Source organism: Eucalyptus grandis, chromosome 6 (assembly GCF_016545825.1).
Source record: "Eucalyptus grandis isolate ANBG69807.140 chromosome 6, ASM1654582v1, whole genome shotgun sequence".
Classification (NCBI taxonomy): domain Eukaryota; kingdom Viridiplantae; phylum Streptophyta; class Magnoliopsida; order Myrtales; family Myrtaceae; genus Eucalyptus; species Eucalyptus grandis.
The window spans coordinates 11,995,609-12,064,410 of record NC_052617.1 but is presented as its reverse complement, the minus strand read 5'-3'; the positions used below and the strand labels follow the sequence as shown (position 1 = coordinate 12,064,410).

General features: G+C 40.6%; 10 protein-coding genes across 12 annotated transcripts; 2 read left to right on the top strand and 8 right to left on the bottom strand.

Moving 5' to 3' along the window:
- Positions 1-5,775: 5,775 nt before the first annotated feature.
- On the bottom strand, positions 5,776-7,366 carry LOC104448394. Its single transcript, XM_010062193.3, has 3 exons — positions 7,209-7,366; positions 6,979-7,033; positions 5,776-6,179 (listed from the first exon to the last, which is right to left on the bottom strand). Exons 1-3 carry the CDS (start codon positions 7,294-7,296, stop codon positions 6,020-6,022), a joined length of 303 nt encoding a protein of 100 aa, XP_010060495.1. The 5' UTR covers positions 7,297-7,366; the 3' UTR covers positions 5,776-6,019.
- A 927-nt stretch (positions 7,367-8,293) lies between these two features.
- Positions 8,294-9,907, bottom strand: LOC104448395 (chlorophyll a-b binding protein 13, chloroplastic). The gene is given in 4 exon segments (XM_010062194.3): positions 8,294-9,067; positions 9,371-9,487; positions 9,489-9,533; positions 9,639-9,907. Coding segments are annotated over 4 exon segments (798 nt in total). The 5' UTR covers positions 9,765-9,907; the 3' UTR covers positions 8,294-8,557.
- A 1,004-nt stretch (positions 9,908-10,911) lies between these two features.
- On the bottom strand, positions 10,912-20,225 carry LOC104448396 (double-strand break repair protein MRE11). 2 transcript variants are annotated; one of them, XM_010062195.3, is made up of 23 exons: positions 19,878-20,225; positions 19,577-19,665; positions 19,169-19,304; positions 18,587-18,744; positions 18,231-18,321; positions 17,204-17,323; positions 17,051-17,119; positions 16,708-16,799; positions 16,433-16,535; positions 16,235-16,342; positions 16,060-16,122; positions 15,922-15,993; positions 15,728-15,805; positions 15,373-15,435; positions 15,224-15,287; positions 14,806-14,888; positions 14,433-14,546; positions 14,222-14,299; positions 13,765-13,836; positions 13,385-13,641; positions 12,538-12,661; positions 11,967-12,161; positions 10,912-11,278 (listed from the first exon to the last, which is right to left on the bottom strand). In XM_010062195.3, the coding sequence occupies exons 2-23, from the start codon at positions 19,591-19,593 to the stop codon at positions 11,246-11,248; spliced, it is 2,190 nt and encodes a 729-aa protein (XP_010060497.2). In that variant the 5' UTR covers positions 19,594-19,665; positions 19,878-20,225; the 3' UTR covers positions 10,912-11,245. The 2 variants fall into 2 exon arrangements, with proteins under 2 accessions (XP_010060497.2, XP_010060498.2); XM_010062196.3 differs by having other exon boundaries at positions 19,901-20,225.
- A 1,539-nt stretch (positions 20,226-21,764) lies between these two features.
- On the bottom strand, positions 21,765-22,526 carry LOC104448397 (dynein light chain 2, cytoplasmic). The gene is made up of 2 exons (XM_010062197.3): positions 22,169-22,526; positions 21,765-22,049 (listed from the first exon to the last, which is right to left on the bottom strand). Exons 1-2 carry the CDS (start codon positions 22,304-22,306, stop codon positions 21,852-21,854), a joined length of 336 nt encoding a protein of 111 aa, XP_010060499.1. The 5' UTR covers positions 22,307-22,526; the 3' UTR covers positions 21,765-21,851.
- Positions 22,527-25,723: 3,197 nt separating this feature from the next.
- LOC104448399 lies at positions 25,724-27,654 on the top strand. The gene is made up of 2 exons (XM_010062198.3): positions 25,724-26,407; positions 27,241-27,654. The coding sequence occupies exons 1-2, from the start codon at positions 25,961-25,963 to the stop codon at positions 27,598-27,600; spliced, it is 807 nt and encodes a 268-aa protein (XP_010060500.2). The 5' UTR covers positions 25,724-25,960; the 3' UTR covers positions 27,601-27,654.
- A 2,784-nt stretch (positions 27,655-30,438) lies between these two features.
- Positions 30,439-34,433, bottom strand: LOC104448393 (vesicle-associated protein 4-1). The gene is made up of 7 exons (XM_010062192.3): positions 33,777-34,433; positions 33,069-33,139; positions 32,459-32,540; positions 32,138-32,256; positions 31,344-31,421; positions 31,116-31,238; positions 30,439-31,019 (listed from the first exon to the last, which is right to left on the bottom strand). The coding sequence occupies exons 1-7, from the start codon at positions 34,078-34,080 to the stop codon at positions 30,960-30,962; spliced, it is 837 nt and encodes a 278-aa protein (XP_010060494.1). The 5' UTR covers positions 34,081-34,433; the 3' UTR covers positions 30,439-30,959.
- Positions 34,434-41,663: 7,230 nt separating this feature from the next.
- Positions 41,664-42,352, bottom strand: LOC120294943. Its single transcript, XM_039316062.1, has one exon. It carries the CDS (start codon positions 42,045-42,047, stop codon positions 41,778-41,780), a length of 270 nt encoding a protein of 89 aa, XP_039171996.1. The 5' UTR covers positions 42,048-42,352; the 3' UTR covers positions 41,664-41,777.
- Positions 42,353-44,437: 2,085 nt separating this feature from the next.
- On the bottom strand, positions 44,438-45,239 carry LOC120294610. Its single transcript, XM_039314889.1, has one exon. The coding sequence runs from the start codon at positions 44,941-44,943 to the stop codon at positions 44,656-44,658; it is 288 nt and encodes a 95-aa protein (XP_039170823.1). The 5' UTR covers positions 44,944-45,239; the 3' UTR covers positions 44,438-44,655.
- A 1,834-nt stretch (positions 45,240-47,073) lies between these two features.
- On the bottom strand, positions 47,074-52,798 carry LOC104448390 (diacylglycerol kinase 5). Of its 2 annotated transcripts, none has more exons than XM_010062188.3 (13): positions 52,390-52,798; positions 51,156-51,360; positions 50,914-51,036; positions 50,634-50,762; positions 50,293-50,378; positions 49,967-50,090; positions 49,794-49,842; positions 49,275-49,357; positions 48,676-48,743; positions 48,435-48,509; positions 48,185-48,272; positions 47,944-48,060; positions 47,074-47,719 (listed from the first exon to the last, which is right to left on the bottom strand). In XM_010062188.3, the coding sequence occupies exons 2-13, from the start codon at positions 51,345-51,347 to the stop codon at positions 47,393-47,395; spliced, it is 1,461 nt and encodes a 486-aa protein (XP_010060490.2). In that variant the 5' UTR covers positions 51,348-51,360; positions 52,390-52,798; the 3' UTR covers positions 47,074-47,392. The 2 variants fall into 2 exon arrangements, with proteins under 2 accessions (XP_010060490.2, XP_010060489.2); XM_010062187.3 differs by lacking the exon at positions 52,390-52,798 and adding an exon at positions 52,094-52,306.
- Positions 52,799-66,276: 13,478 nt separating this feature from the next.
- LOC104448388 (transcription factor MYB41) lies at positions 66,277-68,156 on the top strand. The gene is made up of 3 exons (XM_010062186.3): positions 66,277-66,518; positions 66,645-66,774; positions 67,121-68,156. Exons 1-3 carry the CDS (start codon positions 66,386-66,388, stop codon positions 67,962-67,964), a joined length of 1,107 nt encoding a protein of 368 aa, XP_010060488.2. The 5' UTR covers positions 66,277-66,385; the 3' UTR covers positions 67,965-68,156.
- The last annotated feature ends 646 nt before the right edge of the window (positions 68,157-68,802 follow it).

Sequence of the window (68,802 nt, the reverse complement as noted above, 5' to 3'; positions counted from 1 at the left end):
GACGTCATTGCTAAAGTGATTGCACGATTCAAAGCAACATCAACACGGTGGCAAGTATCCGTGACATTTCATCGCATTCTAAGGTTATATTTGTTTAATTATAATTTTTTGTAATAATCGTAGGTTTTTAACTAGTTTAGGTCCTAATTGCCCTCTCTTGATTGCAGCTTAAATACATTGGGATAAACAAAAAGTGTTGGCAGCAATTCATACCGATCTTCTTCGCGAAGGTGGATGTGTAGACGTTGTAGGCGAGAATTCTACCTACACAAATATGCAGATATGTGTATTGTTAAGCAGCTTATATGATAGAATGAGAAAAATATAAGAAAAATAATGGCACTTTGCTCAGAAGTCAATGAACAGGATATACAATATTACTTTGCTAAGTTCTTACTATGTGCGGCTCCACAGAGAACGGTTCCACATGATGTAGGGGTCCATCCCTTGCCCCGAATACATCTCAGCCGCTTGGTAATGATACAAAATTTTCATTCTTTGAATAAAAAAATAATAGAAATGCGTTTGATAAAAATTTATAATTTTTTGTAATTATTTGTTTTTTCTTCTTATTCACGGACCGCCGACCTCCGCTTGCCGCCGCACAATCGCCGCACGACCACCGCACGATCGTCACACAACCGCCGCACAACCGTCGCATGACTGCTGATCGTCATCGCCGAGGACGACGATGACGCCGTTTGTTCATGGCCAGTGCGACGAGACTAGTAGGGGTGTGCAAAAAAAAAATATTCAAGAATAGATATTAATTTTTAATATTCAAAAACAATGCACACCCCTAGACTAGACTGTTGAGTGTTGCCCATTTGAGCTAGACGAATTGACAGGATGGGCTTTACAATAAGAGGTAAACTTAATGTAGACTTAGGGTTTTAAGAACTTGGGCTAGTCTAGATTGGGCCTGGTCCAATAAAATTAGAAATTTGGTTAAGGAAATTGTATTTGCTTGCTTTTTTAGTATAATTAGTACTTTCATTCACCTGATGGACGGTTGTGTTTTATGCCTTTATTGCCTGATTTACTTGGTTTTGTTTGGTTCACATAGATTAATGTTACCACCCGCTTGTTTTTCGATGATAGTTAGGATGGTGAATAGAGCTTAATTAGGGATTAACAAGCTAGCCTACTACCTTGTGAACACAAGCGGAGACTAGTTGGGGTTAACCTTAATAACGAACTCTTAAATGAATTGGGAGGTGATGGGGTCGATCAAATTGCATGGATTCTGAATCTTGTTTTATTGACTTAATTGTGTGAACTTCTTGACGTCATTGCTAAAATGATTGCACGATTCAAAACAACATCAAGATGGTAGCAAGTATTCGTGACATTTCATGACATTCCAAGGTTATATTTGTTTAATTAGAATTTTTTGTAATAATCATAGGTTTTTAACTAGTTTAGGTCCTAATTGCCCTCTCTTGATTGCAGCTTAAATGCATTGGGATAAACAAAAAGTGTTGGCAGCGGTTTATACTGATCTTCTTCGACGAAGGTGGATGTGCAAACGTTGTAGGCGAGAATTCTACCTACACAAATATGCAGATACGTGTATCGTTAAGTAGCTTACAAGGTAGAATGAGAAAAATATAAGAAAAATAATGGCACTTTACTCAAGAGTTAATGAGCATGATATACAATATTACTTGGCTGAGTTTTTACTACCTGCGACTCCACATACAACGGTTCCACAGGCTGTAGGAGGTCCATCCCTTGCCTCGAATACACCTCAGCCACTTGGTAATGATACAGAATTTCTATTTTTGGAATAGAAAAATAATAGAAATGCGTTTGGTAAAAAATTATAGTTTTTTGTATTTATTTGTTTTTTCTTCTTACTCACGAACCGCCGACCTCCGCCTGCTGCCGCACGACCATTGCATGACTACCGCAAGACCACCACACAACCGTCGCACGACCGTCAACCGTCATCGCTGAGGACAACAATGACGCCGTTTGTTCATGGCCAGTGTGACAAAACTAGTAGGGGTGTGCAAAAGAAATTTATTCAAGAATATATATATATATATATATTTTTTTAATATTCAAAAACAATGCACACACTAGACTGTTGAGTGTTGGCCATTTGAACTAGACGAATTGATAGGATGGGCTTTACAATAGGAGGTAAACTTAATGTAGCCTTAGGGTTTTAAGAACTTGGGTTAGTCTAGATTGGGCCTGGTCTAGTAAAATTAGAAATTTGGTTAAAGAAATTTCTTTTGCTTGCTTTTTTAGTATAATCAGTACTTTCATTCGCCTGATGGATGGTTGTGTTCTATGCCTTTATTGCATGATTTACTTGATTTTGTCTGGTTTGCATAGATTAATATTACCACCCGCTTGCTTTTCAAGGGTAGTTCGAATGATGAATATAGCTTAATTAGGGGTTAACAAGCTAGCCTACTACCTTGTGAACACAAGCTGAGACTAGTTAGGGTTAACCTTAATTAACGAACTCTTAGATGAATTGGGAGGTGATGGGGTCGATCAAATTGCATGGACTCCGAATCCCGTTTGATTGACTTAATCATGTGAGCTTCTTGAAGTAATTGCTAAAGTGATTGCACGATTTAAAACAACATCAAGATGGTGGCAAGTATCAGTGACATTTTATGACATTCCAAAGTTATATTTGTTTAATTATAATTTTTTGTAATAATCGTAGGTTTTTAACTAGTTTAGGTCTTAATTGCCCTCTCTTGATTGCAGCTTAAATGCATTGGGATAAACAAAAAGTGTTGGCAGCAATTCATACCGATTTTCTTCGGCGAAGGTGGATGTGCAGATGTTGTAGGCGAGAATTTTACCTACACAAATATGCAGATACGTGTATCGTTAAGTAGCTTATAGGGTAGAATGAAAAAAAAATATAAGAAAAATAATGGCACTTTTTTGCTCAAGAGTCAATTAACAGGATATACAATATTACTTGGTTAAGTTCTCACTGCGTGCAACTCCACAGAGAACAGTTGCACAAGCTGTAGGGGGTCCATCCCTTGCCCCAAATACATTTCAGCCGCTTGGTAATAATACAAAATTTATATTCTTGGAGTAGAAAAATAATAGAAATGTGTTTGGTAAAAATTTATAATTTTTTGTATTTATTTGTTTTTTCTTCTTACTTACGGACCGTCGACCTCCACCTGCCGCCGCACGACCACCGCACGATCGCCGCATGACTGCCGCACGATCGCCGCACGACTGTTGCACAACCATTGCACGACCGTCGCACAATTGCTAACCGTCATCGCCGACTGCCTCCACAGGATTGCCACCTATAGCCCACTGGCCGCAAGAGGGGGCGGTGGCCGGTGAGTTGTGGGCAACGGTCCTACAGCGGTGGTCAGTAGTGACGGTTAGCGGTCGTGCGGCAACAAGTGGTGGTTGTGCAACAATTAGCAATGGCAGGCTACCAACGAACGGTGGTGGTCATCAGCCGGTGGGTCGTGGGCGGCGGCCGAACGGATCCTCACCCCTCGGCCGCGCCCAACCAACCGCCTTCACTGTCATTATCCTCCATCTCTGGCCGGCATTGTCACATCTCGAAGCGGTTGCCCATAGCTCCCCCTCATTCCATATAGGGATTTTTACGAGCAAAGCTCATTCCCCCAAAGCCTTCCCTCTTGCTTTGGCCTGTGTCCGTCGTTTTCGTTTGTCTTGAACGCTTTTTGTTGATTATTGATTCCTTTTGGCCCTTAGATGCGTTTTCTTTTTTGAACGCTGAGATGAGTCTAATAAAGCAATGCCTTTTTTGCCATGTCCGAAGGCACTTTAGTACAGCTTGCATCTGATGCTTGTTTTGTTGGTCATTTATATGGTTTTGTTGGATTCACCCTGCCGTCATTGCGTTGTACGTTGTAATTTCACGTTCATGCCCACGACGCTTTTTTGGTGCTCCACGAGGGAGCAAAACCCTAAACTCATTCTCGGGAGTTATGGCGTTGGATGGGTTTGTGTTGGTTTGACTCTGTAGCCCATGCTTTGATCATTTTTCTTGAACACCTGACACTAAATGTTTGATTAGTTCAACATTTGGGGGGAGCCGAGGTGGTTGGCCGGCCACCGGTCTCCTTTTGATGGACAATACTCGGAGCTGGCAGTCAAATGGGAAGGTTCAATTCCCTGTCAGGGAAGGTTCAGCATGGTTGGAGTCAAAGTCTGGTCTGATCGAGGATGACGACGCCATTTGTTCACGGCTAGTGCGAGGAGACTAGTAGGGATGTGCAAAAGAAAAGGTTTTTAACTATAGGGATACGTTGGTAACATTTTTTCGAAACTTATTTATAAAAAAATGTTTTTAACTTCCCCCATGATTTGGTTCAGGAACATAGCAGGTTCCAGCAGACAATTCAGCTTTGCCAACAAATGAGCCGCCAGTTTCACAGGCTAGCAGTACGTTGGTTCTACGAAATTAGTGTATAAAAAGAATTATGAACTTTTCACTCAAGTTTGAACCTGTTATGTCCAGGAACGCAACTGGTGGATCCACTCCATTTGCTAGAACAAACAATGAAAGAAATCATCGTGAGCGGCAAATCAAAGGTTTGGAACTTTAAACGCAACTGGGACAAGATGCTCGAGGAGTACTAGACAATGAAGAATGCGTTAGCAACCAATGAATCTCTCCTACTAGAGAAGTTAGCGAAGCTACAAGGGTTGAGCCAAGAAGTTAAAGAGTTCCTTCAATTTTAGAAATGGGCATCAGCCTGTTTGTTTTTAGGTAGATAAGGAAGGAAACAGCTTATTGACATTTTTTAGAATTTGAGTACATATTACAAAAATGTTGGACATCAGCCTGTTTGTTTTTGGGTAGATAAGGAAGGAAACAGCTTACTACATTTTTTAGAACTTGGCAGAAGTGGATACATCCTCCGGTTAGAATCAATGCATATCATACCCTTAACATGAATATCGTGCATGAGAATTCACAACCCTCAACATGCTTCTTTGCTAAGTTTTATATGTAGCATAGAAATACTTGAGCATGGGAGTACTGCTTGGCGGCTTCGGCTCAAAGAAATAGATGCAATAGTTATCCTCAGAGAATTTGGTTGAGGACGGTTTATTGTTTAGAGTTTGAAGTCGCAAGAAAATTTTTCGTAAGCATTAGATATTTCAAATTTAAATCGAATTTTTTTATATCAATAGAAAATATGAAAAAGGCCTATTTTACATTTTATAGTGCCGAGCATCAATTTTTCATCGTCGACCTCAACTCAGTTAAGTCCTTTCATGCAAGCACCGCTGGAGTTACGTCGCAGGTGGCGGAAGTCAAGGACATTGCCACAACATAAACCAAAGATGAGATGCTGCTTATATTTGTAGAGTTGCATGACATAAAGAAGTGGAACTACAGATCCCGCACTTAAAATCATCCATCATTGACATTAACCATTAGGCTTAAATCCGAAACGATGCGCGCTACCCAAATGAAACTTCCAAAAGAAGAACATCATCATGTTCCCAATTTAAAGGTACAGAGAGAAGTAAGTGGAAAATTTACCAGCATGGCTGGGAAAGTTTACCCGCAAAACCCAGACCACCAAGAAAGAGAGCATGCTACTGCTAAAATAAATGTCACAATAATAGATGTTCGGCCTGAGAACGAAACAGAGCAAGTGTCAAAGGGCCATGCTTTTGTTAATTGATCTCCAGTGCTGTTTATAGAGCAAGGGAGGGTCAGTCCCAGCATCCGATCTTCAGGTATATATCTCTAGGATGTAGTTACTTTCATTCAACAAATGAAATACATACATAAACTGACACTTGGTATAATCAAACTCTTTGAAGCTTTATATGTACCTTACACAAACATTTCAGTACAAAAGGTATCACCAAATAAAGATGAGGATGCTGATAATTATACCTTCCATCTTATTTGGAAGAAAGAACAATTTATATGTAAAATGCAAATACTAGAACTAAGAAACTGAAACTCCTACAATGATTCTACTCCCTCGTCATCAAAAAAGTATGGACCAAAGATTGAGCTACGCTAGTCATACAGCGTTTTTGCAGATTGGGTTCTCACGGTTTTGCTATCGTTCTTTGAAACTTTCTCCGTAATCTGCTCATTCTTTGATATGGCCTTTGTTATCGCCTTCATCTTCCTGACATTCTTCGTTCTTTTCATTGGTCTTCCCTTCCTGATATTTCTGTTCCAAAAGGGTCAATGTAGAAGGATGTTCAGATGACATGAAAACCTCGAAAACCAGAATCGCATGTGGATAGAAAATGAACAAGACTCCGAAAGAGAGATGCAGTGCAAACACAAGGACAAGCAACTATCTATGAAGTACCAATACAGCAACCTGAGTAAAACTCGTCTTTGTCCTGCATACATTATTTCCCGCAAAACCACGAATTGCTCAATATACATTCTTCATCCAAGTGGAAACAAAGACACGTTGTACCGATAACCCGGGATTTAAAACCCAAGACAAAACAATTAGAGAATAGAACATGCGTCATTTGATGTCGAAGTGTCCTACAGAAGGCGGAATGGAGTTCAAGAAGTTGAACATCACTCCGCAAGTTAAACAATTCCATTCATATTTCTCAGACAGCAGCAGATAGACCGAGAAAGAAGGGAGAGCAATGCAACTCCTCATCTGAGATCTCTTTTAAAGGAGCCTCCACGCACGAGGACCACAATTAACTCCATTCCAAATTCACTTAATGGAGTTAACTCCACTGAAGCGCAACCGAAGATGAAACAGTTGCGTTGGAATGAAATCCTGGGAAACTATACCTAAACCAATATTCCTTCACATTCAATTCAACTCCCTATGCACAGATACGATCAAGTGTTCCATATTCATTCCCAGGTTCGCCGTACATTCAATACATGCACGAATCATCGGCTCGCAAGCGCTAGACAATCAATAACGATAAATTCGCCGCGGCAATAGCTACGCAGGACCAAAAGAAAGTTCGCAAGCTGATTCCACCGACCTATTCGCAGCGCCTGCAGCCGAACTTTTAGCTCCAGACTCCGAAGTGTCCATTGCTGCACACACAAACAGATCACGGAACACGCTCAATTTCGGTCGCTATCTCGAACAAAAGACATTGAATTCGTCTCTTCTCTCACGATTTGCCTCGAAGAAGAAGAGACAACGAAGCTTGAAATTATCGGGAAACGCGGAATAAAGGAAGGGGGGGGGGGACGAGGACGAGATTACCTTGAGGGCCGTCGGAGACTGTTTTCTCGGCGACGTCCATTGCGTCGGCGGCGGCGTTCCGCTTCTTCTTGTTCCTGTTCTTCGCCATAGCTGAGGCGAACGCGAGAGAGAGATTGAAGATGATGGAGCTCAAAACCCTAGCGATGGCAGAGGAGCATCGACGCCTTTGACTCTCGCACTTTTGGCGGGTACAGAAGCCGGTCGAGATTGGGCCTGGGCTTTGGCAAATTAAGTTGGGCTTTCGAAACATGTAAATTGGACCGACTTAATTATAATTACGTTTTTTTTTTTTTTTTTTGGTAAAGATTATAATTACGTTTCTTTCTTTCCTTTCGGCTTATTTTTATTTTCAAATCCGTCACCATTTGCTAATTAATTTTTCTATGAATATATGGACCATAGGGACTTTTTTTTTTTTTTTTTTTTTTACTAGCCTGAAGAATTTGCACAAGTTATTCGATCATAAACATTTTACACCAATGGAGACCAGCAATGTCTGTAAATAATTATTACCAACCAAACTAAAAATGCATTTCAATTAAGTGTTAACCCATGGAAATTTCATCGATAATCACTGTCAGCTATACTTATGACTACAAAATGTTTGGAACAAAATGTAACTTTTAGCCAGTGTTTTCGTGGAAAAACCACCTATTGAATAACGTTTTGGGGTTCTTCCATGTGCATATGTTATGGTTGGCCGATTTGACTGGAGGCAATCGACAGGTTGACGATTAAGGTGGCGGCAATTGATTCTGTGGCGATGGCCATACGCATGTGGGTTTTGTTAAAGAGAGCCTTTAGGGCTTTGATTATACTTTAAAACTTTGCACGTTTTATTTATGAGATGCTAAAAAATATAACATTTTTTCAATCTTTCAATGTTGTTAAAGAGAGCCTTTAGGCTATTCAGGCACTCAATGACAATAATGTTTGCATATTATCAATGGCCATGGTATTCGATAATGGGAAAACTGAACATTAAATGATGAAAACAACAATACTAAAATGATTAACTTAATTAGTTGTTTAAACATGTACCACTTTATCATTCCGTTGAAACATCGATTTGTTCAAAATGTCACTACGATAAAACTAAGGTCACATAATCTTATTCTTGATGACAAAATACAGAATCGACTCTGGTACAATTCATAGTTTTAAGTTTAGCTTTTTGAGATCAACCTAGCATCATCCTCATAGTAAAAGTCATGAGTTGTTTCTGTCAATAGATCACCAAGGAAGATCATCATAATCACAGTAACATGGAAAGCTCTTGATCATGAACTACAAATTTACATATCCTCTCCAATCATGCACACTTAAAGGCCAATTTAGACCCCATCAATTCATGACCCCGGCACAAACTTGGTGGCATAGACCCAAGCATTGTTGGCCACCGGGTTGTCTAGGTGGTCCAGCAGGTTCTCGAGCGGGCCCTTTCCGGTCACGATGGCCTGAACGAAGAACCCGAACATCGAGAACATGGCCAGCCTCCCATTCTTGATCTCCTTCACCTTGAGCTCGGCAAAGGCGACCGGGTCGTCGGCAAGGCCCAGTGGGTCAAAGTACTGGCCGCCGGGGTAGAGGTCGTTGCCCTCCCCAACACCGGGGAGTCCGTTGATCCTGAAGCCCTCGACAAGGCCCATCAGGACGACCTGGAAGCCGAGGACGGCGAGGATGCTCTGGGCGTGGACGAGGTTCGGATTGCCTAGGTAGTCGAGGCCTCCCTCGGAGAAGATCTGAGCGCCGGCCTTGAACCAGACGGGCTCCTTGAAGTCGACCCGGACCCATTTCTCTAGGACCTCGGGGGTGATGCAGCCAAGGGCTCCTAGCATAGCCCAACGCCCATGGATGACCTGATTTTTTTTATTTTGTTCAACATCAGCCAAAACCACTGTCTCAGAAGGACTAAATCTCTTTCTTAATGGAAATTTAAGACTTTCTACACAGACAGGTTAGAGAGAGTGAATACTACGACTCGAACTCATGTCCTATGCATCTAACCAAGAACACTAGATCTCCCACAAATCAGCATGGATGAAAGCACAACTATGACTCCATTAACGTGATAATCAGTTTCTCTAGTGCTTGTGAAGAGCAGAAGACCACTCTCTCTCTCTCTTTCGAGAAGATAAAAGGGTTTATTGATTTGCTTTTACCTCAAGGGCCCTGTTGCGGGCGAAAGCCTCGGGATCAGCGGACAAGCCGGCGGTGTCCCAGCCGTAATCACCTGGGAATTCACCGTTGAGGTAGGGAGGAGTCTGAGCAGAGAATGGGTCCCAAGTACTTCACTCTGTCCGGCCCGTACCACAGCTCGTTTCCCTATTCAAGAGACAAGACCCAGCAACAACAGTGGCAAAATGCTGCATCAGTCAACGACCCACCAAACAAAAGCCAGAAAACAGATTCATGGGCAAGTGGTAGTACCATGGTGTACTTGCCGGTGCCCAAGGAGACGACATCTCGGAGAGCGTTGGAGGATGATCTGGACTGGCCGAGGAACGGGGAGGGTCCGAGGACAGTGGTGGCTGCTGCTGTTCCCATGGAAGCCATGTCCGAAGAAGAAGAAGACGAAGACCCTTTCCAAGGAAAGCTCTGGAGATCTGAAGCTTCTTCGAGTGTTTGTCGGGCTTGACGAGGTGTGTGGCTGAAGACGGGTATATGAGCGTGCCCGCGCGCGCACAGACAAAGGAAACGCAGAGCAAAACTAGTGGCCAGAATTCGGGGGACTTGGGGAGTTGTGTTGTTGCGGGGTCGGAGAGGCATGAATCAGCCAATAGGAATGCTTCGATAGATTGAAAGTATCTCCTCGTCATATCCTTCTATCCACATATTATCTTGTCTGTCAATGGATATTTTTTTTACCTGGAAATAGTGCATGGCGTTTTCTGAGGCAAATAATACAAAAAAGTCATTATTCATAGAATTAGTTTCTAAAGATTTATTTGATGCTTGAAAGTGTGTTACTTATTTAGTCATTTGATGATAATATTTCCAATTTTAATAAATTAATTTTATAAAACGTATCATGAACAATTATTTGTCAATGATTATGGAGTTTCATATAACAATGTCCACCAATACTTATTTTTAGTTAGAAAGTTTTCATACCAATCTCTACTTAAACAATGGTGATGAGCAGCACCAGGATGTGACTTCGTAGTGAAGCTGCAAGGAATGAAAAGATGAGCGACAGACATTTTTTTCCGCATTCATTTCATATTTGGATCTAATTCTTATCTTTAGTAGTGAACTCAAGTGCCAAAAGAGTAGGCCATCACGGATTCATCGATCATTCTCCGCAATTAGTCGTTGAAAACTTGAGTACAATGTTGTAATGATGAACAAATGTTGCATTGAATCATAATCAGGCTTAGAATTTAAGCTTTGACATACCCTCCTAAGTCAAAATGAAGAAATTAGATTTGAATGTTCGAAAAAAATATCAATACACAATTATGACACACATAAATGCTTGATGGCAAATGGATGCTAATTTTACATATAGGGTAGTCGACGAACAACTCGGAAAGTTTTGAGCGGAAGGACGGTCTTTAGAATATTTTACCATTTCAATGCCGAATCCTCCGTTAAAACTAGCGAAATGAGTATTCAACATCTTAACATATGCCCATATGAGTATTAGCAATTCACATTAACCATACTAAACACAACTAGATTTCCCAATGCACGCATGATGAAGGAAAGAGCCAAGTCCAAGCAACGAGCGCGATAGATACCATTGCAAGATGAACCTTCCGCAGAAGCCATGTACGCTCTCAAAATTTACATAGCCTATCATTGCCAGTAGCATACATTACTCAAGAAACTCAGAAATGGGGATTCCGCCCTAAAGCCTTAAGAGATAATCCCGTGAAAACAGGAGCGACTCTGGCATCCCCTTAACCGTAGCAAGAGCACGGTCCTCAATCAAGAAGCATATAGGTCAAAGTTTAATAAATGCACTGCCTCTGGCCATGGTATGGACGCAACATGCAAAAGGCACTGGTGACAAGGCATGGAACCATAGTATCTCATCTTCTCAATGCACCGTAGTTTCTCGTTACCTAGGAACCGAAAACAGAGCTGTCAGTTCCAACTGTAAAACATTGACATTGCAAACAGGCTCTCCATCTTATCCACCTTAATGAGGTCCATTGAGATAAAGAGACGAACATAGAATTTCAACTGTAGTTTTAGATGCATCATATAGGGAGACAATGGAGCTTAATGAGTGAAACATTTTCAGCCGTACTTATATCTATCTATGGGAAAAAAAAAAAAAAAAAAAAAAAACTGTAGTTACAGAAGCATCACATGAATCAGGTTCTTCATTCATTTATGTATCTCCATATAGTGAGAGATTGGAAAGGACATGCCATTAAAATATGAAATTACTTGACATGCTAATGACAGCCTCATGGGCATCTAGGACATACAATGTAGTTTCATCATTTTTTTGAATAAGAAGACAGAGCTATAGAGAATGAAGTACTTCAGCTATTTACTAATATGAGTCTCTTTTCTAAGTCAACAATGAAAGATGAAATTGATTTGGCAGAGGATTACTCTGCATTTTGCACAATTTCGTCAATCAGCAATTATGAGTCTGATTATTAAGCCTTATAAGCAAACAATAAGCAATAGACTTCAACGCTTAGGACATTCATCTTCAAAAGCAGAGGGTAGACTTCATAGCACGTATAGATTATGGGAAGAGAATAAATCACTCTCAAGACCATGAGAACTACTTACCCTGGTTTGCGACTTATTTGGTCTCTTTCCCACATCATCTTCATCATCATCGTTGTCATTATTGCTCAAAAGCAGTTTGTGAATTGAAGAATTGTCAGTTTTTCTGCCACGCTTGGAAGATGCTCCTGTACCTCTACCCCTTCCTCGTGGAGCAGCTCTTTTGCGTCCTTTTCCATGCAGATTCTCATCACTTCCCTTTGGAGACAATAATTATGAGGAAATTCACAGTTAACATGAGGGAATGATAATTGGCCAAAAAAAAGACCCCGCAACTTTGCTACAAGGCACAATCAGACCAACAAAAGGAAATTCTAATCTAAAGACTGAATAAGCCCACCACAGTCACATGGTTTTAAGATCAGTTGATATGAAATGGCCCTAGTTGGAACAAGACAATATTTACATTCAAACAGGCATTAATTTGGAATTGGTAACTTGTTAAGATCAAATATACATAAACTCAACAAGGTAAAGCAAACATAAAGATTTTCATGGTTGCCCGATTGTGGGAAACCATATGCTGACCCAATGGAAGAATCTATTTATAGGGAGAAAAGGCATTCTTTCTTACTGAGCTTTCCTCAGGATCCTTGCTCACATATCTTCCTGTTTCTTCACTAGAGGCAGAATTTAAATCGTCCTCATCATCAAGAATACTTCTGGCAGCTTTTTTTGCTGCCCCTGCTGCAGAGGTGCTGTAGCAAGAAAAAAAAAAGACAGAATTATCCCAAGTACTGATATAGAGGACTGCAGATTCAATAAGTAGACCACTGAGAGCTAGTATAATTCATCTACTATCTGCACACAAGACATAGATCTTCCACATACATGGCTTTATAAACCACTGGCAGCAAGAAAGGCATAGCATCATTTAAATTTAAAAACCCACGAAAACAAGAAGTTTTGGGGGTACTGCAGACTCAATACAGATGCTTACAGACATCAGTCGATTTCACATCCTTGTTCTTTCGAAGGCTTAATTTAAGCCATAGGAAGCCGGTCATCATACACATACACACACAGTGAGCGAGCTATAACTTATATGCTATAATGCTGGCACTTTTCCAGGTATTAGTTTGTCCACAGATTACTCCATTGCACTCTATCCAAGTTCTCTGAGAATAAAAGCTCTGCACATTCAATTTAATGATCTCAACAAATGACTATCCAGATTGCCATTTGAAAATACCATCACTTAATTTAATCCCTGCAGACAAATCATCACTATCAAAGAGCCTACCGTATCCACATATTACGCCAGACACTAATGCTAATTATTTCCCTGAAGCACTTCAATTGCAAAGCCAGATCACTTGAGGATGCAAATAATCTTTAGCTAGGTGATTTGGGATATGGGACATTGGAGTTTGACTTCTTTAATCTGTAAGCTGGAGTTCATGACTACATCCACTACTAACCTTTCACAACGGCGAGATACCAAAGCTGAATCAAGAGTAGTTTGCTTCAAATTAGCAGATCCTCTTCCCCTGCCCCTTCCTCTTGTAGAAGTTTTCCCTCTTCCTAGATCTGAAGTAGCATGGGAGGATCTAGAAACTCCCAATGATCCTTTCCGGCCTCTGGTGGCAGAGTTGGAGCCGAGTATCTCTGCTGTGTCCTCATCATCGCTAAAAGAAACTGTGCTTCCTATTCCTGCAGCACTCCTATTTCTAGCAGCCTGGGCAGAATTTAACATGAAAAATTAGCATTTAATGGCTTCACAGAGAAACTCATAAGAATCCAAGAAGGATAATCAGCTTATGATCCTAGACAGTGTTTTGCAAGCTACAGCTAGATTTACCTCCACAGAAGGTGCACTGGATGTTCCACGTGGGGTGTCACTGGGATGTACAGAACGTTCCTTAACACGTTCCTGAATATAAAGAAAAAGGTCAATTAAGCATCAATCTTTACTTTAGGCAGCACATGGCAGGAAGAAGATGAGATAAAAAGAACTTCAGCCTATCATCAATGGGAATTAAAACCAACAGGCAAAAATAATGCTCGAGACTGTATCCAAGCTCCTAGTTTCTCTCATTGAAATGCCCTTCAAAAGACCTTACAATAAGATATACAAGAAATTCCTGCTTTACTCTAATAACAGCCACAATCATTGCAGAAAGTTAAAGCCTGACTACAGATTGAAGCAAATGAGCTAAAGCCCCCAAAAATTGGAAGAGCTCCACACATTAAATGGTTGGATGAGACTAAATTCACCACATTATAAGGACAACAAGTCTCAATAGATAACTTCTTGCCTCCAAACACTCGCCGACTTTAAGAATTAGATCCTCCTCCTCACATTTCAAGGTGTCGGAATCCCTAGCAATTTTGCTCTGCAAATGTTCATAAACAAAAAAGTATCAGCACAGCAGCATAACAGAAACATAACATTCACACTATAGCATGAGCAACTGACAGCTTAAGAGTGATGCCTCTGCAACAACAAAAGCAGGGTATGATACTTACACGAGTTTCTTCAAGATTTAGTTGCACGCAAGAATAAAACGCCGTTTTATCATCCTTATTGACAAATTCATGTAATGCTTTATCCAGATCATTGACTGGAAGTATCTCCATTTTCTGCAAGGCATAACAGCATATTAAACTATATACAGACCTTAAGAAAACTAAGAGACTGATAACAATTATCAGCATATCTTTCTAACATTCTACCCATAACAATACACTCAATTAAACTACAGTTAAAGTTAAAATATGTGTGTGCAACAACAAATCACAAAGCAAAGCACGTGTTATTATTATGGATTTCATTGGTGGCCATAAGAGATTTATACAATATGAAAAATTCATTTAAAAAGCATAAAAGAATCAGGATTACCAGATTATTCTCGGCAACAAGCGCCTCTATGTTTTGTTGATTTAGCTCCTCAGGGCGAAGTCGCTCAGAATCTTCAAATTGTGCTACAGATCAGGAAGACAAACAATTTCAATGGCTGGTAAGATGATAAAGAATGTTTAAATGCAATATACCCTTGAGAATCAAAGCTTTACTAATACAATTATTTTGAGTAGATAATTATGTCTTGCAATTAAAGAGGGTGAATAAATAGAACGTGGCATAGGTATTATGCATTTGACAAGTCATTTCTTTATTCAAAGGCAATAAGAAAGGCATACTAATATTGACTTTAAAAAAAAAGGACAAATAGTGCCAAAATCATAGCCTACTAAATTCCTTTAACTCTTTGACCCAAAAAAGAAAAATCATTGAACTCCACTTGTCAAAAGATCTGTACCACTTTCACTCCGACCCTTTCTTGAAGCCTTGGAGAAGATTAAAATATCTTGAGGATTAGCAACCTACAAAAAAAAAAAAAAATCATTACTCCTTTTTTGGTAGCGCTGTCAAAGACTACACAGTGTGCACCTTCTAATATGCATTTACCTTTCCAACATACTTTTGTCCAAACCTTTGAGGATTTATCGTCATAAATCCAGAGTAATCCACCTGCCACATGAATGAGGAGTTTAAAATTCACTCCGAGAATGTAGACACTAGTGGCAGATATCAATTCCTATCATAAAGTAAATAGAATCGTGAGAGTGTTTCACATCCATGGACAGAATCAAAAGCAGTGATAAAAAAGAGGATTTCTGTGCCAAAAGGAAAGGAACTAGGAACTAACATGTTACAAGTAGCATGATGAAAAAAAATAGTAGAAATAGTTGAAAAGAAGTCATTTTTTACGGCTAAGTTGAGAAGGGACAGGTAGTGCTGATAAAGAAAAGGAAGAGGTTACCTTTATCCGTATTAATGGAAGTTTCAGCTCAGACCTATTAGCTGCCTTTTTGCAGGACTTCTCAATCAGATTTCTGACCTGAGAAAAATTTCAACTTATGTGTTGACATGGAAGCTCCCAAGGAAGCATATCACTGGCTGTAATTTGCCACAAGCAACAAAAAAGGAGCTCCTTGCAAGAGGCAAAAAATGTACCACTTTGTCCAGATGCTCAAGAATTGAATTCTGATCATCCGGATCAATGTCAGTGACATCCTTCAACACAACCTGTACCATCCACATTATGTAGTCAACATGGAGTTTTTGCACATAAAAGAAATCACATTGAGGTACCTCTGTATATTCGAAAGGCCTGATTGAGGTCAGAGGAATCTTGGTTGGTCGGTACTGATTACCCTATTTGGCAATGTGTTATTATCATTACACGATGTTAAGATATGAGGAAGGTACACACAAAAACTTCAAAAGAAAAAGTCACAATGATAAATTCTTCTGTTTGAAAACCCACCTTAATTTCAAGAAGAAGTACATGCTTCGGTTTAGATTCCCCATCAATCAAAGATGTTGCAATAGATGAACCTGGTTGTGTGATGTGAAATCCCATTCCCGGAACTTCCTGCCACAACAAGATCCATTTTGTCCTATAGGTATTCTGAATTCAAAGTAATAGAAATCAAGTGATAAGATGTATTCATTTGACTCATACCTGAGGGTCAATTATACATTCATGTTCGTGGCCCCATACTATAAAATCCAGGAAGCGTGGTAAGAAGTGCTCATTTATTGCATTCTTGGGATTTGTTTTTACTCTGCAATACAATCGCATATATGCACATAGTTTCATATGATGATGGTGGTGGCAAGAAACAGCATGTAAATGACTAGCAGCACAAGAATGAATTTGGGCAGATAATGTTGACAAATTTGAACATTTTCTCTTTATGCATTCTTGATGCAATATTTTCTAAGAGCAAGCATCACCTGTTTTGATGAAGGACCAGAATGTTAAACCAGTCAGAAACTTGACACCCTTCCTGAGGTTCAGGCCGCATCCACTGGACAGCATGAGGCGTCTAAGAACAACCCACAACATCTATGTGAGATTTGACAATTGTCGGGCCATCAAACAATGATAGGGAAACTGTCCTTATTTGCTATTGTGAACTCTTTTATCAAATCTGTATCACTGCATCCCCTTTCCCCCAACCCAAAGAAACAAAACGCCAAGGAAAAGACAACAGCAGGAAAAAGGGATACACCAATCCCAACTACCAAGACATCCTAATTCCTAACCATAGAGACATCAGCTTATATGCGAAGATACCTGAAACATTCTATTAAGTCGTTCATCCCTGATGTTGCCAAGACCATAAAGGGCTACATTTGTTGAACCCTGCATAGTTTTCAAGGGTTTCATGTGAAGATGATAACTTTGTGGGGCGACACTCCAATAAGTTAAAAACAGTTGCTCACAAACCTTCCTTATAAGAATTGGGTAAAGAGTAATCTCTCCAACTCCAGAACCACCAAGGACCATTTTCCCAAAATAGTTCACAAGATTGCATGCGGACAGAATATCAATGGCAGAAAGATTATCCTGTTGAAAGTCACCACCAAAAGTAACTAGTGATCAAATCAACCACAAAACGATAGCTACAAAATCTACCAAGGATTGATACCATCTAACAAACCACTATATTCAGCAGATTTAGGGAGAGAAGTCTTGCTGATGCTAAGGAAAAGAAGAGAATCAACCAAGACAAGATTGCCAGTTTGACTAAACCTAAATTTAATGACTTGACAGTTCTTATGGTTGTCTTTAGCTTGCAGAAATATCACCTTCCCCCACAAAAACATTTAAACTAAGAATGAACTTTTGATCAGCAGACCAGTTGTAAACTTGAGAAGTGAACTCTGGCAGAACCAAAAAACAAAAAAAATGCAAGTGCACTTTATAAACATGTTTAAGTGACCAAGGAAGATCGTCCAGTCCAACCATCACCATACCAAAAGACAGCAACCTGCGATCCTATGAAAGATATACGCACCAAATAGTAATCTCTAATACAAATACATGCAATTCATTGAAAAGAATAGGGCATCTTAAAGTCCCATTTCTTGTATCACATGTGGAAGCATGTATCTCTTTGAGAGGACAATTTTTTCAAGCTCTTTCTGATTTTCTCTTAATTGAAAAGAAGCCTGGACAGAAGTTTGATGATGATGGGGCCACAATAAATCTTAAAACAATATGTCCAGCATTACAACAAATATTTACAATGTGGAGGCCCAGTGCTGTACATTATAAACAAACACCTGATCTGACTTTTTAGGGGAAAATTTACTCTTACTTCGCCATTCAGTTTAGACAAGAACTTAGGCTTTTTGCACCTTTCCACAAACATGACAGAAATGTAAAATGTATACTTTGCAAGTACATAATTTATAAACACAAAAACATGCAAAAAGTTATCAAACCAAGCATTTGGCCACTCATCACATACCACTCCAGCAGGATCATCATGATTTCCATGAATGCTGAAGACTGGCAAGCCAACATTGAAGTGAGGGTCTTCATAATTTACATGGCCAAACCTGGGAAGACAAGAGTGATCTATTATAGACATAAGACCAACACCTAAAATATATGTACAATTCATTCACAGAAAAATGGTGCAGATGGATGCAAGAATTTTGATTTCAGCACAAAAGGGTGATATCCTACATTTTTGTTTTCTTTTTTGAGGGAGTTGGTTTTAACACAAGGTTGCTACAATTAAATCATGCAGCATGTCCTTCATTATCGCCATTCCTCCAACAAGTAAACAAACAGAGCCATCACATGTGAAACAGTTATTACATATTTTGAAAATTTATGGTCTGGTCGCTAACAACTTCAAATTGCACCGGCTGGTCGTTGAGACAATAGCGACGAAGAATCTCAATGGCCTTTACTAATGTTGATCTTGAGGGTTTGTTCTCATGGAAAAGGTCACCACCTAGAAGTAAGAAATCCACCTGAAAGAAGCACAGCAAATGATAATTCAGACAAATGGATAACATGTGCCAGTAGCCAAAGAGACTTTAATTCAAGAATTATTTTGAGAAAGACTCGGGATTTGGGAATCAACTATTGGTCTCAAAAGTAAACAAAAAACTCTATAATGCAAGTGTGAATGCATATCCTCAATCCTTTTTCCAGGTAGGCATGATATAGCATCTGTACCATTAATTAAGTGCAGACTATTGGCTCAATGGATAACTGCTACTTGTTCCAGCGTATTTAGCCATAAGCAGTAGCAATTGGAAATATTTACAGGCCGCTATAGATGTACCATGCAGAAGAAGAAAGTACAACCTTCCATGGACTGGTTTAAAAAATGAAAAATGGCAAGGTGATAAAACTGTGGTAAATAAGACAAACAGGATCATGATTTGAAACCTTCTTTTTCTCAGCTATAGAGCAGATCTCTTCGAATGCCTGGAAGGAATCGTGCCGCCGCACTTCATCCTTCTCCATGTAGCCCAGATGACAGTCCGTAGCCACGAGTACCCGAAGCGTGTTGCTGGCATCCTCCCTGAAACCAGAGGAAACTACCGCATGATCAGATCAATTCGAGGCACGACCTCCTCACAGAGAAAACCGACAATAATGAACAAACATCCAGAAACACAGCAATAACTACTCGAAGTAAGAAACATCATCGAGTTCGGGCTTCGGAAGCTACTTAAATAGCCCTACTCTCAAGACAATGCAGTAAAGCAAGGAATCACAAGACAATGGCCTCTGCCATTGAATCTCTCCCTACCAGCAACTAAACGGAATAAAAGCAGAAACGGTCGGCCATACCCAGTCACGTCTCCCATGCTTACAGAAATTCCCCACCGCCGCCTACGAAATCAGCACTGCAAAATACATCGCAGACGAGCGGACAGCGTCTGCACAAAACAAAACGATCATCATCACACTCGCAAAAAAACGCAAGACGCGCGCGATCGCCGACCGGCGACTTCGATCAAAAACCGGGGGGTGAAGTCTGAAAACCCTAGGAGACGGCCTGCCGCCCCCAATAACCGGAAAGGCAAAAGGCAGAAACCATCGCGGAACGTGCGGAGAGGTCAAAACGCGAAGCCAAGCGCAGCGCGCTCACAGTTCAACTCGCAGAGAAAGTACTTCGAGAGAAGAGACGAGCCGGAACGCTAGTGAGTCGTCACTTTCGTCGTCGCGTCACGGCGTGTTCGCTCGACGGTTAGCTTGGTTTTCCGGAGGGCGAAATCGGAGTTCCGGTCGAAATCGGCGACTTCCGGTGCGAGCTCGAAGCGAAGGTGGCCGGAAACGGGGTGGCGAGTGGGGAGTCGAGAGGAAGACGGTGGAGCCGGAGCGGAGAAGCGGTGGCGGGGAAATTTCAAAAGCGCGGTAGGAGTGGGGAGCGGAGACGCCGGTCGACGGCTCGCTCGTCGATCGTCGTAGATGATGAGCCCAATTGCATCGGCCTTTGAGCGAGGAATTATTAGGCCATGTTCAGAAAACTCCTAAACGCTAAGTTTTCTAGGGCCGTAATGGATGGGTCGGGTCGAGAATAGCCCGACTCGAATTGATCTAATACTCGATCTGAACTATTTATTGAATTTTTTTCATATTTAATTTAATATATAAAAATCCGTATCCACTTAGTTAACCTGCTTTAAAATTTTCACATGCATGTGTTATTTAGATAGAATTGCTATCTATACTATAAGATGCTAAAGAGTTGGCTTTTTAGCATTGTATAGAATTTTCAATTTTTATATCAATTCATAATGAAAGAAAAACTAACTACGTGGTAGTGAATTTATAAAATTACAACAACATATACATGTGTGAATGAGTTGGGCATTAGGCATCGTGAGTATACATTTGCATTTAAATTCATATTCTATCATATCAAGTCTTTAAGTAGCATTAAAATATCGCGTGAATAATGTAATTTATTGGATTTACCATATCAACTTTGTGCTAAAATATAATATATATTTTTGTCATAGCATTGAATACTTTGCAATTATAGTATAATTATAGTATATATGTTTTCTTTTGCACCTTGACTCTCTCATTCAACAAAATTTTTGTTACGAGGATACTATAGAAAGATACACATATCTCGTAGACATGATGGGTTCCATGTGAAATTGTGAAACACATATAGATCTAGAGCCGAAAATCAAACCCATGACTCTCAATCGGTCGGTTTTGGAATCGTCGGCTCCAAACAGGCCAAAGCATAGATTTTGAGCCTTGCTTCCTCTTCGCCGTTTTAGCCTCGCTCCACCACTATCGTGTTCATAAATATCTATCTTTCCACGAAAAAAGAACATAGAATCTGTACTAGATTTCACTAGTGCCCTTTTGCTGATAAGCTCTCACTTCGCATAAATCTTTCAACTCACACCCCAATTAGACAATAGGAAAAAAAAAGTTAAACACAAAATAAGAGAAGCCGATAAAGCGCACCGCCCCTGGCCGTGCAAACTCACTCGCCGGCATGATCTGGTGCGCCGCCGCCTCCTCCGGAACAGCCGTTCTTGGATCTTGTGATGGTGATTCGGTACTGTGACTAGTTCATAGCCAATCGTAGGCATTCTATTGAAACGTTCGTCTCTGTTCGTAGGTGTGATAGTACTTGTGTTCTGGGTGAAAAACCAGTTCTACCCCAGAACCCGGTACGACCGGCAGTTCGGTCTTGGAACTGAAAATTGAACCGGTTCTCTCTAGAACCAACCTCGAACCGGTCCGGTCCCATCCTGGACTGAAAACAGGATTGACACCACTGACATCTCACCACTAAGTACTGACGGGATAAAACACGCGGCATCTTGATACCCTAAGAATAAGGATCGCGAGGTCTACTTACTCCTTCCATTGTTTTTAGCTTTTCGCTAAGGACTTATAACGTGGAACTTAGATGAGCATCCTCTTATGCTCCGAACCCAGAATGGTCATACAATCTTGCCGACGTTCTTGATGGATATCAACAAATGTTGTGGATGAAGACGAGACACAGGAGCAACATTTCGACTATTTCCACTAACGACACTAGAAGCGTCAGGGTACACAAAGGGAAAAAAAGAATAGAAAATGCCCAAAGCTAAGCTTTGACGCTCTCTAAGCTGGTCACGAACTGGTTCGCATCAGGTGCCTCCGCTCCAGCAGAACCCCTGAACAACACGATCGCCAGGCTTCCGATGCAGAAGTAGATGAAACACCCGAACCGGTGCGTCACGAACGACCCGAAGTCCGTCCCCACTATGCACTGCCACGCGGGCCCGTACGTCCTGTCGAACTCCTGCATACACAAGTTCCTCCAAACATCAGCGCTTCGCGATTGTAATATTGCAGAATAATTCGACGCTAGTGATTCTACAGACGCGCGCAACGGAAGACCCTTTCGTCGTTCGTCGGTACCTGCTTGATGAAGCGGGCAATGTCAGTGGCTTCCGTGACGTCGTAGTCATCGAGAGCCTTGGAAGCCAAATCCAGCGCGCACCGCTGCATGGCCTGAAGCATGTCCGTCTCGCCGATCACCGCTTTCCCTTCAAGCATTGTCGACAGCTCGACCTCGGCTTATCAAGTAGGGTATGGAAATTTGAGGCAGTCGGAGGAGCCGAAGTGCCAAAAGCGTTCTACCCAGAATTTCGGATTGGTATGTGGATGATGAAGAGATAATATGGAGCTGAGGAGGGAGTGCAGGTGGTCCGGCGTGGGCACGAGCCACGGGGTGGACCCGAGATCGATACTGCGAGTGCAGAGGGAAGCACGTGACATGGTGTCTGGAGTTTTCGCAGGGCGTGGGCGGTGCACCGGGAGGCGAAGGACGAAACAGGTCGTCGTCATGCACCGTTGCAGGATGACCGTGGTGTGGCCCGCTTTATCGCGAGAAACGTGGCGCGGTCACCGAACCGCGGTGGTTCATCAGTAGGATTTCGCCAGGTGGGCTGGCGGTTTTTGTCTGTGTCCGACCGCCGGAGATTGGTGACCAGGGAATGAATGTCTGGAGGGACGAGACTGGAGATGCCATTGTCTTTTACTGCAAAGTTGCGGTACAAAATGTCTGCAGGCTCCACTCCATCTGTTGAATCATCTGGGAACTTCTTGGAACAATGTTGGAACATTGTCCCTGCAAGTCTGAGCCATTGAATTGAGATGAGAAAATCTCTTAAGCGTTGAATTATGGCCAGTCTCACCTGATTCACCTAGGGGGTGAGCATGGACCGGTGTTTGGCATCCAACTTATAGTATGACAACCATTTGTGTTCATATACACTTGCATTATAGTCACGAGCGGTAAAATAATAAAAGGGAATAGAGCTAATTTAGTTTGAATAGGGTTAGCCTAGATTAGGTCATTAATCAGGTTGATAACTTGATAACACATCTAATAAAATGGATTAGACAGGGTCTATTGTCGGATAACACAAGTTGAAACTTAAGGCGGCTCATTTATTAATCATGTCGAAAGGATAGAGACGATAATGATATAAACACTCATAATATAAAACTTAAATCCACTAATTTCATGTTGTATCGTGTCACGCCGGAAAATCATCATCCCTAATTTAATTAGTTCAATAAGCATATTGTGTTTGAATTAGATCTAAAACAAAAATCATGATATAGAAAGCCTTGACATTACACTGTAATCAAGAATCTTTTACAACGAACTGTACTATTGTGAAAACCAAAATACATAAACCAACTAGCTTTTGCCGGTCACACAGCCGGGAGCACAGTACCAACATTGCACCGAAGAAGCACCCCGAACCATCGACTGCGGTTGCTCAACCTCCAGCACGGCGGTCACAGCATTCAGGACAGTAATCAATTTTTCAAGGATAAAGACTCGTGAGAATTTTCTTATCAGTCCTCTCTCTTGATCGATGGAGCTAATCAAGCGATTCATCGTCAGTACAGAGTTGCCAAAAGATTCGAACCGCTTGAGATGAAGGAAGGCAATCAAATGACTACGAATTCCTGACGGCAATTAGAGGATGAGAAATCGCTCTTAATATCCGGCAGAAAGAGACAGCATCAAACATGTGGCCGTCTTCGTTTCCTGAACTTCGCAGACAGTCTCCAGAAGCCAAAGAGGCGCACTGCTCCCTACGGAATATCCGTCCACCAAACTCATCTCAAATGCAAAGCATGTCCTTGAACATAAGACTGGTTTTGTTTCATTCACGTGGAGAAAATCTCTGTCAAGAGTCGAACCCGCAAGAGAAATAACATATCACGTTTCTCGGTTGGTCCTGCACGTGAGCAGCAAGGGCAGTACAGCCTCAGCTCAGCGACCCATTCTGCTTTAACACAGGAGTTCCTCGTTTAGAACTGCTCATGATTAAAAAGAAAATATTGAACTATCAAAAATTGATCGAGCATGCCCAAGAAAAGAATTGCTTGCTAAACAAACCAATTCTACTTTTAAAGACGGCCGAAGCCCATGACATCCTAGACTAACTCTATCAATTTACTCACTTTTCTTAGGAGGTTCCCAAGAGTTATCCTAAGATTAACTTGGTCGATTAACTCACTTTTTCGAAGAGGTTCTTAGAGGTGATTCTTTCTCATTCCATACTGATTTTCACATGGTTTTCTGTTTGATGTGCGAACTGGTCCATTTCTGCTCCCTTTCATTATTCTAGATGAACAATTATCACTCTTGACAGACGAGATCATTACATACATAATGTTAGAAAGTACAACCTAAAAAGACTTAAACTGATAGGTGAAGTAGATCACATGTATATAAAGAGCACATATAACATTATCAATCGACGTAAAATAATATTTCAATGCCTCATTTTACATGCATATCGAATTAGAAGCATATGTAATTTTAGGGTTTGCAAAAAAATCGGAAACCACTTGAATCCTGATCGAACTAGCCCAAAATTGATGATTCTCATGGAGACCAGTCCGGTATCTGATTTTAATTTACTAAAATTAGTGAGTATCGGTCCAATTAGTGCTTATACATATTCGATTTTTACGTTAAGCATTTCAAAAACCCTAAAAACTCTCTGATCCTCCGCACATTATGTCTTTTCAGGTCCTCCACAAACTCTCACGCTCCCCAAGGTATGCTATCTCTCTCTCTTGCTCTCCCTCTGTCTCCTCTCACCCTCCACCACCATGCCTGCACTCCCATTGCCACTCCACCTCGTCGTTGCCACACTCATCCTCGCCCCCTGGTCTCGCCCTCTCCCACCTCTGCTCCACACCATCTGACAACCTGTGCTCGCCCTCCCCGCCTCTCGCTTTCCCTCTCTCCCCTCACCCTCCACCACCATGCCTCCACTCCCACCGTCCCACTCCACCTCCTCGTCGCCATACTCATCCTCACCCCGTCTCAGCCTCTCCTGCCTCTACTCCGGCCCATCCAACGACCCACGCCCGCCCTTCCCTTCTTCCTCCGCCCCTCCCTACCCCTTCTCTGCCTCTCCCGATGAGTTCTATACTTACTCGGGGACATGATCAAATGGGTCTAGAAATCACTGGACGGTTCTCAATTCTCATTTTGTGAAAATTGTTCAATTAACGAGCAGTTTCTGATTTTATGATGGAACCTACCCATCCTAAAACCGATCACCCCTAATAAATTTGAGAGGTAGACACATATCCGAAAGGCATAATATTGATTTTGATATCATATTAAAAAATTTGATTCAAAACTTAAATTGACAGAAGAAAAAAAGATCAAATGTATTTAAAAAATTCGGCTCCCATGTTAGACACCGCAGGCGGGTGCAAATTTGATTTAGGGTCTCCTTCATCCCGTTCCACCTCTTTTTATCCGAAACAACGTGGGGGCGACCACGTCGCGTTAGACAACATAAAAGGCCCACAACAACGGCCCTTGCATCATTCATTACCTGTCCTGACCAGTAAACACGTTCAATAATAGTCAAACCGAAAGAAGAATCAACAAGCCATTGCTAACTCACGAACTCGAAAGCCCCCGTATCTTTTTTGTCCCCAATTACCATCTTCTTCGCCGCCTCTCTCTCCTCGCCCCCCATTCCCAACCTCCTCCTCTCGAGCTTTCTCTCCTTCCTTTCGTTCTCTTCGTTCCAATTAGCACGTACCATCTCATCTCCCGTTCCATAATCCATTTTAACAATCTCTTATACAGGTCTTTTTAATCGCATCCGCCGCCACCCGCCACCGTTGTTTATTCAGGCGACGAGGAGGCGAAGAACCATGGCGCCCCATCTCTTCGCCTGCTTCGGCACGTCCTCGAGGAGAGCCGTGCACGAGAAGCAAGTGGCCACGGCCGACATGTCGGCCGAGGAGCAGAGGAGGGGAGGCGCCGTGCTGGTGGAGCTGTTCTCGTCGCAGGGCTGCGCCACCTCGCCGGAGGCGGAGGTGCTGATATCGAGGCTGGGGCGGGGGGACTTCGAGCTGGAGGCGCCGGTGATCGTGCTGGCGCACCACGTGGACTACTGGGACTACGTGGGGTGGAAGGACCCGTTCGGGTCCAGCCGGAGCACCGTCCGGCAGAAGGCGTACGTGGAGGCGCTGCGGCTGGACACCATGTTCACGCCGCAGGCGGTGGTCCAGGGGCGGGCCCAGTGCGTCGGCACGGATCAGGAGGGTCTCCTCTCCGCCATCGCCTCCGCGCCTCGATTCCCCGCTCTGACGTTCAAGGTCTGCATGCTCTTTCTTTTCGGATATCTCATGATTTATAGATTGGGCAACATTTTGTGGGTAAGTTTTACGTATTGAGTAATCACATGGAAGGTTGCATACCATTCATTAGAAATACTCGTTCTTTACATATCAATTATGTAGGTTTCAACGTCTTGCAGGCATAAATTTTTACATGACAAAAGAAAGATCTTAATTAATTTAAAATCTATTTTTTTGTTAGATTTGTGAATACTTTATATGAATAATTGACTACCAACCACCCATGTCATCTCTACTAACAACACAATCAATTCTTTTTATCTTTTTATGGTGAGAAAGATCAACTTTAGATGAGTAAATAGCTGAGTCCATCAAAAGTGTTTTCTCCTGTTGGACAGTCGTATATCATCATACCAACAATCACAAATGATTTGGACTTCAACCAATGATAAGATTCCCCTAAGCTTTATAGTACCACTAAGTCATATATATATATATATAATGACGACGACGACATAAAGATATAAAAATGATGGAATTACCAAATTCAAGAAAAAGTTCTCGATGGTTGCTTTACTTGAAATAAGTTGAGATTCCTATATTAAAGTATTGGATTCTTTCTCGATTTAATAGAAAATTGTCACCAATCATCTGATGGAAGTAAAGAATACCTAGTAAAAAGGTCTAATAATGTGTCATTGACTTTATTGGCGATTTTGCGAAGATCTTGTCTTATTAGCGGCACTATAAATATTGAAGGTACTGAAACTTGATGTCAAAGTCTCTCTTTCTCTCCGTCGTTGACTTCTTCGACTGACACGCAAGCCATCTCTTTCGTGTACATATGCAAGGCAACGTTCCAGAGGCCATCCCCGGACACCTTGCAAGTCACCCTCGCCGGAGCACTCAGGAGCAAAGTCGACAGCCAAGGCGTCAATATCATGGTGGCGCTCTACGAGAGCGGGCTGGTCACCGACATCCCCAAGGGCGAGAACAAGGACCGAGTGTTGTCCAATGACTTCGTCGTCCGGCGGCTGGAGAAGCTCTGTGCCGTCAAGGACGTTTCGGCCAAGAAGACGGTCTCGGGGACCGTGAGCTTCCCATTGTGGGAGGGCTTCAACAGCAGCAAGTGCGGCATGGCCGTCTTTGTCCAGAATAGCGGTCATCAGATTTTTGGGTCGCAGAACTTTTCCTTGCCGCACAATGTATGAGAGAGCGAGAGAGAGAGAGAGAGATTGGATCGGTCGTTCGTCATTCGTTTGGTTCTTTAAATGTGTTTTACGGACTCTCCGGCCGGCCATTATTCGGACCATTATGTACAGTACATGTTTCTGATTTTCTAGTTCACTCTCTTTTTCCCCCCTCTGTTTCTGTAGTTTAACCTCTCTTTTCCTTCTCTTTGCTTCTCCCTTTTCTAGCAGCTAGAGGGATGTTCTAGCGAAGTTGTTCTGGGCAATTAGACGGCCAGCAGGAATTCATTGTCGACAGCGATAATCATCATCAGCCATATGATAGCTCATAAAGCTCCTGACGATTTCACATGTCCAAGGTCTCACGACATGCAGAAAAGGCCTAAAATTTGCATCTCTTCAAGGGGATTATATGCGTACAATATATAATAATATTCATAATGATAATCTTGAACCATGACTGTTTAACAAGTTAAAAATGCTCCACATACAATGAAAAATTAGAGTGGTTGTCAGTGATCTAGGACTACGAACTCAAGCTATCATGAGTCGCGTGATTCCATAGTGACGGTAGCTTTCCTTTCCCATGATTTTGCTCTTCTTTTTCTTTGAACATGTTAGTTACAATTCTTTCATCCTGTTTCTTCACCTATTAGTTTTTTGGCGGTGCGTTCATATGAATTACTCGATGTCGAAGGCAACGTGTTTGAACTTTTACACCCCATAACGATATCACTTACACTACCTGGTTGTAAAATCTTCACCATTCAGTCATAAGCCAAAATCTTAGTCCACGAGGGGGAGGATGCTTTCATAAAAGATAGCAGACCATGCTTCTATCTATCACCAATCTGTGGTCTGTAGTGTTGTATACTGTCAGAAGGATTGACTGGTCGCTCAAAAAGTAATATATGCTTATGGATACATGTGTACATGAGGAAGAGGGAAACGACCCTTAAGTTGAAACCGCATGAACCTCGCCATGATCACGAGGAAAATGAAGGTGTTTGTACCAGCAACCCTTGCTTCATCAGTTGCTCCCCTCCCTCCTCGCCATCTCTCTCTCTCTCTCTCTCTCTCTCTCTCTCTCTCCACTCCTACAAGCTTTAATTTCACAGTAAAGTCTAGGAATATAGCTCACGACTCACAAGTTCAATAGTAGCTATAATCAAAGCACCAACTATTTACAATCTCCCGGTACATCATCAAGTACATGCATCAAGATAATGATGCAGAGACAAAGCTTGCAAGTATATAAATCGTATCGATGCGCAAGATCGTTCTTGCACTATGTATAGGGTCCCCAGAAGCTGAGATAAAGCACCGTCCTCAGCGGTTCCTCCGCAGCCACACTCCTCTCATTAGCACTCATCGCGCTGTTTCCAGCCTCTGACTTCGATGCATCCAACGCGGCCGGACCGAGACTCATTGCTTTCACTTGCGCCTTTGCCGATCCAACGGATGCTCTCAAGTTCTGTTTGAGAACAGACGATCTAGGATTCGCATGAGACATCTGTCTCGTGCCCTTTTTGTTTATGTGGGTGGGCTGCGTGATTAAGAGGATATGAGTGAGGTAGGCGATCGTTGTTGCAGATAAATAGGTAGGTTCCATGATGGAAAAGCACGAGTGGTGGGACTAAAAAGTGATGGGAAAGGACCCAGCTCTGTCAATACCATTGGCGGCTAAAAAACCAGCTATCGTGGGGGCACAGAGAGAGTGTGGGCGTTCAGAGGTGTTATGCCCCTGGCCTCAGTTTTGCACTCTTTTAGAAGACGAAATTGAGGGCGCGGATTGGAGTCAAACTGAGTCGAGCTATCCACAAATGGCTCGGGTGCAGCTCGATGGCTCTTCTTTGATATCGACTCACTTAATTGCAAATCGAGCTTGAGTTTGAATTATTGGAGTATCCCGTCGAATTGAGCTGGAGTACAAGTTAGTTAAGCATCTTGTTGAGTTCGTATACTACTATTCAAATATCTTGTGAAATCAAAATTTGAACTTGTTAGTTCACAGCTCAAGCTTTCATTAGTATCTTATAGACGTTCCTAGAATTATAAAAAACGACAAGAGAAACTCTTATTACATAATATTTGGCCTTACAAGAGTCCAGGTTTGAGCTTTACTTACAAGGGGATTGGATTGAAGCCATGGTCTGAGTATCTTGATTTTTAATCTGAGTCAAGTTTGAGAAGCAAAAGTACTAATGGATCGACTTCGAATTCGAATCAAGTTTTGAGTGCTGACCATTCGAGCCGCGCGTGAGCTGGAGCCTGGCAGCTAGTGTGGGACGATCTCACTGTCGCTGGAACAGCGACAGATGGCGGAATTCAGCGTACATGGACACTGAATCGGTATCCCTTCTACCCCCATGTTGTCGCATCCCTCCAAAGGTCTTTTCCACTTCGATAAAGAAAGTCGGAAAGCCGTCTTCGGAATGCTAAAATTATTGTACCATTTTCCAGGGTCCCCCCCGTACCTCTCTTTCTTCGCTTGTCAATGTAAACGGCTGATCCCGGAGCAAGAAATCCACGGGAAAAAGGGCCCGAGCGGTCGATGCAATGAGTACACGAAAGGACAAGAATTTGTCTTCCGCTTCAAGAAGCATCAAGCATTCCTAATGCAAAACCATGACCGCCCTGCTTTCGTCCATAAACTCGATCTCACCACTTGCGCGATGAATCCGATGGCTGGCGTCCATGGGGCCCACAAACACAAACAACTGACAAGGCTACCGACAATACCTGGTTTTACTATTGAACGATTCATCAAATGACAGTGATATATACTTCAATCAGTGTACAAGCCATTTCACACCTGAACTGACATCCACACAGATATTACAAATTCGCTACCATCGCTTCAGAAAAATTAAGCTGCATTCTTACTTGTCATTGCTATACGAAGGAAATGACAATTCGAGAAAGGTGGAAAAATGTATATGTGACGGAGGAAATAACAACTCGAGACAGGTGGAAAAATGTATATGTGACGGTAAAATTTCAAAAGGAACATGAGCCATTAAATACACACACAATATCTAACCTAGATTCTAGAATCAAATCCAGAGGAAAAAAACACCTACATACATTTTCCGATATATTCTGACATTATTATTCTTCGTGACACAGCAAAATCCAATGGAAGTAACCACAGCCCAAACTCTGATATCCCCGACTTTGCATCCTTCTGTTCAATAATTTTACAAAGCCATCACTGGAGGCATCCTAGAAGCCACTCTTTCTCTACATGATGCCCCTTAAGCCAGATCACCCCCTTCCTTAGTTTCAGTTACCACCCATCAAGCCTGTGCAATGGAGAGGTTGATTTGACATTTTCCAATTTGGACCAAGATGATCTTTCAAGCAAGATCAAATGACTTTTATGCTGTTCCTACAGCTTCGACTTGTTGTCGAGCCAGATACTTCTCCCTCCGCTCCTTCTGAGATAATAGGAGGTTAAAAGAGTTAAAGCACGCTTTCAGATAAGGCATGCTTAAATGCATGTAAAGCAACCGTGAGTTAATGAGAATATTTACCCATTCATCTATTACAAGACCATCTCCCACAACTTGAGCTCCTGTTTCTACTGAAGGAGGTTTCTTGCGAGTTTCAAGAGCAGCCTCAGCTTCTGCCAACTGCCGATTCAGTTTTTCCATTGCCTACAAAGGAAAAAAAAACACTCAAGTGTTGGCATCGGCCGTCTATGGCAATCAACAAGTGGAGCAGGTCACACAACTCACAATCAAGCAAGCTGGTCAACTTACAGGACTGGGGCGCTCGACATCTAAAAAGACAACACGTAAAATTCGCTCCACTGTCACTTGATCCTTTTGTTCATCAAACTGCAAGAAATTTGTCGAATATGAGTCAGTGAAAGGCACTTTATCTAAGAGTTGATTATCTATCTAGTCAGCTTATTTTGAAAGACGGCAAAGGTCCAGGACATTGCAAACCTAACTCAATAACAACTAGCAGTGACAAGAACTCCCCAAGAAGCACATCGAACAGAGATATTCTGGAGAAAAGAAATTGGAAGAAATGCCATCATCACCTTAACTATATAAACTAGAGGGTCGATCATCCCATTCCTAATTATGCCCAGCCAGAGAGCAGCCAAATACTATCATGGAACAAGCAATAGATGAACACATTGTCAATCAGCAGATGCCTGTGTCATCCATCTTGTTTTCTCTCCCACAATTTGTGTGGTATTAACAGGGAAAAGTAGTTCATAAACATAAATTTTTCCTTTATCATTTAGCACTTAGACAGCAACTGACAGGAAACACTATGCACTTGCTCCTCCCAAAACAAGTACTATCAGAGCATAATTTCATTTCAGATATTGCAAAACCAGTTAGATATGTCGTAAGTGCAAACAGAGGAGGTTATCAGGAATGCAAATAGGAAAAGGAACAACGTCAGATCCAAGACAGTTCGCTGAAAACTCCTCATATAAAATTCACTCGCACAGATCATTCATTAAGTCTATCGTATAGAGAAGGGGGGAGGGACACTAATATAGCTATTAATTTGTGATGTAGAGCAATTTATTTACCAGTTCAGGCACATAGTCTATCCCTGCTTTGACTTTCAGGCTCATTATCTTGAATTTCACCTTGCTCTTTTGGTCCACTTGCTTTTCATTATTCTCTGGCTGCTCCACAAACTTGAAGACTGCAGTACATATTCAAAGGAAACAACAGAGGTATCAATAGAAGCTGGACAAAAAGTTCACAAAAATATATTGGCATATATTCAAACATAGAGTAAGTCATATCCTCATTCCGTGTTAAATGCAAGTTATTTTGAAAGAAGTGATGAATTCATGGCATGTAGTAAAAGGCCAAAAAGAAAAAAAAAAAGAAAAAATTATTACCTGTAGCTATAATGCTTTCACCAGGAGCAAGCGTACCACCAGGAGGACGCATATAACAGCTTTTTGGTGCAGTGGTTTGGAACTAATTAAGAACAAGCAATTAGGTTATAAACAGACCTGATGTCCAAAAGCAAGATTACTAAGTTCAGTTGAGATTCAGCAAAATTACATTCTAACCCCATGTTCTACATTTCACTATTATCCAGAGAAGTATTAGCAATTAAAGCCCTACAATTCTATCACCTAATGTTTTCCTTAGTTCACCTAAATTTCCTTCCAACCACATAAAGGGTGGTAACTCCACAAGACCGCCAATCACAATTGGAAAAAATAGCTTTTTAAGTCTATTCCGCATAATATTAAAATTTCTACAGCAGCAACTCTCCACCAACAATTACATTTTCGTAAAATCTCTTCAAAGAAAGATCATCCTACTCGAACTTGGTAGTGGGATTCATTAGTATTGAGTAATTTAATTATGTTTTACATACTCAATGCAACAAAAAAAAAAAAAAATTCCAGTTATCATTGAGCTCGGCACAAAAATTACTTTATGAGTCCAAAGTTAGTCCTCAAACTTAATGTACATGTTCCTGTAGAGTCATTTTACCTTGAAAGCTACATGTGACCTGCTCGTGTTTTTCAATCTGACCGCGCTTCTCACCTGTTTCCCCGGTTCATCTGAAAAGGGTCGGGAAGTATAATTACGATAAGTCTCCATGAGAAAACGTAACACATATAGCTCGGGGAAACAAATCCATGCATGTACAAGATAAGATAAATGCATATATTCAACGCCTTGGTGATCATAAACATATGAAATCTCCTCGTTTTGCCACTGTACAGCGCATCATTCAAAAAGCTTTCTTTTCCTTTTTGCTATGCCCCAAAAAAAGAAGCTTGCTCAATTTTTGCTTCCGAAAGCAACGGGAGCGAATGAACGAGTATAACACCGAGAAAAAGAATAAAGAAATCAAGCTGAACCATAGCCCCGACCTCAACATGATAAAATCCCAAGACCCTCCCTCCCTCTCTCTCTCTCTCTCTCTCTCTGTGACGCACGCACAGAGTCCGAAGGCTCTTCTATTCCACTTTTTTTCGTGGAAAACGTATGGAATGCAGGGCACCTTGAATGAGAGATAATCTTAAAAATGTAAACTTTACGTGCCAGAGCAAAATGGAATGGTCAAACAAAGGAACAAACCGGAATGAACCAACCACAGAAAACTTGAATAAAAAAGTAAAACTCTCCGCTGTACCGAATTATTTTAACCGACAGCCCAACAAACCGAAGAATAAAAAGTCAACGACATCTCACAGGGAAAGTAGAGGCTATTCGCCGGATCAAGCCGGAGCCGGCGCCGGGCGGGGAGGAGCGATCTGGCCACCGAGGACACCGTGCCGGACGACGAGCCGACGCCGCCGCCGCCGCCGGGCCGCGCGCGCGATCCTCCGTCCGCCGGGCGGCGGCCGGCGGCCTGGCCCAGGTCCCGGTCGTGGTAGGCATTGCTGGTGTGGAGGTTCTGCGTGGAGGACGAGGAGGACGACGTGTTCACGCTGGTCGACTGCCAGAACGGGCACAGGCGGAACCCCTTCGGCTTCTGCCGGTCGGCGATCGCCATCTCTGTTCCCCGCCGGTACTGGCCCCCAGGGAGAAAAAAACCGACGAAACTCCCCGACGAGAGAGGTCCTGTCACATTGAGCGAAGGAGCGCGATCGGCGACGAGGAGCGTCGGCGAGTCGCCGGAGCCGGAATTGCGCGGCGGAGAGGGCCGGTGGAGAGAGAAGCTTTAGAGAGAGAAAGAAGCGAGAGAGAGAGAGAGAGACGTTTTTCGAGTGAGGGCTTGTGGAAATCGGAAGAAGTAAGGACACGACGACGACGACGACGACGGCGATGGCAAAATGGTAATTACGCGCCGCTTGCGCGAGCTCCCGAGGCGAGCAGGCAGTTGGGAGAAGGAGGGGAGGTGTGCCCGTCACGAGTTTAACGCCGTGGCGGGCCGGATTTCAAGCTCGGGTTGAGGCGGATTTGACTTTGGGATTTCGGGTCCGCCCCCCACTTTAGCGCCCGTTTACGTGGCTGTACGACGTCGCATTCGGCGCGAGAGAGAGACAAAGCGAGTGAGGGTGATTCCAATTATTAAAGAATCGATTGGGTTTCCGTGCGGGTTAGGCCGCCATTAAGGTGGGGTTTTTATCTTCATCATCTCGTTATCCTCGTGGTGGCTGGGGAATTTGTTGTGTTCGGGAAAAAGGACAGCGCCCCGGCCACGTCAGCGAGGTAGGCGATTTCGTGTGGAATTCTTGGGTACGTGCAAATCAACAGTTCAATTTCTATAGGGGTGACAGATGTATATGAATCGATGATCTGTTTTAGCAAGTTGGAGTGATTGAACAGCTAGGATTATGCACGAGTGAGGAGAAATATCTGGGAGTTTCCCAATGAATCGAGTGAGTAGAGAGCTATTGGAATCGCATCACGAAAGAGAAAAGAAATTGACAGCTATGGGTCTCTTGATTTTGATCATGGATCGGCAACCCATTTTACTATAATGGCGCCGAGTTAGAAAGACGGGGGAGCTCAATTCATATTGCTCTTTTTCCCCTTTTTTCTTTACTAAGCAAAGGTGTGATAATAAAAAAAAATATCAAAAAAAGAATCCAGTTACTATTATTGGGATGCTTAACATTGATTATACAAAACATTTTAATAAATATTTTTTGAACGCACTTGAAACAAAGTTCCCAAGCCTAGATTCCGCTAACGAATTCGTCGGTGCGAGTCATCGAGAGGGCAAAGTCAATCCAAGTGAGCGTCTTCTTAAAAATCTTTTTTCGATTGGGTGCGAATAAAATATCAAGCGATTCGTGTCGAATTCGGTGAAGACCCTAAATATTTTTCTCGAGATATTTGAGGTGGGAGACGACGGCGATTGAAATTAATGGCGTTCGCGGAGAATTAGGTTTGGGGGTTGAAGGGGACGGGGGGCAATCAATTGGGTGTCGGCTAAGTTTGTTGGGACAGGTTCGTTGGTGATGGGGGAGGTTGAAGGAACTTTAGTTTTTTGGATTACCGTTCGAGCGAGCGCCACGTATTGATTTCCCTTTAATTTTCCATTTCCCTTTAAAAAAAATTAGGAATAATGACATAAACAATTCTTAAACTTTGACCCAATAAGTAATATGATCATTTAATTTTTAATTTAGTCAATATGATCATTGAATTTATTTTAACCTTAATGTTCAATATGATCTCTAAACTTTTAGTACATATTCAATATAATCTTTGAATTATATGAAAATGTTTAATATAATCTTCGTGTTAATTCAAGATTAAGAATAATATTGAATATTTTCATATAGAATATGTATCAAAAGACCAAAAGTTATATTAAACAAATCACAAGTTCAAAGACTGGATTAAACATTGGGCTAAAATTAATAAATCACATTGAACAAATAAAAACTTCCAGAATCACATTGCATATTTAGTTAAAGTTCATGATTATCTACTTTTCTATGAAGTAAGTGCATTTGAAGTCTCAGAACTTCACTCACAAAAAAAAAAAAGAAAAAGAAAAAAAAAATCATAAAACTTGTTAATAAAATATAATTTAGTCATAAAACTTTTAAAAATTGTAATAAAATCCTAAAACCTTTCAAGAAAAGTGCAATTGAATTATAAAAATTTTAAAAATATAATAAAATTCTATAACTTTTCAAATTGATCAAATCAAGTCAATCCGTTAATATACTTTTTGAAAGTTTTAAAACTCGATTACTGACAAGTTTGAAAATTTTGTGACTAAATCGCATTTTGTTGTTAAGTTTTAAAACTTAATTACACATTTTGAAATTTCCAAGGCTCAATTACATTTTTAAGATGAGTTTTAGGATTTTGAGTTTATCCATGAGTGAACTTCTCCTCCTAATGGTCAACGAGGGAGAGTGCTGGTCCACGTGGGCGTTGGGCCATTGCTATTGGGCTCATGTCTCGTTAGCGGGCTCAGCCCGGCCCATATCAACCGGGGCCATGTGAATCCCGCGCTCTTCAATTTGTATGAATACGTATATAATCATTGAAATCAAATCATTTCGTGTATATATATTGAAAATAGAGAACGATATTAATAAGTATACATATTGTGACGTATTCGGTCTACAGATTCTAGGATCACCATCTGAGAAAGCACAAACGCTCGCTTCGCTTCGCTTGATGCGAAATCTCTAATCAGGTCCCCAGCAGACCAACTGCAGCAGGAACTCCATCCTCTCTCTCCTCCTCCTCTCCTCCTCCGCCGCGTCCGCCGCGTTCGCCTCCCTCTCGCTCTTCTTCGCCTGCGCTGCACCGCTGCCGCCGACTGGCCCCGCCGTGGCAGGACGCGCCTGCTGCATCGACTTGAACACGGCCTCGAACTTGCACTTCTTCTGACCCCGACCCGCCGTCGGCTGGCGGCCGCCTGCTTGCCCGATCATCTGTCCAGCCTAATTCTGGATCGATTATCCGAAAAAACGAGTCGCCGTGCGGAATGGTTTCGTTCGAATGGGCGGTTCTCGATCATGGAGCAGAGCTTGGAGAAGGAGAGCTTCGAGGGCTGGCGAGCGCGTGTATAAATAGCTAATAGGAAAGACGACCGAACATCCTCGAACGAATCGGTTTGAAAAGGAGGAGGGCGGTATCGGAGGAATCGGGGGGCCACGAGATCAAAAGGTGGGACGGAGCTCCCGGATTTGTGGCGATGGTTTTTGGTTGAAATGGTGGGTTCTTTGAATCCGACGGCGCAACCGCACGTGGCGATCTTCTTTCGGAAGCACGTTGTTGATTGCCTGGACTGAAAGCGATGTTGCGTGTAGTGTCTATGTATATAATCATCGTTTTTGAGTAAGCACCGGCCCACTGCCGGGACGTGGAATGGCAATTCGGGTAAAAATAAGCCGACTCTAGGGGCGTACGTTGGCAGCGTCCAGTAATGCTACGCCCGCACGCGGGCTCGAAACGGTGCGCTCAAGGGATCGACTGGCGAGTGGCGATTGCTTAGAGGAGGGGAAGAGCGAAAAGAGGATGTTTGATTGACAATGGGGCCTTTTTTTAAGTAATTATAGCTAAATCCATGCTTAGATTTCTTGTACGATGATTAAACTGCTGATAAAATACTGATTGAGCGACATTTTTTTTTCTTTTATTTTGATCGAGCCACCTTTTGGAAGAGCTCTTTCCTACCCTTTGCGGCGGCAGTAACTATTTTAAACCTTCCCCAGCCTTTTAAATCCCAGCCGCCATATTATTCTCTCCAAATGTGCGATCTCATGCATCTGCCACGATCTCTTTGGAAAAGTCATTGATGGCCTAGGTTGACCTACTCAGGTAATGAAGAGGAACTGCTTCTTGAGTTAGCAAAGTTAATTTTAATGAGCACGTTAAAGGGCTTAGAGCAGCCAACTTGAAGTGTAATTGGGTTGTCAAGGCCTAAGAAGCATGGACACAATCTTCATGTCGTATTTGATACTTCGACACTTGTCCGATACGCGGTTAATAAGTGTTCGAAGTATTAGGAAATCCAACGCATGATCAACTTTTTCCGAAATTTCAATATGTGATTCTAACACACACGGGATCAATTTTAAAAAATTTCAATACTTAAGAGATCAAAATATACTATATAAAAAAATAATAAAAATAAAAAAAATAAAGTGAAAAGAAGAAAATTCTCACTCTCAAGTTTATCACTTATAAGTTTTGAGACGCATGGGGCCAATTTTAAAAATTTTCAATGCTCGAGAGGTCAAAATATAAATATATGAAAAAATAATTAAAATAACAAAAATAAATGGAAAATAAAAAAATTATTACTCTCAAGTTTCTCACTTATAAGTTTTGATATTTTTGTGAGTGATGGTGGAATGCCCTTCTTCTCATCGGTGTCGCTCCGCCGCCCCCGTAGACTTAAAGTTTTTTTGCTTATTTCCACTTCTCGCATTGCCTGTAAGTTATCTCTTTTGGTCCATGTCATTAGCTTGTGAGTTATCCCTCACATTTTCCATAGCAAATTTAGCTATTTCCTTTTCTTTTAAGAGTTCTTGTCCTAGATTTTCATTTTTCTTGAACTTTGTTTTACAGAGGAGCTCCAAACCAATTTATATCATGAACTCTGAACTCTATTTGAGACTATAAGAAATCTCACTAATCTCCGATAAGTGTAAGAAAACATGAGACGTTCCTTTGAATTTACTTTTTTGTGTTTGTAATTTTTGAATTTCTCATTTAATCTCTATCAAATTAAAACAACGAATGGTATTAACAAATATTAGATTAATAATTTTAGTATAAATTAATTCTATGCTGTTATTACTATTATTTATTTATTTTTATATTTATATAAAAATATATATTTAATATGTAATGTGTCGGAATTCTTTATTTTTTTTAGAAATGACGTGTCGACTTTCATATCACGTGTTGCGTGTCTATATCGATGCTACATAGGTCAAGGCCATGGATGAAGGACCCTACCTCCATTGCCTATCTCCGCAAGCCCTTTGAAATTTGTTGTGTTCTATAACTTTTCCGAAGTCCTCTCACGTTTATCCTTAAAGAAATGAAATCAGTTTATTATCAAAAGAAAAAAAAAGGGGGGGTCTTATCAAGGAAGATATTATTACGAGACCAATGAAGCATCACCAGAGGTCCAGCTGTTCAAATTTCACAAATAAGGAAACAGTTGGGAGTCGTCTCAGAAAAAGACGCGTTTAGCTCACGATAGCCAGTTTGCTTGGCCCACTACCAATTATTAGGCCGACATATCTGACAACTCTTTCACTGTGTTTGAAGTTAGAGAAAGAGTGGGGAAAGAAAATTCGAGGACAAATTTTAAACCCCCCTCTCTTTCTCTCTCTCGAGCAAACATTTCAAAATATCTCCCCTTTTCCAATCTATCTTCCATTCCTCCCTTTTCTCTAGCTTTCCAAACATAAAAAGAATCCTATTTTTTTCTTCTCATATGATCATAAAAATAAACAAAAAATTAGAGAATCTCACAATGATGAATGTAGACATCAGTCAGATAAAACTTTATCTAACTATCATCGAATAGGCTAGTATAATAGCTACCCGCATTTAAAGTGAATGAGAATAACGTGAAATACCCATTACAATGCTAGCATGCTTTACGACAATGCACACAACCGCAGGCTAGCATCGCCCCCTAATTCAACTTTAGTTGGAATAAAAATTAGGAGCATATGAAATGAAACTTCCTCATAAAATGAAAGATTTCTACTCATTTATCTCTCATAGTTTTTTTCTTTTTTATCAATCGATTTCTATTTTGACATTTATTTCATGTCACAAACTTGTGTCCATGATGATTAAGAAAAATTTAAAGCATAAATCGTCAGTGTAACAAAAATATTTACACTAATAGCCTTATTCACCCGATTTGAGAGTTTGTGAGAGAATTAATCATTCAACCCCTCGAAATGAGGATGGCAAAATTGTGCATACAAACGGTCAGTAGTAGATGCTATGATTATTCAACAATTATTCTCAGAAGCGAATGCATGAGAACTCTTAAATACTAGCCGCCATATTGGTCTCTCCAGAGGTGCGATCTCATGCATCTACCACGATCTCTTGAGGTAGCTAAGTTAATTTTAATAAGCACATCAAGAGGGGTTGTTAAGGCCCATAGACGAAAGGTCCTACTCCCATCGCCTATCCTTGCATACCCTTTGAAATTTGTTGTGTTCTATAACTTTTCCGAAGTTTTCTCCTGTTCATCCTTAAAAAAATGAAATCAATCTATTATCGAAAGAAAAAAAAAAAAGGGGGTCTTGTCAAGGAAGAAAGTATCACGAGACCGACGAAGCATCACCAGTGGTCTAGTTGTTCAAATTTCACAAATAAGGAAACAGTTAGGGCCGTCTCAGAAGACGACGCATTTAGCTCACAGTGGCCAGTTTGCTTGGCTCACTACCAATTATTAGGCCGACATCTCTGACAACTCTTTCACTGTGATTGAAGTTGGAGAAAGAGTGGGGAAAGAACATTCGAGGACAAATTTTAAACCCCAAAAGAGAAAATATCAAAAATGATCTCTAGACTTCTACTTAATGTGCAATTTCGTCTTTAAATTTTTGATTAACTCAATTTGATTCATGAATTATCATAAATATTCAATTTAATCCATGACAATTTGAAAATTAACCAATTTCATCATTCCGTCAATTAAAGTTTGTGGAATTAGGCATTTTGATCTTTTCTTCTTTCTTCTTCTCTTTCCCTCCTCTGGCCAACTCCGCCATGGCGGTGTCGGTGGAGGGAAGGAGATGGAAGTGAGAGAATCTCGCAGAGCTGATTGTCGGTTAGGGTTCTTCTCCTCCTTCCTTGTTGCGGCTATGGTTTCAATCGCCACCGTCGATGCCTCCGTCCATGACTACTTCAACAAGGCCTTCACCTCCTGCTCCAACGCCTTCTTCTTCCCCCTCGTTGGCATCAAGCGAGGGCCGCCCTTACCGGTGTAGGGCGAGGGGTGCCCTCGCCGGATCTAGCGAGGGCCGCCCTAGCTAGCCTAGGTGAGGGCGATCCTCGCCAACGCGCCGCTTCCCTCCGTCATGGCCGATGGAGGGAAGAAGAAAGAAAAAATGAAAAATAGTAACAGAAACATTAATGGAAGGATTAGATCAAACATTTATTAATAGTTCATGAATCAAATTGAGTAAATCGAAAGTTCAATGACGATATTACTCATTAAGTAAAAAGTATATGGACTATTTATGACATTTTCCCTTTTCCAAACATAAAAAGAATCCCAATTTTTTCTTCTCATATGATCAACTTTAGCTAGAATAAAAATCAGGAGCATATGAAACAAAACTTACTTATTAAATGAAGGATTTCTACTAGGAATTTATCGCTCGGGGCTTTTTTTTTTTTTTTTATCAATCGATCTCTCTTTTGACAATTATTTCATGTTACAAACTTGTGTCCATGACGATTAAGAAAAATTAAAGCATATATCGTCAATGTAAGAAAAATCTTACACTAATAGCCTTATTCATCCGATTTGAGAGTTTGTGAGAGAATTAATCGTTTAACCCTTGAGGATGGCTAAATTGTGCATACAAACGGTCACTATATGCTATGATTATTCAACAAATACTCTCAGAAGCGAATGCATGAGAATATGCCGATGATGAACAAAGAAACTGAACAAAAAATACGCATAAACTGCTCAATTTCATTTCGGCGGTTATAATTACAATGGACTCCAGCAGAATCTAGCAGCGAAGGAAGAAAACAAAGGATGGGGGAGGTCAACGATCAATAAGGTCCCCAGCAGCTCAAGTACATGACTTTCCTCAAAGACTCTTCGCGTTGCTTCACTTTGCCTTCTCTGATTTTCTCAGAAACAGCAGAAGCAGCCGAGCACGAGGACACTCTGCTGGCCTGAGAACAGGACCCCACGTTGCTCTTGGCGTGTTGGTGGAGCGATCTGAGGGCGTGGTTCCCCCTGCAAAACCCCTGGTCCTTCAATGCCTCCACGGCCCCAATGGTCGCGGCAACAATCCATACTCTGCTAGTGAAGCTCATGGTAACTTGATTTGTCTGCTTTGCACAAGTACTGGATTGACTTAAATGAAGGAAAGATTGAATTTTGAATTCTGGGTCTGGGAGTCAAGAGTACTAGGTTGACTTGGATGGAGAAAAGGATCGAACTTTGAGTTCTGGGTCTACGAGTTTGGATGGTGTAGGTGGAGCAATAAAGCTTCTGGACTAATATAAGAACGGCGTGGGGATTACGTGCGCCTCATAGAAAATGGGAATGCGCAAAAACCAGAGACTGTTTCACCAACAGTTCAGGAGAAGCAGCCCATGGTATTAGGCATGGAGGAGGAGTCCAATCCCATCCGATCTAATCCGATACCATTATCTGCTGAAAGAATGGACATTTTTTTCTATGCTGGCATGAACTGATTTGTCTATGAATCGAGACTCCTTTTCTGAAAAGACAAAAGGGACACATAGTTATGGCAATTGATGCAAGCGCCACAAAAGTCAAGTCGGGTGGTCACCCACATGAGAAGGGTCTCTCTATCCTCGTACTAGGGTCGCTTCATTAGTACTGCTTTTCATTAAATATTCTTTAGTCCTCTTACTTTACATATTTCCTAGTGATTCTACTGAGGTGAAGGTCAAAAGTTCTTGACCTTAACGAGATTCGGCCGTGGCTATTAGATTAAAACTATGGTCGATGTAGATCTTGCGGATTTAAGTAAACGGCGGTGGCTATTAGATTAAAATCCATCAAAAGATGCAACACGTTTTGCAAATCATCATCTTTTAGAAAAATCGAATAAACTAAAATGGTAAATGAAGGATCTGCTGAAATCAATGTGCGTACAGTATGGTGTTACTGTTAAAGAACAAAAGCTAAGTTGTCTAGTTCTAACATGTTAGCTAGATTTTTAGAACATGTTTGATAACGTTTATATTCTGGAAAACAATTTTTAAATAGATATATATATTTTTTTCGTTTCTATTCTAGGAAACAATTTATGAGTATAAAAACGCGCTTGGTAATCGTAAAAATTTATATTCCAGAATAGAAATACGTTTAGTAAACTTATATAATTTTTTTGTTTCTTTTAATTTTTCAATATTTTCATTATATTATTCCTTTTCTTTTTTCTTGTTTCTTCCTTTTGGCCGGCCTCAGCTATGGCCGGCGATCGACCGATGAGGGCCGGCGAGGGTCGACCTCGCCTTGGCTGGGCGAGCTTGAGCTCTCCTAGATCCGACGAGGCCAAGCCTCAACGGCCGGTCGCCAGCTATGGCTGAGGCTGGCGATTAGCCAAAAGGAAGAAGGAAAGAAAAAAAAAAAAAAAAAAGTGTTTCTCGGAATTGTTCCCAGAAATAAGAAACAACTTTTTTCTACTTTTTGTTTTTGTTCCAAATCTATTCATGGGAATAAAAAAATAGATTTTTTGTTCTTGGGAACAAAAGTTTTACTAAATGCGTTTCTGTTATTTTTTTGTTCCCTGGAACAAAAGAATAGAAATTTTTGTTCTGGGGAACATAAATAAAAATAAACAAACAGGCCCTAATTACCTTGCTAGCTTATGTATTAACTCAAGTTGCAATATTGTTTTCCTCCTCCTCTTGCAATTTTCCTTATATACAACAAATAGCTAGTAGCATCCAAGGAGTTAGGGCTTTGGCATAATCGTTACAATGCACAAGTGAGTATGGTTAGAAAATCCCATACCGTAAAGTAGTTTGAATAATTAATATATCATAGTTAACCAATAACTTATTGACTTAAGCTTTTGACTTAATATGGATATAATTGAATATATTGATGGGATCGGATTGGGTTCCCTCTCAGCAATCTCCTCAGGCATTTGGTAGATTAAAGGCATTTGGTGAATTAAGGGAGAGTAGATCTAACACTAAATGATCCTTGTGGGTGAGTTGTACTAGAGAATTCTATATCAAATAAATGATATAGTATTGAACAGTTAATATATATCTTGAGTGCATAATATGTGTATTATAAAGAAGCACAAATTCGAATTCATATGTGAGGGGAGATTATGTTGATCCATGATTTCATAATATAAGTATCATAAAGAAGCGCAAATCCCATGAGTTGTGGATGAGTTGTATTAGAGAATTTTATATCGGATAAGTGGTGTGGTGTTGAATGGTTAAGTTGTGCGGATAAAATCACCCTGAAATGATATCTGCCCTTGACAGATCCCAGTAAATTGGTTGTTTCACTCGATGGATGTGAATAATTGGCAAGCCAGCCATAGTCAATGGCGATGTCGGAGTTAAGTGCGTCTTATGCCTCTGGAATTTTCCCTGACAAAGAAGTGCGCAGACAAGTCATGCCATACCCAGTTTCTCACCCCGATTCACACGAATGCCCATGGAAGTCATCAACACGGTGCCGCGACCAGTATCATGTCAGGACAATATGAATTCGAGACGTTCATGTTCTCTTTAAGGTATAAAATATGCTAAGGCCATTAGGGAAATTGTGCCTGTAGGCTAAAAGCTGTCATGGGATATTTCATTAACAACATTCCTCCATCTCCGACAGAAAATTGATAAGGTTTCGCACTTCACTAACTATCGGCAGTGACATTATCTTAAGCACATCCTAGAAAAACCGATTGGTGCCCGATCACTGATCTCAAAATCTAACTGTGTTTGGACCCCAACAGCCTAAGTACATGACTTTTTTCAGCGACTCCTCCGTCCGCCTCGCTTTGTCAGCAGCATCCGGTGCCTCTGCCGCGACAGACGGAGAAGAGGAAGACGAAGAGATCTTCCTGGCCTCATATAAAGATCTAATGTTGCTCTTGGCGCGCTGTTCCAGTGACCTCAATGGGTAGTTCCACCTGCAAAACCCTTGATCTTTCAATGACTCCACCGCTCCGATGCATGCCGCGACGATCCAAACCCTGCTCGCCGCATTCATTCTCGGAAGTATATCGCTTGGTTTTGGCGTAAACCGACGAGAATGTACGTGGTACTCGGTAAGTTTTACGGTGCGAAGGGGCTGGAGACACGTTGGCCTGTATATATAAGCATGAGGGAGATGGTTTTGCTCATGAAATGGAGGAGGAGGCCGAAACCAAGGCGGAGCAGTAACGCCGACGGTCGGGGACCGAAAAAGGGGGAAAAGAGATTCGGTGGATTTATCAAGACGACCAATACTGGGTGCTTCGCATTCGAGTCAACGAGAAACGGCGAGAGGGATTCTAGGGGTGCCGTCCTTGCCTCTCTCCTAAAAGCCATGTGCAGGAATGGTTTAGAATCACCTGAAGTCATCATCATTCACATATTTTAACCTTTTTTCTGGTTGTCGAATTTTAGTGATTAGCGAAGAGTCATTATGGCTCGTTCTGATTCTGGCCCCCACGGATCTTTCAGTGAAATATCTGTTCATGTTGACTACGATTGATCCGCGTTAAAGAAATTCTTGTGCAGTAGCGAAACCGTGCGCTTTTTGATTCATGTTCGCCAGCGGGATGATTCGTTTGCGGGTTTTTTAAAGGTTATGGCTGGAAAAAAAGGAATTGGAAACAGGGAGGCATCGAAAAAGAACAGGGAGGCGTCGAAAAAGAACATAGTTTGATGAGCACCTTATGAGCTAATGGCCACTTAAAGTAGATTTCGAGCCGCCGACATCAATCGAGCTGCAAGATGATAACTTTGGATCCGCCGTCCTGCAATTCAGGCACTGAGTGCATCAACTGAATTAAGCAAACTGGAGAAAAGAACCCATGGATTTGCTTGCTTCTGCTAGATGTACAGGGTCTTGAACTGTATCCCTAGACAACGAAACTTGGTACAGCTTCAATAATTGATTTGGAGCAATGCAAAGGTCGCGACAAAATTGAGACCGGCAAGTTGGATAAGGTTCCGTCAACGATTCGGGAGCATTCAGATTGCAACTTGAGAGGATAAGGCCTTGACCTAGTTTTAGTAGAAATCTAGCACATAGAGTGTTGTTCATTCTCTACGAGTCTGTTCATTTTGCGGAAAATTAAGAATTTCCTGGAAAATATTTTCCTGTAAGTTATTTTCCGTAAAAATGATAATATTTTCCGATATTCAGCTAAAATCTGAAAATGTTCCAATTTTTTTTTTTTGGTATTCGGTAAGGAAAATATTTTTCGCTTACCACATTGGCAAGTGCGAGTTTGAGATTGACGAGCTTTGAAGTTCACCTGGTAACGGCCAACGACTAGCCAAGAAAGAAGAAGATGAGAAACAAAGAAAAGAAAAGAAATAATTCGAATTAAAAAATAAACAAAATTTAAAAATAATTCAAATAAAAAAGGAAAAGAAGAAGAAGAAATGGAAGGAGGAAGTAAGGATTTGTAAAGACCTAAGATAAGAGAAGAGAGATCAAGTGAGGAAAATGTTTTCTACTCATAATTTAGAAGACTTTTTTTTTTTTCATGAAAAACATTTTCCCTAGGAATTCATTTTCCGTTAAAAAATTATTTTCCGTTTCACAAACGGAGCCTACATGTAAAACAGTTGGAGATTTCTAGGGCTAATTTCAATTCGATTGCCATAACGAGTTAATACATAAGCAAGGCTCGTTGTTTTGGGAGCAGCGGACTCCCGACTAGACCTATTCTGTGATTGTTTTCTCTTCCTCCTCTGTAATTGGATTCGTTTATTTCTTTTGAATGAGTAAACTAAACTCTGCTCCAACTTTCTACAGGTTCATGCTTGTCAGTGATGAAAGTCGGAACCATTTTTCGAACCGTTTAAACAAATCAGCGTACCAGAACTGTCCGAGATAGTTTAATAAGCAATAAAGAATTTTGAATTCCACTATATATGTACCTCCAAAATAACAAAACTGCATGCAGTCAGCCCTAAGGAAGAACGCAACCAGTCGGCGATCACCAAAGTGAACTGACGTATGATGACGCATGAGGTTTAACGGTAAGAATTAGGTCATCAAATTGCAATAAAATAAGCTGAAATTGAAAATATAACCCAGATTTTTCTTTCCCTAGTTCCAAGTGAAATCATTAGAGAATCTGCAGGAACTGCAGTTTGAGATGGCAGAAAGAACACACCAAACTGAACATTTCAAGCAGGCGCATCTGCACCCAGCAGCCACGCATCAATGTACTCAAAACAATGAAGTTAACAAGTGAGAACTAATCGGTCAAGTCAGGGCCAGAATCTGATTACTAGCCAGGAGCTGTACATGACTATATGGCCTTTACTCAAGAAACTACAGGTTAGCAAATTAGCAGGTTAATGATGAATCTCTCACGTGGGAATACCAACAAGGTGAACCCTCAGAACTATACAGAATCCTAAGACTAGTCAAATCATCGACTAGGGGGACAATTACATGTAAATGGAGATCCCACCAAAGAACTCAAAATCCATGCCTAACTGAGATGAGAAATTTCAACGCCATCTGGAATTTTGAAAGTGTCCGCAGCACCAAACTTCCTTCGCTCTTCCCAGTCTTCTCCACATTCTTCTTCACTGCTGCTGTCATAGTTGTCCCGACATACCGTGGGGGAAGAGGGGTCATGTATACTTTTGGACTGGCAAAGTGGGGTGGCTAGCATTGTTACTTGGCTAGATGGGGAGATCTCAACAACAACAGTGTCATCATCGACTGGTAGGGGCTGTTTCCAAGGTTCCCCATCCATTCTCATGAATGTGTGATCTGCCGCCCCCTTATGGAACTCGAAGCGAACTCTATTTGTCTACATCAAGAATTTAGAGAGCAAATGTGAATATACGTACAAGGACACAAAAACAAAACCAAGCAAGATGTAACGAGGCATGCTCGAGAGCAGGCACCATTCTAAATTATCTTAAAATCTGTATGCCAATGACATTCCAAAATGATTATGATAAATTGATGCATAACAAACTCATGCTGTGATCATGCAACATCAGCTTGAGAGAGATTTTATTGTAATTCTACCTGTGCAAGACGAGTTCCGTGCCCTTTTGAAGAAAGCAATACAAGGCCATGCCAAGCATTTCTAAAACCGACAATCTCAAGAAGGCCATCATCAACATATGGAGGAGTCAAGTCTCTCTGGAAGGTTCAAACAACAAAAAGAGGGCTCAATAAATACTTGTGAAGAAGATCAGTAGAATGGCAAAACTGTTGGAACATAGCATATAAACAAGACATTCTAGTAAGTAGAAATTGAACTTACATAAGCCGATTTTCTTTGGTTTGGATTTCCCCAAGGGTTGAGTCCGCCTGAAAAACTAGGCAAGTTGAGGCAAACAATAGACCTGATGCTGTACAGTAGACATCACGAGTCAATTCGAGAAATCAGAAAAATGAAGTAGCAATCAGCAATACCATGAAAAAAATCAAAGAACACTTATAAGCAACACAAATAACACGAATGATACAAACAACTTTTGTTGTGATAATTATATATGGTACTTGTAAACAACCTGTGAGGTATGTTGAGGTCCTCCCACTTGCCGTGTTTTCTCATTATTTTCACCTTTGTCAACTGTGCCATATTCCTGCATTGACATGAGTTCAGTAAAAAGATGTCCATTTATATGGGATGACTAAAAGAAAAGTAGAAAGCCCCCAGCCTGCAGGCAAGTAGAATGTGAAAGCATATCATTCTTTCCATGAAGATCTAGAACCTGTGAGCAGAGTGGAGTATTCTTCCAAAAGACTCACCGTGAAGAAGGATGACGAAGCGAAGGACAAAACCATCCTTGAGTACTAGCAAGTTTTAAGTAAGTAGTCTGAAACCCAAGAAAAGGAAAGTCTGATGAAGTCTTGCTCATACATGATGGCCTTATAGGCCAAAAGTGAAAGAAAAGTTAAAACACTTCTCGGGAATACTACATAAAAACAGAAGAGTTTCTTAAGAATAGCATTTAGAGAGAGAGTTTACTTCGGTCCTAGAACAAGTAAAGAAAGCAATCATCGATATGTTTGTTTTGATCTGAGTTGATGGATAACCCCAACTAGAACAATCTTCTATTTGCATAATCAGTGAGACAACTCAACCACACTTGCGGTCTATCAATGAATAATCAACCTTGCCCACTGTTTTCCTCATACGGGACCACAGAATCAGCTGGCTGGGATGGTCATAGTGTGATATCCCTCATTGCTTGACAAGACTGTTGTGCATATTTGATAACTCTAGCGAGTTATCACACAGATAAATAACTAAATGAAAATATTAAGTCCTAGTCCAATCAGTTACCATAGCCTATGCAGCAATCTGTTTGTTATCAACAATAAAGCTATGAGGAATAGAAAATTACCTGATTAACAAGCTGGTTCTTAAACTTCTCAGGATGTGACTTCCTGTCTGAGTGAAATGCATATGATACTTGAGCATCCATTCCTGTACAGCACAAGATCATTGCTAAATTAGTCCTATTCGTTTGTGGGAATCCAAAGACTAAATTTTGTTAGGCAATGGCATTTATCGATTCATCTCTTGAAATCTCTAAATAACAGATACATGAGATTTGAACCAATTCCACCTGAAAATATTTAGTATTCCATATGTTTTTAATGATAGTCTTGGACATACAAAAGATAACTATTATTGTCTGCACAAGAGCATTGAAAAAGCAGGTCAGATATGGTCATTGAATTAGTGTTGTATGTGCTTCTAATGATAGTTTCAGACACATAAACACATCAACTATGTCTGGGCAAAAGCAATGATTCATTGGACTTCCACCAAACACTTTTGAGGTCTATGTTACTGCTAGCACTTTGTTTCATCTGTTTCAGAGTAGATTGTTAGTCAACGAGGTAATGGATTTCCTTACCCATGCTAAAGTAATTCCAAAATCCCCCACGAAATGTGTGGCACCCCTCCTGTGATTTTACAGAAACAGACAGGCAATTGTAAAGAAGGCTAATTTGAGCATCTACATAAATCAGAGATAATGACAAAAAATTGAAAGAGAAATTTACATGTGCAAGATATGGATAAACTTACCATGTTCAGTTTATCTGTCACCGAGACACGATGAAATGCATGCAAGGAATGCGGTAGTTCGAGAGGAGCAATAGGGTCACATGCACCTTGTTTTGGAGTCTTCATTCTCATGATCATGTGCCAGCTGAAAAGAAACAACATTATCTCTTAATGCCATAAATTCCATCATGGGTATTTCTGACATTTAGAATAGCTATTTAATCGTAGTTGAGCAAGCCTTTATAAGTCAATTACAATGAAACTTTTAGTCCACATCCCCGATGGCATAGAAGCCTTTATACCTAATGACCTAATGAAAAGAATCATGTCATAGAGGAAGTACTTGCCTATCCATCTTCATTTCTTTTGCGATCTTCACTTGATTCAAGAACGACAGGACAGATTGCCTATCTGTCCCAGGATTTTTCTTTCCCTGCGAGATAGAAAGTTTCTTATTCTTAGGTCATATAAATTGATTTCCATTCTTATTGCCAAATCATTTCATCTCCCAAGCATTTAAACGTGAAAGACAGATAAAAAATAATGTCCTCTATACACTAAGTCAAGTAGCCATTCATAGCCTTCACCACAAGGCAAGACTAATCATTGGCATGACAACTAAAACAACGGCCGTTTTGATTTTCTTATTTTTATTGCTTTATCTGTGAAAAAAGACTTAAAGGCATACCCAGCCAAATGAAAATGGAAGATTATTCCCTGTTCCCAGCGGTACGGTGGCAACAGGCGGTGGTTTGGGTAGTTTGAGATCAGAGATAACCCCGAGAAGCCAGCCAGCTGTGCCATCTCCACCTGCAACCTGATGACATCATTTTAGTGGGTAAGAACAAGAGCTAAAATATTGTATAAGGGCATGTGCAGACCAGAGTAGCACAAGCTACATGCTCCTACCTGTAACAACAAGAAAATGAAGATTTCAGGCCTAATTCAAATCTAAAAAATGATCTTACAATTATTCTCAATTTTTTCTGAACTTCTCCAGCTAAAACATCTCCTGTACTCTTCAGCACTTCAAGAGTAGCATAAAGTTGATGCAACACCTTATCAGGAGAATTCTTTCCTAGGTCAAAAACCTGATAATTCAGATACACCGATGTAAGACAAAATAATACCGATGAGGGGTCAATAATATTGTTCAAAGACTCAGGTGCCTTTTCTAGAACCCTTTAGCAAAGGCCAGAAAGAAAATTACCTGATTCTTACTAAGAAGAGAGCAGTATGTGATGAGAAGTTCTCCCCCCAGCTGACCACCACTCTTAGTATTTATGAATGCGATCACTGGACATGAGGGTATATGGGAAGCAGTTTTAACCTTAGATCCTGGTACAAGTATGTAATCAGGTATACGGAAATCCTGCAAGACTTCCTCAGATTTATCATCCATGACAACCTTCAAGCTGCAAAAGAGCAATTCATAAGAAACACTACATACAGTCAGTATATCATTTAGAACTCTGTCATTCATAGAGAAAATCCGAATGAGACATGTATCTTCCATCCCTGGGGAAAGGATCATTGGAAAGAAATAAAGAGAAGTAGTAAAAGAGGATAACGTTGGAAATCAAAACCAAAATAACAAATTACGTGGTATAAAGTACTTTTTGTTAGTCTCTGAAAATCTCATCTCAAAAAAACCTTCTTCTTTTTTTTCCCTGAAGAAGACTTACGTGAAACTTGCTCAATGACTTAGCTTATCTTCCACTGAAATCATTGAGCAAATTGAACGTAATTGAACAGAATTATGATATTCTCCAAGTCATTGAGCAAATTAAGGATAAGCCAAGTATTTGCTCAATGACTTGACTTATCTTCCACGAATATCATCATTCTCTTCAATTTGGGGACAAGTCAAGTCAATGACTTGGCTTCTCTTCCACTGATATTTGCAGCATGCATCAGAAAGTAATTCTATCTCAAATGAGTATAGAAGCACTCTCTTCCGAAGCATTAATCAATGCGCGTCAACTATCAGACGACTCCGGAAAGAGTGAAGATTATCAATTTTCCAGACAAAACGACAGCAACACCCGGCGAACTCGTCACGGACAGAAACGAATTCCGAGTAAGCTCGGGCTTCCGACAGCATAAGTGCAGACGTATGCAGACTCATTAATCACCATCTGTACATACACGGACGTGCTCGGAGCCTTAAACAATCTCTCAAGGACGAAATTCCGAGCAGAACTCCTAACACCGCTCCCAGCAAAACGTGATCCCGAGGGCGATTCCAAAGGACGACGGGGCAAAGGAAACGAAGCTCTGCCCCGGTACTCCATGACAAGCTCGAAACAAGCCAGAAAAGATCTCAAATCGCTCGACCTAGCTCTCCGAATTCTAACTACCGCGAAGCAGAGCCTGATCAGGCCGCATGCGTGGCCAGGCACATTTAAAGGCCGCGCGGAAGATAAGATGCGCATCTGCTTTACCTGGAAAAGAGACGGCGAAAAGGCAAAGGCCGGAGAGGTCGAGCGCGAGATTCGAGCGGCCGAATAATGGATTCCGGAAAAAGCGAGCGCGAAGCACCGTTGGTGGAGAAGAAGTTCCGATGGAGATCCTTATAATGCCGTCTCCAACGAGAACTCTTGCCTCCACGCGGTGCCACAGGACAGGACAGGACAAGAGGAATGCAGCTTCCTCGCTCCCCGCTCGTCAACAACTCGCAGAGCAATCAATGGCGGGGCAGGCTAGAGAGAGAGAGAGAGAGAGGTGACTGCAAATTAGGGTTTTTGACGGATTCCGCCTGGCGCAGATCCTTGATGACGACGACGATTCAGTTTCCTTTTGCGACGATGCGGAGGAGGAGGAAAGTTCGCTTGAGGAACGTTGCGAGCTTTTGCTTGCGCGTAACGGAAAATTTTCCCTCGCTAAGGAACGTGGGGTGCGGGATCAGGCGCGGGCAAGCCCACGGCAGAAGAATAATTGCGCGGCGAATGGGATTGCCCCACGTGGGCGTCGCCGTGAAGAAGTCGCCGCCCGCGTTTTGACCGTCGGCTTGGGGCGGAATCTATTTGGCGAAGAAGCAAAGTGGAAAAAAAAGGCGATTTCAGATTTCTCGCGGCGAAGGTTCGTCAAAGGAGTTCGGCCCAAGTACATAATGATATTAAAATTGTTAAAATATTCTTTCAAAGTTATTCTGAATCAAAAAATAATATACTTTCTGCAATTGGATTAGGTTCCGGTGATGCCCGCAATAAGAGAAAATAAAAAGTTAATATACTTTCTGCAATTGGATTAGGTTCCGGTGACGCCGCAATAAGAGAAAATATTATAAATTCCGTAATTGGATTCTGTTGAAAAAAAGAAGAAGAAAGAAATGCGTTGGGCTTGGGACGCTTGTTAAATAATCAAACAAAGAAATTTAACAATTTTCCATACACGCGATAGCCCCGGTGAAGAGCATCGTTAATATTTTGAAAAATCAAACATTCCTTCGTTTACTACGGTACGATCAACAAGGGCTTGAGGATGCTATTTATAAAACCGGTATTAGTTTATCAATGACGCGTTTGTTTTGTAGAAATTTTTGACAATTTTGAAAAATATTATCCAAGAAGTTGTTTTTTCAGGAAAACAACAATACTTTTGGTATTTGGCTAAAATATGAGAATGAACTGAAAATTATTTTCCATCGTATGGAAAGGAAATTTTATTTTATTTAGGGAAATTAGTTTCACGGAAAATATTACGTTTCCAAAAATATTTTTTAGGAAATCATTTTCCAAAAAAAATAACTGTATTTTCTGGTATTTAGTTGAAATTTGAAATTTGCGTGGAGAATGTTTTCCGTTGTTCGTTATCTAATTTGATTTTTTGGGAAAAATTACCAAAAGAATAAATTTTAATATTTTTAATTGACCAAAAAAACTTAATTTTAATTAAGTTATATTTTTTAAATTGATTTTTTACTTATTTTTATTTTTTAAAATCGAATTTAATTCTTTCTTTTCCTCCCTCCTTGCTCCTTCTTCCTCGACATGGCCGGTTGCCCGGGCCGACCAAGATGCAACCGCCAGATTCGACAAGCTCGAGATTTGGGCGATCTAGGTGAGTCGTGTTTGCCCCCAATGGACGGGGCTTGCTTATTGGCCGAGCTCGAGCTCGCCGAGGCCGTGAGCTCGAGTCTCGCCCTCATCGGATCCGGCCTTGGGCGTGAGGCCGGAGTTAGCCTATGGCCGCACGATCACGCCATGCTTGGTGACCAACCAAGGAAGAAGAAAAAGAAAAGGAGAGAAAAAGGAAAATAATTATAGATTCAATTTAAAATAAATATAAAATAGAAAAATAAAGAGGAAGAGGAAAAAAAAAAAAAAATAAAAAAATCGAATTAAGAAGGATGAGGAGGAAATGAAGGCTTATAGAGTGTGAGATAAAAGAAATTAAATGAGAAAAATGTTTTCCACTTTTCAAAAATAGAAAATATTTTTCTCTAATTTAGAAGACTTTTTTCTCAACATGAAAAATGTTTTCTCCCAACAATTTATTTTCTGTTAAACGAACGTTGAAATATTCAAAAAAAAAAAATTCGAAAAGTTATTTTTCGTAAAACGAATGGAACCTTATCTAAACAAACACCTGTTATTTGTGTGATATAATCAATACACAACTGCCAAGCTCCCAATTATAGGAGTTGGGGTTTCTTATGCCTAGCCACTTAGAACCTGGAGCACTAGCATAGGAGACTTAGGCTCGGCCGTTGGCGACTTTGGCGAGGGAGTAAGGTGCCCAAACATCACCAACAGGAACATGAAACCCCGCCCTTCACAAACTTGGGCTTGACGTTGTGGACTCAAGCCCTACCGTCAAGGAGCCGAGCCATGGTGCAAGTGATATGAGTACAAAAGCTGGGTATTAGGGCATGATGGCCAAGAACCCAAGTGCAAGCACTTAGGTCTTGGGCTCAGCCTCAAGAAACTCGGACTTGACTTTTGTGGACCTAGGCCTGAACCCGGTGGCTTGGGTATCGAAGCTTGGTGCCCAAGCATAACTACCGAGAACTCGATAGGAGCACCCAATCCTGAGTTTGGCCTCTAGAGACTCAGGTGTGACTTCTATAAACTTATATCCATATAGTTTAGGGACTAGTTTGAACATATACAAAAAAATTGATCGATTATATTGAATAAATTAAAATTTTAAGGACATTACACATTGAGTGAAAGTTCATGGATCGTTTACATTATTTTCCATCGAGAATACAAACATGTTCATGAAAAGCGTGGGCCAAGAAACTAGTTACGGTTTGAAAATTGGCCCTTAAGATTGATTATGCCAGTGTGTTATTAGACGAGAAGATCATGGGCCTTTCAATTTTCAGAGTATCTGTGGGCCATGGGCATATTGTGGTCGACTTTTGGACATAGAAAGTTATGGGGCTTAGGCTTCTGTTCTCGCCTCCTGGACCCAGCAAAGCTTGAGAATAGCCTTGGACCGATTCGACCTGAGACTAACAATTCATGTTCGCGTATCTTCAACTGTAATTTGTATGTTTTCGGCTTTTCCCGTTAATCAACATCAAAATCTCATAACTTTAATGACCTAATTCTCTTTAATAGATCGAGTCCAAATTCTATCATAAATCTTTTTGTCTCATAAAAAAAGCAAAATTTGGGCCTACCTTAATTCTGGCTGAAACTTTTTTTTCGGTCTCATAAAGAACATCAACTTTAGGTCGAACTCCAATTATGGCTCAAACTTTTTGCTATCTCATAAAAGAACACCAACTTTTAGTCGTTACCCAAATCCCTCTCCTGTCAAGTTTTTGTTCAATGATATCGTTAAAGGTTCAATGCGTCATTGCACCTGTACTCGGCGGGAAACTCAATAGAAACTCAATGGGAGCCAGATTTGAGTATCAATTGAAAGTTAGTGTTTTCTCACAAAAGGAAAAAAAAAATTCAAACTAGAATTGAGATACGAGCTAAAATTAGTGTTTTTTAATGAGGCAAAAAAGGTTTGGGTCATAATTGGGATCCAAGATAAAATTTGTACTTTTTTTTAGACAAAAAAAGTTCGGACCATAATTGAAGCTTGAGATAATATTGGTACTTTTGAAAGGAATTGGGCCTATCTTTTATTCAAGGTATTCAACGAGAAAAATTAGTTCACGTACACTTACACATGTTGCATACAGACGCGGTTATACTAATACATTTTAAACAATATAAAAAAAAAATTAGAAACACAATATACAACTTTCCTTAAATTTATCCGTGAACGGACAATGGAGCATATAAAGCAAGCGTGATGATGACTGGAGATGAAGAATCATCGGCTCATTCAAAAACTTAATTTTAGATTGGCCCCATAACCAAAAGTAGCTTGGAATTTTGGGTCTATCGTCAAATTCAACCTCATCTTTCAAATCTTATTCCTAAAATAGCTCAACTTCAAAAGTCGTTTCTCAATTTTGTCCGCTCGTTAAGTTGTCAATTGCTTCCGTTGTAAATGTTTTGTCATCATCGTACCCTAGTGTATGTTAATTAGTTACCTAGACATGTAGTGTTGTAGAACGATGATAGCTCATGATTTAACCTCAGAAGCGAACAACTACTTAGCAATATGCTAAAAATTAAGCAAAATTAAGCAGATGATTTGGCGATAAATTTTTTAACAATGATGTTGCATTTGGAATCAAAGGTCACTCTTTTATTGCATGAGAGCCCAACTCATTATTGGCGAATTCGCAATTTAATTCCCAGCAGATGCGTGCCAATCAAACTTTACAATACGTCTGTTAAAGTCGACCCTGTAGAAATAGAATCTCGATCATCCACACATAACTAATTCATGTAATATATCCATCACTTAAACATCGATTCCAACCATCTCCTAAATATCGAAGACCTTGTCAAGTCACCTACCATTCGGATACTTAATTAATCGCCTTCTTCCTCGCGGAACCCTAGTTTCCTGACAGCGGAAGCAATTGACTCGATACGAAAGGGCCAATGATATCAGCTTCAAGAACGAAGGAAGAACTAATTAAATCCTCCATGAAAGCAGGTGTCACTGTTTCCCCTAGAGCAAACATGGAGACGGGGCGGCGCCTTTGACCTCACGACACATTTACGGTCGTCATGCATAAAAAATAACCAGTATTATCTATTCGATGGTAACCAGGAATTATCCACAACCACAACATGCGACCGCTAGATCGTCGGATCCGATGCAATCGAACAGAAATCTCAGGCGTTGATAGAATGTTGAAGTAAGCGCACACATCACGTTAACCCGGTTTGATAATGGCAAGGTTAGGTCGGCAACCGATGGCTCTTACTTGTTTGGTGAGTCAAAGGGAACTTTTCTTGCGAGTTATATTATATAATCTAGAACTAAGCGTCTGGAAGAAAGCTACATTGAGAGCATTAATTAAGTAGGCATCTACGTATGATACAAAATCGGCTTTGCCCACCAAACTTGAAGCGAGACATTCATGCTGAGGTCGGGATGATCTCATCGCATAAATTTATGGAGGCAGTTACATCCATCGCCTACGTTAAAAAATAAGGTTGCCCATTTGCTTTGCATTCCACTGAATTCAACTGGACATCCAAAGTGCTCTTGGGTGGACTCTGGGCAAGGAAAAATTCTTAAATACACCGCAGAAGGTAGGTCTCGCACGGGTGGCGTTTGTTTGCCCGAGCAATTTGTAAAACATTAATCTTAGAATTAGTCGTTTATAAAGCTTATAAAATATAAATTTATAAAAATATCTTAATCATTAACTAAAATGTCTAGGCATAAATTATTGTTGAGACTAATATTTCTAGGCAATGCAAATAATCAATTTTAGGAAAATATTTTCTAAATCATAGCTTTTCAATGAGACAAATGCACCACATATAAGTATTATAAACTAGTCTTAGTATCTAGTGATTGTAATTCATACTCTCTATCAATGGGATGGCACGGGTTTCGAGCATAACCTGATAGGGGTTGCGGGGGTAGAACCCCCAAGTTGCCAGATGACTTTTATTATTTGAGCTTATATTTTATTGGTAGTTTAAGTTTGGACCCATGAATAATTATTGGACATATATACTCTTTTTCTCTTGTAATTGAGAAATATAACATAGTAGTGTGGAGTGTTAATTATAGTGGAATCTTCTACTAGATGTAACTCTAATTTAAGAGTGAATCGAGATAAAATCTTGTATCTCAAAATCTCTTTCTCGCTTTTACTCTCTATTTCCTTGGGAATGTGCACTGAATTCTAACACATCCCGCATATTTTGTCCATTTAAGTAAAAGATGCCAAACTACGAGGGGGTTTCGTCTTAGTCACGTGACACTCAAAAACACAACTAATCCACCTAACAATACTTCCTTCTAGATCATTAGTAACTTGCTATTAATATCCTCTCCCTTCTCTAACGGCAGAAAAAGCAATAATGCTCTTTAGATTAGTAAAATGGTAGGGTGTGTGCGCTTTCAAACACGACCCTGTTTTCGCGTTGCATTCTCCAATACGGCTTTGGGCACATATCTCTAACTAACTAAGCATTATAAAACTGTTTGGTTACCTAAACAGAGCTAGTGGGCATTGTATCTCAGTACATAATAAAGAAGCATTTTACTAAAAACCCTTGTCTCTAGGGTTGACTTTTGTTGCTTAAGCAACATTATAGAAAGTGCCTCATGCACCATGCATGCCACGTTGATGACATGGTTAATCAATGTTGAGATCACTCTCTCTAATGATATTCTTTAAAGAATTAAGTGGATTTTTGATCCCCCAAAAAAGGATTGAGTGGATCGTATTCTACTAATTCGCATAATCATCGAAATTCATGGAGATTAAGGTTGTAGATCCAAATGTGTACTTTTCAACTAACCCTGTCATGCTCTGTTTATTCAAGAAATTTTTACTTGTTGAAATGATTTGTAGTGATATAGTGATAATTAGTGAGAGCTTAAACTATTGGAGATACTTAGGATGTGTTCTAAAATTCTCATGATTATGTATATTATGTATATCTTGATTGATCATATTTGATTTGGTCATCTTATAAATACTACAAATAGGCTCATGAACTTTTGATTAGATAATACATAAAAATAGACAAAAATTCCACATTTTCGCTCTTCCACGTATTTCTTATCTTGATATCAGAGTTAGATGATACTAAGGTGTACCGGGTGCGATATGCACTTAGTGCACAATAGTGCACACCCAAGTGCAATTCTTGTATTTCATGTCATCTTCTTTTTTAATAACTAATAATATCCTTCTCTTGACGTTGATTCTCAACGTTGTCCTTCTTGTCTGATAGCCAACATTGGTTTGTTCTGTTGTTGCATAGTTTGTAGAGTGCTATTATCTAAGGAAGTGGCCTTCAAGTTTGTTCCATAATAATGCCAGCCACATTGTTTCTCCATGGTATTTGTAACAATATTAGCTGCACATGCTATGTTTCTGTCCACAGGCAAACATTACCACTAGATTTGCCACCCTCAGATCTATTTTTTAATAACGTCAGTCGTATTAGCCAACAACACTAGGTGGATTTCTTCACTACCAGCCTCCTATCATGTCGCCTGCACAATAGGTATGACTACACACAAAAATGGTTCTCTCTTCAGCACACTAAGTTATAGGAGCATACTTAACTGCTTTGATGACCCACTAAGCAATTTGGGATTTTTTTTTTTTATATCCAAACTCAGGTTGGCTTATATCCACTCTAGACATATTTAAGTTATTTTATATAGGTATTTAGGATATTTTCCATAGTTCTTGTGATTGTGCATATATTTGAAAGATTCTCCACGTCCCTAATTGTGCATGTCCTCAACTAGCATACTAACTACTAGAATTTGCCACAATGGCCATCCTTTCTACATGGGAAGAGTGAGGTGAGGGGTTCCAATCCCAATCTTTTAAGGAGAGTTAGGGTGGGGATGATTTAATTTTAGGTGTAGGTTTAAGCTTCTACGCCTTGCAAAGAGGCAATCCAAGAGTTCAAGAGTGAGTGTTAGAGTAGGAATCAAGTAGGAATAGAGTAGGACAAAAAAAACTGATTGTACTTGATTTAATTACCTTAGATAGTCATAAAATAAAATCTATAAATAAAGGCTCATGTACTCGTCAATTAGAAAATGTAAAAAACATATAGAATTTCCTCAATTCTCTCTTTTGTATATATTTCTTATATTGGTAAGAAATATGCAAATGAGTGAGAATGTGAAATTTCAGTATGTTTCAATGAATTATTTAATGAATAATACATGAGCCTATTTATATACTTTATTAGATATCTACCTAAGGTAATCAAATCAAGTGCGATTAATCAAGACATCCATAATTGTGATATAGCGAATCTCTTAGCTATATGCATAATCATGAAAAATAGGGAAAATATGCTAAATGTCATTAGAAAATATCTTAAATATCTCTAACATCCCCGAACTCATGGTGAAAAGTCTTGAGTTTGGATAAAAAAAACTGAAAAATGCCTATTGAAGCTGGTTAGTGTGCTAACACTGCTCATTGTGTTGCAGTAGCTATATGCCACGTGGCAAGAGGTTGTCGTGGTAGGTTTTATGATGTTTGTCTGTGGATTGGCGGAGAAATACAATTAGTGCAGCTGTCGCTAGTACGAATCAAATTTGAGGACGACGAGTCTAGTCATGTTGTTCTTTTGTGGATAGAAACATGGCCTATGGTTGGCGTTATTATGCACATCATGGAGAAACACGGTCAATGTGGCTAGTGTTATTATGAACAAACTCGATGGGCATTCCTCTGATTACAAGGTTTTGTAGATTATGTGACAACATAACTAGTCGGTGTTAGCTATCAAATAGAACGGGCAATATTAGTGATTAATGCTAAGAGAGGGATAGTATTAGTAGTACTATTCCATGACATGAAATATGAGATTTGCACTTGGTGTGCATTCGCTGTGCGTTGGGTGGACTTGGGTGTGCACCTATTAGTTTTGATACCAAGATAAGAAATATATTCAAAAGAGAGAATTGAAGAAGTTCTTTATACTTTATGTATTTTCTAATGAAGAGTATATTGTCGGGAAAAGTGTTAAAAAAGTCCTAAACCTTTTGTAGTTGTACTAATTTAGTCCTAAACCTTTTACCGGTGTCAATTTAATCCTAAACCTTTCGATTTGGTGCCAATTTAATCATTTCTAGCTAATTTTAGCCGGATTTTGCTGACTGGTACCGGTTGGCTAACATGGCACAATCAACACTAATGTTGACAACTTTTAATAACATTTTAACATTTTTTTCTTTTTTCTTTCCTTTTCCTTTTCTTTTTTCCTTCTCTTCCTCCTTCCTCCAGCCGGTCGCCAGACCTCAGCAACTAGCCAAAGGCGACAGCTAGTGAGGTCAAGGTCAACCTCTCCAACCTTTGGCGAGCCTTGCCAGTGGCCGTGAGGGTGGCCTCGTGCTAGGTGGTGAGGCTCACCTTTGTTGGCCATGGTTGGGGTTTGACCTCGCTAGATCAGGCGAGGTTGAGCCTTGCCTAGCCTCTGGCTAGGCCAGCTCGAGGCCGCCTAGGGCCCAAGGGCGGCCTCGCTTTGGGCTGACAATGGTCAAGACTCACCTAGCCTTTGGCGAGGGTTGAACTCGCCGAATCTGACGAGGTTGATCCTTGCCCATGGCCGGTGAGGGCAAGCCTCTCCAGCCCAGTGTAAGGCCACCCTCATGGCCTTTAGTGAGGGCTCGAGCCTCGCTAGCAGTCAACGAGACTTTCTAAAGGCTGATGAGGTCGACCTCATCCTTGCCAACCATCACCTCTGGTTGGTTGCCGAGGTTCACCGACCGACTAGAGGATGAAGGAGTAGAAAGAAAAAATAAAAAATAAAAGGAAAAATAAAAATAAAAATAAAATGTAAAAAATTCAAAACTATTAAAATATTATTAAAAATTGTCCATGTCAACACCGATCGTGCAATGTCAACTGATTAATGCCCCATCAGCAAAATTCGGCAAAAATTAGTTGAAAATGACTGAATTAAAGATTTAGGACTAAATTAGTACAAATAAAAGATTTATAACTAAATTGACACAAATGCAAAATTTTTAGGACTTTTACGACACTTTTTCCATATATAGCTTTTTTATAAGCTTCATTCGATGACTATCTAAGATAATTAAATTAATTATAGAGAATCTCCTAAATATATGCACAATCATGAGAGATATGAGAAATCTCATAAATATCTCTAGCATCTTCGGTCATAAATAAGCAATCCCACATCACACCTCACTTGACTATTAGGTTTATAAGCAATCCCACATCACACATCTCTTCACCTATTAAATTAAACTTTTGGGTTGAACTTTCTGACACTCACAATCCCAATAGAAAGCTAAAACTTGAAACTTGTTTATTTTGCATGTTAGCCAAAGAAAAGAAAAATATACCACGCATAAATATATGAAAATTCGGTCATACTGCTGTGACATGAAAGGTAAGATAGACACTCATATAATATGGATAAAATATGACACTGGTAGAACTAAGACGATTGGTTTGTTAACTATTTTGTTGACTTGTAGGTTAAAGAGAAATGGCAACCGATTTTGACGTGGATTAGATGTCTTATACATTGATCTAGTTACTTTTCAATCAAATCAACTCCTTACCTTGAACCGATGACGGGTAAGTCTAATAACTTCCAAAAAGGTCGACGTAAAACTTACTTTTTTATTATTTAAAAACCCAGGTGCACGAGTGCAGAAATTGGGCTACTCGGAAGTCTAGGGAAGAGCCTGCAAAGCTCATGAATTGGGTAAGAACTCATATTTTACTTTCTTCATGTTAGGTCATCCTTCATGTGGGTCATCATTAACTTAGACCGTAAATAATTTTACCTTACTATAGTAGATAAAAAAAATCATATAGATTTTGTGCTGACTTCAATTTATTGTTGGAACCCTTAAGCAGGAACAACGTTAAGATATTCTATCATGGCCTATATTTGCCTTCAATTTTGGTCGGGGGAAAATGTCCTCCAATCAGGATGGAGGAATTTGTAGTCCTTTTCTAATTGGAGTTCATAAAATTAGGATAAATAATAGCTTTTCAAATAAAAATTACACAATAATTGAGACATGCTCACATTCCATTATAGTCAATAGGACATGTGAAAGATTTCACATGATCTTATATAGAGAATGTCCTTTCTTAAACGTGGCATACCCATGTTCTATCGAAATAGGCAAAACAGTAGGCTAGGCCTAGAGGCGACTGAGGAGCAATGCGTGTTTTATGTCTGTGCGTGTATATAGTCAATTGGTGCATAAACATGCGTGGTATATATTTTTAATTTTATGCAGAGAAAATTGAGGAGCAATTGATGTGTTGAAAAGACGAATCGATGCTTAAAAACGTTGAAAACTGTATTGCCAAATGTTCCAGGAAGAGAACATGCGCAATAGTGATCGCCGTTCATGATGCCGTGACCATCTTGAGTCTTTAGTCCGGTATTAAGTTCATGTCTTGCCTTCAGACACTGATGATTCGAAGCTGTTCAGATCCAGCTAGAGTTCCTATTCTCGGAGGATGAACAGAACAGTGGAAATTGCTGTAGATCCAGAGATAATCCTTAGCTAAAGCCGGCAAGTAGCGCTGAATTCGCATCCTAGATTACACGTTACAACACATGGCAAGCTTTTATCTTAGAGGAAACCTCTAATAAGCGCGCCAACTCATCTTCCTCGATAAGATCTATTGGCTCGGAGCATTTGATCAGCTAGCAAGCATTCGGGAAACCTCTAATACGCATACTAAACTAAATCTAACCCGTCAGATCTTTGTGAGTCCACGTTCAATTTATTTCGTGTACTGAATTCGAGCAACAGTTTCTCCCAACTTTCATGTACTAATTCATGCTCCACGTTATATTAAATGCACTTTCAAGAACTGGATGTGAAGGCAGACTTTCGAACTGAACTTTGACTGAGCAATCATAGAACCATGCTGTATAACAGTGGTCAGAGAACAAAAAGATGAAATAATCATGCATCGGAGATGGATGTGATGGTCAATGGTCATGTGGATTCAATTCTCTCTCCTTGCGGGCTCGTTCTTTTTTCCTTGTCATGTTCTTCCTTTCCCATCATGAAAAATTAGGTGGGCATTGATATTAAATGGCCAGGGTCGCCCTCTGCATCCTTGTCAATCCCATCTGGCAGCCAAAATGAATCTTAGTACAATGCTTTTAATGTGGACAGCCATAGACCTGCGCATCGGCCTGTCATATTACCAGACTTTTCGTTAGGCATTTCTCATTTCATCCTTAGTTGGAAAGATGCACATCTCCATTTTGATTTGAAAACTTTGGAGTCGGACCAAAATTGAGTTTTTTCCTAAGGTTGAAAGCAGTGGTGATGATTTGAATGGGAGGGCTTTTAAAGTCACACCACGTGTTACTTATTCACTGCCCGAGCATATAACTCGCGTCGATGCTCTAACGAGGTAAATGCGTGCTTTGTTATGTCGAGTGCGTGAACCAGATTTATCGAGGGTATGAAACGCGTGCACCGTCCTAAAAGACTTTTAACCTGAAATGGCAAAAAGCAGATGGAGTCCTTCTCGGTAAAGATGTCTAGATCATGTGATGGGAGCGAGCTTGGACCGAAATCAAAGTCCCGAGAGATTCATTCCGAGTGCTGAGAAAAGAAAAGAGTAAAGAAGTGGCTGAAAGCGATACCTCCCTACCTTGTTGAAAAATACGGTATAGTTTAATAAATGCTCGCGTGCGTATTTCCTCCTGGGGAGAGAGGCGTAGCCGAGAGTCCTTGACAAAATACAGAGTAGGCCGACGAGAAATGGAGTCGTGAATAAATCCAAGTAGAAAAACTGTTTCAGCCTGTTATTTAAGTCATTTCGGTACCCTAATTTTCTGCGGCCTAAAAGTGGAATTCAACGGGCGCATTAAACAGGATTCGCAGGTCATGTCGTCGGGCCCTCTCAGTTGGGACGAAAATAGGAACGAAGGATTTAATATCCAAGACTATTGCATAGGAGAATTTCATGAATCATCACATCAAGGAAATGAACGTGCAAAAGGAATCCAAGACTATTCCATAGGAAAAATTCATGAGTGATCACATTTGGAAAGGAAATGAATGTGAAAAGGGACTTATGTGCTCAATCTCTTACTGATTAAGTGAATTGCTTCGTTAATTTCAAGGTAATAATCGTCGAGTTTTTATCTAATCTTCCCATATAATCAATAGCTAACTATGAAAAAAGTAGTGTGTCGAAAGAAAATTCCAATTATACCGTCAATAACAATATTTTACTAGTGATTTTTAGATTAATATGTTCTTCAAGAATTGCATGAACAAGTCCAAACTATCATATAATCCAAGTGATGTAATGGTCTAGGTAAGTCCAGTCGACGGTGTCCCGAAGTTTTCCATTGCCGTGTGTCATGTGCATCGACGTGAAAAGGAGCCGTAATTCCCTTCGAGCCATGCACTGCTTATGATTTGAAACGCACGTCGTGCTATTTGCCTTATAGCATCTAGGGTAAACATCAGCAGTCATCTACGTGGCACCATATTGTTCACTACGATACGTGCCAGAAAATGCAAAATCCTGTCGCGTCATTCGTTCCTGCGTGGGCGTCATTTCGCTTTTTTGATTTCGCGACGTGTGGTCTAATCGGACTAAGCGACAAGAAGCCAGGTCCCCGCTGAGGTGCGAACCCACCACTCACCGTTCGACACAGCACGATGTCCCCGCTCCTCCTTTCCCTTTCTTCGCCGAGATACTGAGGAAATTTTCAAATGTGGTCTGACTGCCTTTATGCTCTTGATTTGGATAAATTTACACGCAAAGCTCATATTATATGATCTGAGAATTTAGGATGCGCTGAGAACACGTGTCATGGAAGCACTACATGATGACTCCATAGAAATTGTGTTTGGGTAGGTACCCACGATCTTCAATTTTAGTAAACTAATCGAAGCATGACAATGTGGGAAAACAAAATTTGGTCGAAGAAATATTTGGTGAGCTCTCATTCAGGTGCTTTTTACTTAATTAATGAGCTATGATTGGCTGTCATGAAATTAAAATGGTACGAGTGACAACATTTATAAATTATGGGTAAAGAATCGACGAATTCTATAAATAAATTAAATAAACAGTCCTCAAGAGTTAGAATACTTAGTATACACTTGTTCCTCGAGAGAAGACACGCTTCTCTAGCGGTGAGCAAGGGCGGTTCCAAAGTACCAAATCCCATTGACTTATCCCTGTACCTTATCCTCACTTCCTTTCCCCTCCTATTTATATGCCCACCGCTTCTCTTCCATTAATCATCAGCGACCTCAAATCACTTCTTTTTCGAGAACCCCCAAGACTCTCTCTCTCTCTCTCTCTCTCTCTCTCTCTCATATTTATTTGCAGCATTGATCGCAAAAGAGCCAGATTTCTCACGCAATATGGGCAAGTCTCCATGTTGTGACAAGGATGGATTGAAGAAGGGTCCGTGGACGGTGGAGGAGGATAAGAAACTGGTCGAATACATTCAGAAGCACGGGCACGGAAAATGGCGGACCCTTCCGAAAAATGCAGGTAAGTCGTGTAATGATACCGGGACGTCAAAGTGATATTTACTTGTTTTGCGCTGTCCATATGATTGTTGGTGTTGCAGCCTGAACAATAGTTGACCTATCAAGCTTCCCTTTATGCGATTGACAGGGCTCAGGAGATGCGGAAAGAGCTGTCGCCTGCGGTGGACGAACTACCTGCGGCCCGATATCAAGAGAGGGAGGTTCACGTTCGAGGAAGAGGAGACCATCATCCAGTTGCATGGTGTTTTGGGGAACAAGTAAGAGCATACATAAGAGTTTCATTTTCTCGATATGATACAGCACTCTGTAGCATGTAGTAGCAGACGGTCTCTAGCCTTCCATTACTTATTATCTTGCAATTTTCAGGGATGCTTCCGTGGATTACCTAATTTGCGGACTTCTTGATTTTTTTAAATAACTTTAGAAAGCGTTTGCGAATTCTATTCTCGTGCAAATAATCAAATTGAAATCATATATAAAATCCCACCTCTCTTTCTTCTTTCTGGTTTTTATATTCCTTTTCAATGAACAATATACCATATCCGGGGGATATATTTTTTTTCGATATGTTGGTCAACACTAAAGTTTCATTTTCTTGAACAGGTGGTCGGCTATCGCGGCTCAATTGCCCGGGAGGACCGACAACGAGATCAAGAACTACTGGAACACCCACATCAAGAAAAGGCTACTTAAAATGGGGATCGACCCGGTGACACACTCCCCACGCCTCGATCTTCTAGATCTGTCCTCCATCCTCACCTCCTCTCTTCACGCTCATTACTGTTCTCAATTCATCAACGTACCGAGCTCTCTCAACACGAATGGATATGCCATGAATCCGGACTTCCTAGACTTGACTGCCACTCTCTTCTCTTCAAGTTTCAAAAGCCCAGAAGTGACACAAAATGTCCAAGAAATTACCCCAGAAGTTCTAGATCAGTTCCAGTATTCATTACTGGCAAACCAGCTCCATAACCCACCAAATAATTCCCATTTCCTAAGTGAAAACAGACCCATGCACTCAAATAATGCTAGCGAAATTCCCCCATCAAACGCTAGTAATTTCGTAAGTTGCCACCAAAACCCTGTGTCAAGCTATTGGCAAGCTGATGGCGATATTCAACATCAGTACATGAACATTGCCGAAACTTCAGTTTCTGTGCCAAACCACGGATTTGACGGTTCCTGTCGTTCCAATCTTGACCATTTCTCGTCAGGACATCATGTTTTTCAATCAAACGACGCCAACAAAGTCCAAAATTTCGGGCTTGGCTCATCTCTTTCGTCACCTATGTCTAGCTCCCTCACTTGGAATTCGTCATCGACGACGTCTACCGCGTACCTCGGTGGCTGCAACAACGAAGATAGAGACGGTCACAGTAGCCATATCATGTCGTCTCTGTATGATGCTGCTCCGAGCAGCTTTTTTGTCAACGGAATTATGTAAGCACGCATTGGCCTTGTGCACCGATAGATGTCAAGTGTCTCGATTAAGGAAACGCTTGACAATAACTTCTCAGTTTTCATACATCTTATTTTCGCTTACTGGGACCTGTCTTTCACGTAATTGTTTTCTCCATTATTGAACTTACTTTTAGTATGATGACAAATTAATGAACATGACGTGCTTTTTCATGGACTTATGGGGTGCAAAAGCAATTTCATGGGAGAAAAAAGATAAGTTTTTCTAATGACATAAGTCAAGATTGCTCAAGCAATGGAGTTGGAGAAAATCTTCAGCAAGATATGGAGTCAATTCGTATACGCTTTAGGTGGTATATTGCATATATTAGATTTTCATGCTGGAACTCAGGGTTGAGCTATTAATAGACCAAACCAAACCCTACACGCAGAGATCATGAAAATGTTCCATTAATATAACAAGCGTTTTGCTGTTAAATAATTATTACAACGTTGAAATATATACCTTCGTTATGAATGCACGTAGATGGGTTGTCTAGAGACAAATATTATTTATTTGTTTTCTATTTGGGCGGTTGCGGTTGAAGATTGGCTAAAGTTTGAATAAGATTACCTCACTTCATTCACCAAAAATTAATATTCTATATCATAAAGGGGCTGAGCTCCATGATTTTGCATTACGTGCTTGTCAACATAGTAAATAAGCACTCCATCTAACGTGTATATTCTGTAGAGTGATTCCGTGCTATATATAATCTGTATACAATGATCGTGACTTAATTTCTTGTTGTTTCAAAGGATTCTTGATTATTTTAAGTAATGATGATTATTGGAAGCACTTCAACAATACTTCTAAATTAAGT

Excerpts from the sequence above, each read along its gene's own strand:
- LOC104448396 (XM_010062195.3), bottom strand. Across the intron at positions 16,343-16,432 it reads AATGTATAATTGACCCTCAG|GAAGTTCCGGGAATGGGATT; the intron begins GTATGAGTCAAA and ends TTGTTGTGGCAG. Across the intron at positions 15,806-15,921 it reads TTGAGCATCTGGACAAAGTG|GTCAGAAATCTGATTGAGAA; the intron begins GTACATTTTTTG and ends AATTTTTCTCAG.
- LOC104448393 (XM_010062192.3), bottom strand. The coding sequence starts at position 34,080 with ATGGCGATCGCCGACCGGCAGAAGCCGAAGGGGTTCCGCCTGTGCCCG. Across the intron at positions 31,239-31,343 it reads ATGTCGAGCGCCCCAGTCCT|GCAATGGAAAAACTGAATCG; the intron begins GTAAGTTGACCA and ends TTTCCTTTGTAG. Across the intron at positions 31,020-31,115 it reads GTCTTGTAATAGATGAATGG|AAGGAGCGGAGGGAGAAGTA; the intron begins GTAAATATTCTC and ends CTATTATCTCAG.
- LOC120294943 (XM_039316062.1), bottom strand. The coding sequence starts at position 42,047 with ATGAGCTTCACTAGCAGAGTATGGATTGTTGCCGCGACCATTGGGGCC.
- LOC104448390 (XM_010062187.3), bottom strand. The coding sequence starts at position 52,239 with ATGGAGTACCGGGGCAGAGCTTCGTTTCCTTTGCCCCGTCGTCCTTTG. Across the intron at positions 50,763-50,913 it reads AGAAAAAATTGAGAATAATT|GTTGCAGGTGGAGATGGCAC; the intron begins GTAAGATCATTT and ends TGATGTCATCAG. Across the intron at positions 47,720-47,943 it reads ACGGAACTCGTCTTGCACAG|ACAAATAGAGTTCGCTTCGA; the intron begins GTAGAATTACAA and ends TTCTTGATGTAG.
- LOC104448388 (XM_010062186.3), top strand. The coding sequence starts at position 66,386 with ATGGGCAAGTCTCCATGTTGTGACAAGGATGGATTGAAGAAGGGTCCG. Across the intron at positions 66,519-66,644 it reads GACCCTTCCGAAAAATGCAG|GGCTCAGGAGATGCGGAAAG; the intron begins GTAAGTCGTGTA and ends TGCGATTGACAG. Across the intron at positions 66,775-67,120 it reads CATGGTGTTTTGGGGAACAA|GTGGTCGGCTATCGCGGCTC; the intron begins GTAAGAGCATAC and ends TTTCTTGAACAG.
- LOC120294610 (XM_039314889.1), bottom strand. The coding sequence starts at position 44,943 with ATGAATGCGGCGAGCAGGGTTTGGATCGTCGCGGCATGCATCGGAGCG.
- LOC104448397 (XM_010062197.3), bottom strand. The coding sequence starts at position 22,306 with ATGCTTGAAGGGAAAGCGGTGATCGGCGAGACGGACATGCTTCAGGCC. Across the intron at positions 22,050-22,168 it reads TTGCCCGCTTCATCAAGCAG|GAGTTCGACAGGACGTACGG; the intron begins GTACCGACGAAC and ends TTGTGTATGCAG.
- LOC104448394 (XM_010062193.3), bottom strand. The coding sequence starts at position 7,296 with ATGGCGAAGAACAGGAACAAGAAGAAGCGGAACGCCGCCGCCGACGCA. Across the intron at positions 7,034-7,208 it reads AGTCTCCGACGGCCCTCAAG|CAATGGACACTTCGGAGTCT; the intron begins GTAATCTCGTCC and ends TTGTGTGTGCAG. Across the intron at positions 6,180-6,978 it reads GCTGCAGGCGCTGCGAATAG|AAATATCAGGAAGGGAAGAC; the intron begins GTCGGTGGAATC and ends CTTTTGGAACAG.
- LOC104448399 (XM_010062198.3), top strand. The coding sequence starts at position 25,961 with ATGGCGCCCCATCTCTTCGCCTGCTTCGGCACGTCCTCGAGGAGAGCC. Across the intron at positions 26,408-27,240 it reads TCCCCGCTCTGACGTTCAAG|GCAACGTTCCAGAGGCCATC; the intron begins GTCTGCATGCTC and ends TACATATGCAAG.